The sequence below is a fragment of the Thunnus thynnus genome, chromosome 11 (assembly GCF_963924715.1).
Source record: "Thunnus thynnus chromosome 11, fThuThy2.1, whole genome shotgun sequence".
Lineage (NCBI taxonomy): Eukaryota > Metazoa > Chordata > Actinopteri > Scombriformes > Scombridae > Thunnus > Thunnus thynnus.
In genome coordinates, this window is record NC_089527.1 from 31,753,450 (window position 1) to 31,813,877 (window position 60,428).

The 60,428-nt window shown below is 40.6% G+C and overlaps 3 protein-coding genes across 3 annotated transcripts; 2 read left to right on the forward strand and 1 right to left on the reverse strand.

The window, feature by feature from the left end:
* Nucleotides 1-23,277: 23,277 nt before the first annotated feature.
* Nucleotides 23,278-33,388, forward strand: creb1b (cAMP responsive element binding protein 1b). The gene is made up of 8 exons (XM_067604473.1): nt 23,278-23,561; nt 26,034-26,146; nt 26,297-26,443; nt 26,550-26,650; nt 26,986-27,140; nt 27,638-27,823; nt 28,183-28,336; nt 28,709-33,388. Exons 2-8 carry the CDS (start codon nt 26,042-26,044, stop codon nt 28,851-28,853), a joined length of 993 nt encoding a protein of 330 aa, XP_067460574.1. The 5' UTR covers nt 23,278-23,561; nt 26,034-26,041; the 3' UTR covers nt 28,854-33,388.
* A 732-nt stretch (nt 33,389-34,120) lies between these two features.
* ccnyl1 (cyclin Y-like 1) lies at nt 34,121-46,954 on the forward strand. The gene is made up of 10 exons (XM_067604474.1): nt 34,121-35,143; nt 38,009-38,083; nt 38,583-38,626; nt 39,511-39,611; nt 40,015-40,050; nt 40,148-40,199; nt 41,155-41,274; nt 41,999-42,165; nt 44,491-44,653; nt 45,239-46,954. Exons 1-10 carry the CDS (start codon nt 34,981-34,983, stop codon nt 45,353-45,355), a joined length of 1,038 nt encoding a protein of 345 aa, XP_067460575.1. The 5' UTR covers nt 34,121-34,980; the 3' UTR covers nt 45,356-46,954.
* A 4,407-nt stretch (nt 46,955-51,361) lies between these two features.
* Nucleotides 51,362-56,257, reverse strand: fzd5 (frizzled class receptor 5). The gene has a single exon (XM_067604475.1). It carries the CDS (start codon nt 55,570-55,572, stop codon nt 53,821-53,823), a length of 1,752 nt encoding a protein of 583 aa, XP_067460576.1. The 5' UTR covers nt 55,573-56,257; the 3' UTR covers nt 51,362-53,820.
* Nucleotides 56,258-60,428: the final 4,171 nt, after the last annotated feature.

A 60,428-nucleotide genomic window follows, 5' to 3' on the forward strand; every position in this document is an offset into this window, starting at 1 on the left:
CGGGTCCCAGGGTCGAATGGAGGTGAGGCGAACTGAGTGGAGAGGTGAGGGGACAGGTGGCGCAACGCCACAGTTTCACCACAGCCACCAATGAATCATAGGTAATGAAAACTCCCATTATAGTATAAAATAAATTCAGAAGTCTGTGCCAGGAGGTGCACAACTGGAGAGACTGTGGATGCCGGTTAAGAGGAATTTGACAAGGTGGAAAGGTAAAGCGTATTTTACAGTTTTATTACCACTCATAAAATCATGTTAACGCCTCATTTAGCTGGGATTAATTAACCTCTTATTCTCTGCCAGACACATCGGTGACTTTATCTTCCATCCAAGTTTCCAAAGATAACAAATATATTAGGTTGAACTTTGGTGAAATGTGCAAAAAACTATGCACACGATGTTCTATAGTAAAACAAATAAAGTCTGTCCTTTGTTTATTCTAATGACAGCCTGGAGTATATTTAATACCTTTGCATAACATAAGAAGGCAGATCTATTTATACCACAACCCCTTGCTGAACCTTACTGCCATGTGACTTATAAGACTTTAGTGTGTAACATAAAGCTGTTGTGATTCTTGAAGCTCCATCGTGAGGAAACATGATATTCCTGCCAATTTGAAAGAAGGAGTGGTGGGCAGAAAACTGTGCACAGACGGTTTTACTGAGCGTGACACGATCCTCTGAAGGTCACCCATCCATGTAAATAATATGGCATCCATGAACACAAACACACACTCACAAACACACACAGTGCAGGGTAATAATACATACAGAGTATCAGATAAGAGCATGAATAAATCCATAAACATGCTGTGAAATATGAGATGAATATATGACCCAAGAGAGACAGTTCATGGTCATAAACACATATTGAAATTTGGATGACGTATACACACACACACACACACACACACGAGTGGGACGTAACAAAGCCTTACTGGTCAGCAGTGGTGGAAAGTTACTAAGTACATTTACTCAAGTACTATACTTAAGTACAATTTTGAGGTACTTGTACTTTACTTGAGTATTTCCATTTGATGCTACTTTATACTTCCACTCCACACTCTACATTGTGCTTTCCACTCCACTACATTTCAGAGGGAAATATTGTACTTTCTACTCCACTACATTTATTTGACATCTTTAATTACTTTTCAGTTGGAAGTAGCATTAGCTGCTAATGCTAGCGTGCTGAAGCTCCTTTCGGTAACTTTTCTGCACACGTCGCCTTCATAAGGCTGAGTATCCATATAGCATTTTTTCACCAGTGTCCTCAATTGTTCCCAATGAGGAGAGACTGTATACAGCCGCATGCAGCTGCCTAGAGAAAAAACACTGCACCCAGCGTCTTTTCTCAGACCTGTAGGGCCTCACCAGGCCAGACCACATGTTTCTCTCATTCTAGGGAACAAAGAGTCATCAAGAGACTCAATCTCCCATGATGCCTCAGTGGTTCGCCCCTAAGTGTGAGACTCTGGCCTTGGACCCAATGTCCAGCTAACAACTGGTCATTGTGACGTGTGGCCCATGACATCACTTTATCAATATAAGGGCTCATCACACATTTCCTCTTTCTCTCTGTGCTGCACTCCCACAAGGCTGACAAAGATACCCTTCTGATCAGACAAGAACAAAGGAACAAAGACACCACGTTTTTCTTATCCTGACCACTTGTTCATGATTAGTGTAAGATTAACTTACACTAACTAACATTACTAGCTTATAACCAGTTAACAACTTTAAGCCACGCAGCTTTTTTGAGAAGTAAGAGACAATCAAATCCCTTTTATCTCCCTGATCTGTGCTTCCTGCTCCACCGCTACACATAGGATCGGACAGAGATGTGATCCAGACCCAGCTAACTGGCCATGACAACAGGATCACACACTCTGCCGCACCACAGGGCCCGCTCAATGTAATCCAGTGGAAAAGACGGCCAAACACACATCTGATCATTTACTAAGACGATCATCAAGTAAGGCTGACTTCTGGGCCGACTTGGTTATAAGACTGTGTGTTATTTTGATGCTAAACGATGTTTGATGTTAGATGCTTATGTTTGATGCTACATGATATGCTTGAATGCAACATGCTTCTGCTGTGTTGTTAGATATTTTGTGAGAGCTCCGCTTGTTAAGCTGTGTTGTTTCAGTTGATATGACTCAGCTCTACTTTCGTGGTGGTTTCACCCAGTTAGACTTTGCATGACCCAGACTTTGCATGTTCTCTCTCTCTCTCTCTCTCTCTCTCTCTCTCTCTCTCTCTCTCTCTCCCTTACTAACATTCACACACACAGAGTGAGCACCCGCAGTTCCTACTCAACTCAGGCCAGTGTAGGTACCAGATTGGCTCGGCCTGCCAGATCCGCTCAGGGTTCTGTGTTTACAGATGACGTCCCACACAACAATTGGCTGTACATCGGAAAGTGTACGCATGTCATGACTACCATTTAAATGAGCAGAGTTTGATTGTGCGATTGTTTATGTAGAGGTCCACGACTAATAAAATGTAAAGCAAAACTTTACATGTCATTTTTTCATATCTGTTTATACAGACGACAAATTAAAGGAAAAAACAGCATAAAGTGTCTTAGTAAGGTGTTGGGCCATCATGTGGCATTGATTCTACAGTCTCTGGAACTCTTCTGGAGGGATGAACACCATTATTCCAAAAGATATTCCCTCATCTGGTGTTTTGATGGTGGTGGAGAGCACTGTCTAACACATCAGTCCAAAATCTCCCATAGGTGTTTAATTGGGTTGAGATCTGGTGACTGTGAAGGTCATAGCAGATGATTCACATCATTTTCATACTGATCAAACCATTCAGTGACCCCTCATGTCCTGTGAATTGGGGAATTCTGGAAGAGATCACTCCCATCAGGATAGAAATGTTTCATCATAGGATAAAGGTGATGACTCAGAACTACTTTGTATTGATTTGCAGTGACCCTTCCTTCTAATTCAGACTTATACTGGTTTTTCCTTTTATTTCTCACTCATTCATCTAGTCCTCAATTTCTCTATATATGTGTGCGTGTGTGTGTGTGTGTGTGTGTGTGTGTGTGTTTTGTGCATAAATGTCTTACTGCAGTGTGGGACTAATACTTACTAGAACAAATATCAATGCCAATATTTAGATCTAAAAACACATCTTTCTATAGATATAGATATTTTAAAAATACAATTCCAGATAAATATTTTTAATGTAGATTGTTAAAATGTTTAGTATATTTAATGTGGACAATGACCCATCTGTACACAAGATTTTTTGTTTTTTTAATTCTTTATTCAATTCTGTGCTGGGCATAAATGTACTGCTGCAGTCTGGGACATGGGCTGCTCCATTATTTATTAGGAAAAGTACAACAAATTCCATGTACAACCCACAAATGGAATTCAGTAAAGCAAAAATGCTGCAAAACTGTGACAAACCAGTAGTTTGCCCGGTCTTGACAGCGGAAACCTCAGTTGTGTCTCCAGCATTCAAATCTCCCACCAACTGTCTCCTAATACAGTATCCAGAATTAAGAGTCTCTCCTAGAATCCATGTATTCACCCCAAACCGTCATGGTATGGACCTGGCGGTTTGGTGCATGCAGTTTTACAAAGAGTACTCTACGACCCAAACAATTACTGTCAAAATAGTTCAATAATCCACTCACTCCAACACATCCAACAATAACTCTAGAGCATGAATCCCACCCGCAACATTTTGGCAGCACACCACTTAGCTGTAGCATGTATGCTAGAACCTGAAAAATGAATAAATTCTCCCCAGCAAGACAAGAGCTAACTCCACACAAACAAACACAACTCATGGCATTTTGTAAAGGACAATACTCGTCACTCATGTCAGGCAGCAGTGAGCACAGTGGTACTGACATTTCTTTCTGTATGATTTGGAATATGTAAATATAAGTCAAGGTTCTGCATTCAAACAAAAGTAAAGGTTAAGGTATCATCAGAAAAAAAAATATCAAAAATATCAAAAATAAAAGTTCTAAGAGGGGAGACTTCAATATTTTCAGCCTATACTTTCTGATAAAGTGAAGAAGGAAAAAAAATAAAGAAATGAGCAAAGAATGGCCAAAATAGGGAGAGGGAACAGAGAGAAAGATAAATTAAATATCTGAGTATCAGTTTGAGTTTTACACTGACACTGAGGACGTTTCTGAAAAGTAAATACATTTTTTTTTTGGCTCGAGGGTTCATTCTTGTCTTTGAAAACAGCAGTTTGACAAAACATTAACTCAAGGTCAACTTGTCCAAGATTTCGTTTAGAGCATTCAGCTGCATCTCAAGTGTGTTTAGTTGTCATGGAGATGGTTCAGTTATCATGTGAAGTAAGTATAGCACTGTGGCTATGTGAGACATGTGGTCATACAGGGAGGAGAGATTGCAAAAAATTTGTCTGGTCCTCTCTTTTTCAAAGGGCTATATGCGTGTAGTTGTGAGTCCTGGACAGACAGACAAGAACAGACATCTCTTACTCTCTCTTCCTCGCTGCCACCTCCTGCTAGTGTTAATAAGTGACACCTTACAGCTCTTCCTGACCACACACTTCTGGTCAGCCACAAAAACAACATTACTGAATAGACACTCTCCACTAACATATTCTGCAGTATGACGGATTAGTTGTAAAGAAACAGGCTCACATTTCTCACCAAGTGGTGAATTACATTTCTTGTGTGCTGTAATTGTGCCGTAAAACCAAAACAATGAGCTGAGAGAGACTAAAAAGCTCTGTAGAGCTGTAGAATTCTCTGTGGCATTGTCACTGTGAGTGACCCCTTTAACATTACACATGTGATTTATTGTTAGCATACAGTAGGATTAGTGGAGCTTTAATGTGTAAAAATCAGACAAATTCCCCTTTAGGTTTACTGGCAAGGGAGTATATTATATTAATGAGCGTCCTCATAAGTATAGAAGTACAAACCTGTGTGTTTAGGCTGTGAAAGGCATCCCAGCCGCCGTCCATGCTCCTCCTCTGGGGCCATGAATAATGCAGAACTCACATTTTCATACCACTTCCTCTTCCCTCCTTCCAACTCTCTTTCTCCTCCTTCTCCACCTCCTCCTCATCCTCCCCCTGTGCTGTAGTAAAAATAGAACCTCAGACTTGCAAGCTTTCGCTCTGGTGTTTACACCATCATGACCCTCCCCACCGCTCTCTCTCTCTCTCCTGACAGTAGGGTTATTACTCTCATTCATCTCAGCCTGTTCTCTCTGTCCTCCATGGGGGCCAGAGCACAGAAACAAGAGAAGACGGTGTCGGGCCAGACTGGGAGCAGAGAGGAGGTCCTCAGGTAGCATATAGATGCTTCATCTCCATATCTTTATGTGTCTCATAAAAATAGCCACTCGCCTCCTCTTGCCTCCCACTCCTCCTCAGCGTGCACTCTGTCTCTGCTCAGGGGAAACTAGGAGCTGCTCTGCCCAGACATTAAATGTAGAAACTAGATTGCACAGACAGAAAAATGAGATTCCTGCTCCATCTCTGAGGATGCAAAGCAGTAATAAAGTTCTTTGTCAGTGACTGCATACAGTCATCAGGGATGTAAGAGAGGGAAAACCAACAGAAAATCACTTTATCTAGGTTTTTATTCCGGAAAGTGAATGGGTCCACCTTTTTAGATCAGAAATATTCATCATATTTTAAAAGCTCATACTCAAATTTAGTGAAATCAAGTGATTTTCTTCTTAAGTCATTAACTTAAAATAAATGAAGAAGTATGTCAGTTTGAAGTTGAGAACTTATTATGTCTTATTTTGGGTGCTTGTATCTTATTTCCAGTTTTGTCCATTGTTTCCATTATGATTACATTTTTCTCTTTCATATAAGTATGAATAACCCGGGGGTCTAATCATATTTTTTGACCCCATGTTTCCAGATCTCAGAAGTAAACATAGTGAGTACATTTTTTTCCAGATTGACCACAATCCCTTTTGCAATTTTTAATCAAATTTATTTGTGTTACATTTTCTGGCTAGTTAAATTCCAAATGAAATTAAATAGCATTTTCTCTCTACAACAGCCTCCATATCTGCTCTGTGAATCCTGTGCTCTCCTTGAGAAAAAAATCAGAAACCAAAAGCAAACCCCTGACAGGGACATTTATATTTTAAAGTCTGTGTAAAGGAAAATCAGAGATTTCTTTTTAAACACATTATACATGGTAAAAAAATAATTGCTAAAAACATGTGAAAAGACTGTGAACTATGTAGTTCTGAATTGCGGAGTTAGAGCGTTAAACTGTTTTTCACCATTTCTGTGTTCAGGATTTTTTCAGGCATAGAGGGGTTACTAGCATATAGCTATTACTGGTGAATGGGGCCATTTTCAGTCAATGTTAGTACTCAAAGAATTATTTTGAACCCAGCTGAGGCATCTGTTGACAGGTGGAGCAGTCAGCAGCTTCAGCTTCAGCACCAGCTGTGCGGCTGGGAGGTCCCCAGCCAGAGGGAGAGCATTTGCCGGGCAGCACTTCACCAAAAAGTACGGCGTGAGAGGCTTTTGCTCCAAGGGTGACGGCCACAATGAAGCTGCTAAGGACTTTTCAGCAGAGAAGTGAATAACATTAAGTGCACCGAACTCCATTGAAAAAAACGACAATTTAACATAACAATAATTGGTGATGGATCGCTTGTTAACTAGTCATTTAAGTTACATTTTTACTGAAACAAGTCTACATTTACCTACAAAATAGGTGCTGAATTAAACAGCGGCTCCTAACTTTATTTTTAAAATATCATCCATGATGCTTGTCTTACACCTACAAACACGGCCTATTTTCAATTGTGTATTTTTATGAAGGAGTTTGGTATGAACATTGTTAACTCTGTTCAGAGGCTGTTCAGTTGGGTCGTGCTTTCAGTGCCTTTAGCGGACACGCCCCCAGTGTTTCAGAGCAGAGATTTTGAAACCTAATTTTATGTACTTTGATGTTTTTTTGGGGGGGGTGATTTTTTTTATCATTGAAATTTGACTGTGTGGTTAATTACACATTTTTATTATCGCTTTACACTTTGGTTTCATGATGTCGTCCCCTTGTTTTGCATTAATTCAATGAAGTACCGTTATGTTACCCATCTATGTAGATGGAGTCCTTATTTCAATGCAGCTTATTAAATCTTGAATAAAGTGATAACATGGTGTTCTATCACAGGCAGAGTAGACGGTCACACTGAGCCTGATTGCATCCTGCTACACAACACAAGAGCCACAGATTCTGAACAACAACCCACATTACCTTTCTGCTAAAGTCTCCTTCTTATCTAACTTAGAACGAGCACATGTCTTGTCCTGCAGCTTGTTGAACAAGCCACCACACTAATATTTACTGGGGAAATGTGCAGCACTAACGCAGGCTAAGTAGTTAATTAGCTGCTCAGCTGTAGCACATTAAACAGCATATAAACGTGCTTGCAAATGTCACTTCAGACCAGTTAGATGCTGGTTTGGTTGTTGCTCTTCAATACGACTTGTAGCTGCAGCAGTTTGTTTACTTGGTCTCTGTTCTGTATGGTATAACACCAGCAGCCTGCCAGTTAATGTCAATCAAAAAAGACATCCAAAGGCCCCCCCCACCCCCACCCCCTCCGCCAGATGAGACAAAAAGTGTTTCTGATATTTCTCCAATGACAGGCTACATTGAAAACCATGTTGACATTATTTTTGACAGCAAAAAGAGATGACTAAATGTGAATTCAGTTGGAGTTCAATACCTTTTCACAGCTGAATAATTTGAAGTGAGGAGCAATCTGGTCCTTCTATTACAATAAACATTTTTCATTTTAAACTTTGGAGAGATGAAAATTTCAGGCATATTAAAGTTTTTTATTTTATTATCATTTTGCTTTTACTTTAATAGCTGAGAGTAGAGACAGACTGTCCCAATAATGTGTATATTCATCTGAAAAATTGGAATTTCAATCAGTTGAGAACAGTTTTCATTCAAATATAAAATGTATATTATTTATTGTGTCTTTAATGCTTCATTCATTAACACATAAAACTCCTTCATGGATCATTTACTGCACATCTTTGGACTTATTTAACATTTGATATCATAAATAAGCTATTTAAACTATGAAAGGGTTATAACAGCTTCCACACAGCAGAGATCAGTCTAGTTTGTGAATACTCATATAAGGTTTTAAGTGAGACAAAGTGGAAATTATAAGATATGGATACACTCCATCGAGAAAGGTCTCTGCTGTCTTCTTTTCATGTCTCCTCCCTCACTCTTTTAAAGGTCACAGTGGGAACATGGAGAAGCTAGATGAAGCAGACATAATGAGTGTATTTGAATGTCCTCCTATGATCCATATTGAAGAGGTGTTGAAGCGAGGCTCCTGCCGCAGGATTCCCTTGACACAAACACGTCATAAAGCAGACTTGTGCCTGAGAAAGACAGAATGTCGAACTGTGACTTCAGGTATGTTGGCACAACTCTAGACGAGTGTGTTTGTGTGCTGTGCTGCAGACAGAGGAGCGTAAACTGTAAAACCTCTGACAGTCTGCCACTGTTTATACCCATAAATCAGTGCAGAAAAAGAAAAGAGGGAGAGGCATAGTAGACATGAAAGAGAGAGAGGGTGAAAATAAAGTAACAAATAGGGCCAGAGACCCAAATCTCTTTCAAGGTGACAATATTTTTGAAAAAGTGTAGGCTATGTCATACAAAATATGATAATAGATTGGTGTGACAGGTGTTGCTGAGTCACAGCTTTGTCACAGCTCATGAAGTGCTCAGCTCAGTTAGATGTGTAGATGATCTTTGATATCATTTCAAGGCTACTTTCTTGGCTTTTGTTCTGTCCCAGTTTTGTATCTGTCTGATGAATAAAGAGGACCCTCGAGCTCTTCGAGTTGCCCAATATTTTTGTCCAGTAGTCTCCATTTTAGCACAGTGACATGTAGGAACATGATGGACACAACACTACAAGGGCAAATTATGGGATGTGAATTTCGTCAGCTGTTCATGTCAGTGACTGTATGCACCTATAAGCAGGCAGTAGAGCTGTCATTTTTACAAAAACCCAGTTCAAAAGAATAAGAACTAGCATGTAATTCATTTGAATTAAGTTGTGTACAACATAGGCTGATCCTAAGTTACTGTCAGAGTTTGATCTGTTTTTGATTTGTTGTCATGGTAACATTGCTATAGGGCAGCAACAAAGCCTTTACTTTATTAATGATTTTTCCATCTATGGTGTTGAGCCCAAAATGCTGGTTTGGTGTCCTGCTATCCATTGAGCACAAGTTCAATTTTTCATCAATGAAGAGTACAATAGTCCTTTTCACTAATATGGCAATAGGGCATGCAACAGCTCAGAATGACAGTACCTTTTACAAATATCTCCCAATGGAGAACATGACATGGCCTGTTTGCCAAATCGTTACAGATTGATCATTACATTTTGGGTTTTTTTGGAACAATAGCTCGACAGAAAAAAGTGATAGCCTGGCCTTATGTGTACCACTGTTTTAGTATACATGCTACTTAGCTAGAGTAGTATGTAAAAAAAAAAAACTGGCTTTTCTGCTGTTTGTGTCTGTTTTGGAGTTGTTCGAGGGTCTAATGCCATGGATGTATGGATGTGGACATTCTCACAGACATGAGCTGATAATGAAAGTCCTCCAAATTGAATGACAAAATACATTGTTTGACACTCCAGAACAACACATAGGAGCGTTTACTAATCTGGCACCCCTGACAGGAGTAATTGGAATACAACCTAATGAATAATGTAAGTTCCCTTACACATCCTCACCTGACGTAGCGCTGGGCAGCAGTTGGGTTCGTGCTAAAACTTTCTGCATATTTGATTTTACTTTCTGGTGTGACGTACTAACGGGTTCCGCCTCAATGGCGCTCGCTCTTGAGCTGCAAATTTCAAAATTTAAAATAACTTAAAAAGACAGAGGAGATAGAAATTAGTAATTTTACAGCACAGGAGGGCCCACCATCACCTTAATCCACCCAAAAGCTGATTTTTCTCTGTTTTCCACAATACTAGCCCTTTAAAAAACAATGATGTTTTATGATGTGATAATGCTGTGGTTAAAGTCTGGTTAGGTTTAGGGAAAATTCAGGGTTTGAGTTACAATAATCACTTTGTTAAGGTTAGAGAAACACGTGGTGTGGGTTAAAGTTACTACTTCCTTAAAGTTAAGCAACCCTCGTCCTCATGGCTACAATAGTAACCACAATGATCACTTTGTTAAGGTTAGAGAAACACGTGGTGTGGGTTAAAGTTACTACTTCTTTAAAGTTAAGCAATCCTCGTCATCATGGCTACAATAATAACCACATGGTTAAGGTTAGGGGACTTTCGTAGTCATGGTTTTTAAAAAACTGTCCTGACCCTCTGTTGGAAATGTGACACTGGTACACTGTCAGGTCATAACATGGATGTATAGTATTAAGGAGAACTGGCATCCATTCATTCCTATGAAAATTGCTCAGTGCCACATGAAGCCAGAAAAAGTCTGCCATGTCTCTGCCACTCTTCCGCTGGCTTCCTCACGTTTCCGCATTTTTGGGCCCATAGAGCATGGCACCAGAGTACTTCTCCAGCACATCCAAGCCTAACTAACTTCCAGCTAACTTCTGGTTTACTTGAATGGGGATAATATAATTTCCTCATTCAGCTCTTTTAGACTCTCTAAATGTTGTTGGACCAAATGGATCACATTCTGTCAATGAAACACCGCTCCTTTTCAAATTATTGTGTATGAGGAAAATGCTTTTTGGGCCGGTGTGCATTGCTGGTGTGACAGAAATGTAATTACACCGTTATGTTAATTTGGCTTCACAGCCTCGGCACTGTTCCTAGGGACTTGGGTTATAACCACCATCTACCCCACCTCCTCCAAATGACGAAATTTGTCAGCTTATATAGACATCATCTCATTACAGTCTTGGAAAGTGAGAGGATGCCTGAGGAGTGGAGAAGAAGTGTACCGGTACCACTTTTCAAGAATAAGGATGATGTGCAGAGCTGAAATATCAACTCATGGTTTGGGTTACAATGAGCAACAGTATGGTTTCATGCCAGGAAAGAGCACTACAGATGCAATGTTTCCTTTGAGAATGTTGATGGAGAAGTATAGAGAAGGTCAGAGGGAGTTGCATTGTGTCTTTGTGGATCTAGAGAAAACATATGACAGGGTGCCGGGAGAGGGGGTGTGGTATTGTTGGGAGTGGCAGAGAGGAATAGACGGATGACAAATCAAAGGAAAAACCGGTAGAGGCATGAATGCTTGACCCCTACAGTGAGGGGATCTGGTGGCTCTGTTTTGCTGTGGGGGATGGCATGGTTTGGGTCCACTTCTCCCCTTTGAAGGAAGGGTCATTGGAAATCAATACAAAGTTGTTCTGGCTGATCATCTTTATTCTATGATGAAACATCTCTATCCTGGTGGTCTCTTCCAGGATGACAATGCCCCCACCCATAGGGTACGAGGGGTCACTGAATGGTTTGACGAGTATGAAAATGATGTGAATCATATGCTATGGCCTTCGCAGACACCAGATCTCAACCAAATTAAACACCTATGGGAGGTTTTGGACCAATGTTTTAGACAGCGCTCTCCACCATCATCAAAACATCAAATGAGGAAATATCTTTTGAAAGAATGGTGTTCATCCCTCCAGAAGAGTTCCAGAGACTTGTAAAATTAATACCAAGGTGCATTGAAGCTGTTCTGGCAGAACATGGTGGCCCAAAATCTTACTAAGAGACTTTATGTTGGTTTTTCCTTTAATTTGTCACCATCTATATGTAAGACTGCTGCAGAATATGTATGAGGGCAGTGTGACAGCAGTGAGGTGTGTGGTTGGAGTGACAGATGGGTTCAAGGTGGAGGTGGGTTTACATCAAGAATCAGCTCTGAGCACTTTCTTGTTTGCAATGGTGATGGACAGCTTGATGAAATCAGGCAGGAGTCTCCGTGGTCTATGATGTTCGCTGATGACATTGTGATCTCTACCGAGAGTAGGGAGCAGTTTGAAGAAAAGGAGATGTGGAGGTATGCACTAGAGAGAAGTCGAATGAAAGTCAATAGGAGCTAGATGGAATACATGTGCATGAATGGGAGGGAGGACAGCTGAATGGCGAGGATGCAAGGAGTAGAGGTGGCAAAGGTGGATGAGCTTAAATACTTGGGGTCAACTGCTCAAAGTAACAGGGAGTGCAAAAGAGAGGTGAAGAACAGAGAGTGCAAGCAGGGTGGAGTGTGTGGAGAAGAGTCTCAGGAGTGATCTGCAACAGAAGGGTACCAGCAAGCGTGAAAGCGAAGGTTTACAAGAGGGTAACATGACCCGCTATGTTGTATGGTTTGGAGGCAGTGGCACTGACGAAAAGACAGAATGCAGAACTGGAGGTTTCAGAGTTGAAGATGCTTAGATTTCCATTGGGAGTGATGAGGATGGACAGGATTAGGAATGAGTATATTAGAGGGACAGCTCAGGTAGGATGGCTTGGAGACAAAGCAAGAGAGGCAAGATTGAGATGGTTTGGACATGTGTGGAGGAGAGATGCTGGTTACATTGGGAGAAAGATGCTGAAGATGGAGCTGCCAGGCAAGAGGAAAAGAGGAAGGCCAAAGAGGAGGTTTATGGATATGGTGAGGTGAGACATGCAGGTGGTTGGCACGACAGAGGAAGATGTTAAGGACAGGGAGAGATGGAAATGGATGATCTATGCTCTGGTGACTCCTAACAGGAACAGCCAGAAGAAGAGGATATAGACATCATCTCCATGACATTACGCCACTGCTCCAGGTCATAATTACTACAGCCAGTAAATGGCATCTGTCTCTCAAACATAACTACGTGTTTTTTTGGGCATCTGACATTATGACTTATTGTGTAATTTTCCTTGGGGGGACAGTCTCATTTAAACAGATTTCACTTTCTGATCAATATCACTTTCCACAATGTTTTTTGTTTTATGAACACAATCTACTGTCTGGCAATTTCCTCTCATGCAGTTGCAGAATGTATGCACATGTCAGAGAATGGCTCTTTTTTAATTAACTTACTTGTTTAAACACTGTATGTTATACTATCAAGCTTTTACAATGTTGTTAGATAATACTGTATGACTGGATGGTCACTATCAAAACAGAATAAAAATTTGATCACGGAAGGAAAAAAAAACAGACAACATGATAGAAAGTGCTTATCAGTCGGCTTTTGTTCTTGGTCAAGCCCCTTGAAATGCAATACATGTCATCTGTAATGATTTTTAAGGTTTGCCAGTAACTGATTGTGACTGGTTCAATGGTTTCAATGTTGTTCCCCTTTTCTCTGTAAAAAAAAAAAAAATGCTACTCACATCCCTTTTGCTCTGAACCATGTTATTTTTGAGAGTAGATGAGAGTGCCAGAGTGGAAGAGATTCAAATAGGCCACTCAGGTGCACTTCAACCAGTGAATAAGAAACTGTGATGCAGCAAATACATTGTGGAGACTCCAAATCCATGGCTTTATTTGAAAGGGAAACAGAACAAAACCAAATCATGTGAAAGAAAACACACATTATAACAGACTGAAACATCCTGATACAAGTGTTATTGTGTTATACTCTCAACAACAAGTGTTGTTCAGAGTATCAAAGTGCTGTTTTCGGACCCTTTGTGAATATGAAGCATATCGCAGACAGACTGTCACAGCTTCTCTTTGACCGTTCCCCGTGGCAGGTTTTTTAAATTACCCCCTGGACATTCTGCCGTCTCCAAAGCTTTTCAAAGAGCTTTAAGTTTGGCATTTGATTCCCTGATCTCCTTTTCTTTAGACGTGTCTGTGTTTCTTTCTTTTTTTTCTCTCCTCTTTCATGCAGAGCACCTTGGCTGCTGAAAGAGAGTCCACAGTTATTCAATGTGAAGGGAGATGGCATGCTGGCAGAGGAGGAGGAGAGAACAGAGGAAGAGAGGAGAGGAAAAATAAGTGGAGGAGAAAGGAAAGGAGGAGAGGAGACAAGGGGACAATTATAAAAGAAACGAGATAGAAGGAAGGGAAGAGAGGAGAGAAGAGGAAAGAAGGTGGGGTGGTAAAAGAGGAGAGGAGAGGAGAAAGTGAGGGAGGAGAGGAAAGAAGGAGAAAAAAAAAGAATAGATGAGCACATGAAAGGAGAGGAAAGTATATAAAAGCAGGGGAGAAAAAAGAAATGGATAGAAGAAGAAAGAAGAAGAAGAGAGAGGACAGGAGGAGGATGAGAAGCCAGTCGTTCTTTACCCAGGGGGGAGGCACAGCGGGGGGCGAGGGGAGGAGGGGGGCTGTTCATCCCTCTCTCCTCCAACTGAGCCTCCTTCCTCAAGGTCAATCACACACACACTCAGGCAGGCAGGTTGGCAGACATGGTACACACCAACACACACACACACACACACACACACACACACACACACGCACACACACAGGCAGGCAGGTTGGCAGACATGGTACACACACACACACACACACACACACACACACACACACACACACACATTCAGTCGAGCTCAAGTAGAAAAGACGCCTTCTGCCTGCTTTTCTCTCTGATTCTCTGTACCAACCAGCCAAGTCTCAGTCAACCATCTGGAGATAGAAACACCATTCTTCCCACACACACACACACACACACACACACACACACGCACACACGCACATTGTGTATTTATGATAATAGACCAAATGCCTCTATTGATTCTTTCTCTTTCTGTGTCTGTGAGTGTGTCTGCATGTAGGATCAGTTTTATTTCTACATAGAGAACAATCTTCCCTCCCCCTCTAACATATTCCTCCTCTCCTATATTGGTCCAAATCTCACTATTTCTCCATTTTAGTGTGTAATATACGGTCTGTTATTGAGATCTAAAAGTCTTACCTTCATAGCCTTCCCTACTCTGCCCTTGTTTTGAAACAAACACCTAAAAAATACCCCAAATAAAATGCTTATACCTCCAGAACCACTCTAATTATACACACAAACAAGATCTTGCCAGAAAGGTAGCTTTCACAGTTTCTTGTGAAAGTGTCAAAAACACACCGAGTGTTATTGAAACTGAGCAGCAGGGGTCTGAATCTGGTGAAAATGGGGAAAAAAAAAACTTGCCTGCCTAAAATGCAGAACACAAACACAGAGGTACTATTGTTCATGAAAAATATAAAACTTGAACATGTTGTGAAATATTAGGTTTGCAGTAGAATACTCACCTGTTTGCCCTTGTGTTAGCTTCCTGCCTAGTTTTGAAAGCAATATTCAATTTTATATATTTGCAACTTTATAACAACAAGTATGGAGATGTTGAAGGACTGCACTCTGAATACTCAACAGTCACAACAATGTTAGACACTATTTCCTCATTCACACCTGTAACTAACATGATCTGAATCTGGATATCTTACTGAGATATGTGTAGCACACGTTGCATTGTTCTACATTTTTCTGCAGTCAATAGAGATTCAGTCGTAATTATTGTTGTGATTATTATTGTGTTGGTTGTAGTTGTCCTTGTGGTGACGACACATCTACTTGACCAATCATGATCAACGGCACTGCCAGCAAACCCCTGAAAGTACCTGGAACTTGTATTTACTATAGTCTTTTGAGCAGTGCTCAAATTAAGTTAAGTGTAGAACCCGAGACAATGGCTACTTCTTGTTACGTTCCTTCAGTAGAAAAGGGTTTTTAGAAAGTGCATCCAGAACAGTGTCAGTACTCTTTGTCATACAGTAGATTCACCAAATCTCCAGACCTACACTGGAGGGATGAACTGTTTCTCCAATCGTAGTGTTGATGATGTAGTGGATTACTGTCTAACATAGTTAGTCAGTTGGGTTGAGATGTGATGACTGTGAGGGCCACTGTATATTCACATTATTCTCACACTCGTCAAACCATTCAGTGAGCCCTTATGTAAGCATGTCTCATGTTTCTCCACTCATTTATTCTGTTTTTTCCATTAATTTGTCACCTGTTAGTATATTTTTATCTGTAACTTTCTTCAGCTTTCTATGACTGCAGTATTCCTACAGCTTACTGTGATTCAGAATTTTCAAATTATAATATAGCATTTATGCAGTGGCAGAAAAAACTGCTTCAGTTGTGTTTTATGTAATTAAGTGAATGTCGAATGGTTGATGACTATCCTGTAAAAACAGGAAACAAGCAAAAATCAGCATTGTTGAAACCTCTAATGGGACATAAAGAACAGCCCCTCCACCCCCCTGTAAAATATTCCTCCTCTCCTCTTCGGGTTAAAATTGTCTCTCCCCTCAACCCCCTGTCTCTCCTGGGTTTTTTTTTATATCTGGCTGCAAATTCATTGCTGTTCATTACCCAGGCAGGGTCAATTCCCCAAACAATGTGTTTGGTGTCACAATAAAAAGGGTGTTTTTTATGGCATGTAGCAGTAAAATGCTATTAAACAGATAAAACACCAGCAACGAGCATCAGGAGGATTATAAAAGGAATTGCCTTGATAAACTCCACATATCTGCGCGATGACACACTAGCAGCTCTCTTCTCTCTGTCGCTGGGGAGGGGGGGTGGGGGGGCAGACACTAAGGACCACATGGTCAGAGGCTTTACACAGCTCTACAGCGCCACTATGGGGGGAAGTTAAAGACAGGCTGCCTTTCTGTTCTGTGTCAAGCTCTGGGTCCATGAAAGAAATAGGAAAATATTATCAGATTATATGTGATGTTTTCCAGTCTGAGGCTTGAAAGGAGAAGCAGATGGACTTTAAAAAAAAAAAAAAAACGTTACTTCAGAGGGAAACATTTTGCATCTCAGTTGTAAAAGCTGCTACATTTTCAGGTCTTAATGAATTGATTTCTCAGTATCAGTGCAGGCTCTTTGTAGAAATCCTTTCATAATTAGCCAGTTGCTGCAGTTTTAGTTTGCGTTGCATTTTTTGGATTGCTGTTTCTTCTGTGTACATTATGGTAAATTGTCACATTTCAATGAGAGAGTTTCGTACTGTGGTCAGAAAGACCATTGGCTATTTTTGAACATATCTATCTACATGCACATTAGTATATATTTTTAAAATGTATTGATCTCATCATTAGTTTATAGTGCAATTTAAAGACCCCCCCCTTAAACTCATATTTTCAATGTGCACAGAGAACAGCTTTTCAGTGTAAAACTCTGCACGTACAACATTCTGCACGTGAAGCTCAAACATCCAACTGTAGGAACAGGAAGAAAAACATATTTCTGAGTGAAGTCTTCTTATCATTGCAGTTGAGCGATGGGGAGTATTGCACTAAGGTTTCAACCTTATCATTATCACAAAGCAAAAGACAAGCATCAGTGAGTTCATCCTAAAAAGATCTTCGAGGTCCCTATAAATGAGACACTTCAGCAGCTGCATCTTTGGGTTTAATGCTTACTATTTTTGTGTTTGTTATTGATGGTATGTATTTCAGTGCACAGAATATTCTGTACACCTGCAGATCTCATTAGTCATGTGTGCATTAAATTGGTGTTATACTGCCTCCTGGTGGTTACAGTGAGACTGATATCACATGTATTTGTCCAGAAAACAACTTAAACAAATGTATGTGTTCACAGACACTGTGGTGCACATGGACAGATGAATAGTGTTGAGTATAGTGATCTCCTTAAACCTCCATCTCTAGCTCTCAGAGTACAGGGCTGCTGTGTGTCCCCAGAGTTGAAAAAAGGTCAGCAGGCAGCAGAGCCTTTGCTTTTTATGGAATAATCTCCCTGCTGACATCAGACAATCTGACTCCATTGAATCATAATGAATTTATCAAGCTTTCATTTTAAAAACCTTGTCTGTCCTGCTGACCAGACTATCAATTATTGCAACTGTTATGACAACGATTGCATCTCTCTAACCTTCTGTTTGTTTGCTGTCCACAAGCACATGAGCAGCTGTGTGCCCCTCTCTCTCTCTTTTCTCCCTATTTTCTCCTTCTTGTCCTCTCTTTTATCTCAGGTGTCTGCTCACTGGACCATTGGCCGTCTGGGAGAGGGATCTCTCCTCTGTTGCTCCTAATGAGGTTTCTTCCATTTTTACCCTGTTAAAGGTTTTTTAGGGAGTTTGTCCTAATTCAAATCGAGGGTCTAAAGACAGAGGATGTTGTGTTGCTGTACAGATTGTAAAGCCCCCCTGAGGCAAATTCATGATTTGTGATATTGGGCTATACAGACAAAAACTTGATTTGACTTGACCAGAGCTGGTTAACGATCTCTCTCTGCATTTCCTGTTGGAAACTTCACTATATCTACCAAATAAAGACTCTTTATATATATATATATATATATATATATATATATATATATAATATATATATATATATATATATATATATATATATATATATATATATATTGAAATAACTCTATATTAGTGCATGAGCCAGATGGTGTCACGGTGGTGTAGCGGTTAGCACTGTCACCTCACACACAGTAAGATGGTCCTGGGTTCTAACCTGCTGGGCATGTACTACCCGTGTCTGCATAGGTTTCCTCCAGGTGTTCCAATTTCCTCTCACAGTTCAACCACATGACTAGATTCCCCATGCAAATAGGTGTGAATGAGTGTCTGGCAACCTGTCCGGGGTGTACTCCACCTCTCCCCCAACATGAGCCAGGATGTCTGCAGCCTCTAAACCATGAACATGAGCACGTAGAGCATTCCAATAAGAACTCTACACATTGAGAGTATCCCGCTGCAATCTCCCTGAATGATGGGCTGTGCTTCCTACTGAAATCAAAGCTTGTTCCTGTATGATTGAGCCTGTAAACTGTAAATCAAGAGAAGATTCTTCATTGAACACTCAAAGGGCATTCTACTTAAAATTCCTATTTCTAGTGTAGTAGCCGGTACACTGTATTCAGGGTCAGAACAAAATAAATAAATACATTTTAAGTAAAATTTTGTTCAAAATTTTACTTAAAAAGGTCAAAGTCAAGTATTATCAACAACATGTATATTTATATCTCTTCAAGGTGGAGATCACTTTAACTTTCTATTTACTGCAGGACTGTTTGATGTGACTCCCCTCACTGAGACCTGCTGATAGACGTAACAGCGGAGCAGAGGAGAGAGACTGAGATAACAACTATAACTGACCTGCTCGCTGGTATTTGACATGTTTTGTTTTTTTCTTCCCAAAAACAAATAATTTTAAAAATATTTTTATGAAGCAAATATTCGTAAAAAAATCCACTATTTGTGCTTTACCAAATAACGTATTTGTATTCGGGCAGACACCCCTAGCATACAGGTGCAAAAGAAATAGAAATATTTGAGTAAAGTACAAGTTACGCTTAATTAAGCATAACACTTGTGTAACTGTACTTAGCTACATTTGACCACTGATAAGGAAGCTGGTGATTGCCATGCAATCATTTACCTGGTTTTTCCTCAACTTCTCTGACATGAACTGATCACTGGAGCAGCCAGTGAGGAGTAACTACATTCATTTACTGAAGTGAGGTGAGATTTTCATTTCTACTCCACTACATTTGCAAATTAAAATTACAGATACAGAATATTTCAACTGATTCAATATGATGCATTATTATATAAACAGTGAAGCAGTGCCAGGTTGTTCAAATTATAATTAATCAATTAAAAAAATTATTAAAATTAACATTACATATCAATGCATCTGTAATAATAATAGTACAAGTAATAATTTAAAAAATAATATAATGAGTAAAACTATGAATGCAGTTCTTTGACTTGTAATGGAGTATTTCCATTTATATCTGAATATATTATATCTGATTTGAATACTTCCATCGCTGGGTCTCTTTCAGTCAATTGTGTCCTCATGCGACCAACCCAAGAACTTCTCTCAAAACACCTGGCAAGGCCAATGAGAGTGTCGCAGAGTGTCACTCTATTTGCACTTCACCTCACTCAACCTGACTATTGCAAGACCCTTGCTAGTGATTTAATTGTCTAACTGGAGGTGAGCTTGCTGCCTACCCAGAGCATTGCTATCAAGATTTGTCCCTGTGCTGTGCTTGTTTAGCTTGGCAACTAGCCGAGCAGTCTTCCACCTCTCCGGGGAATAGTGAGAGAGATGAATGGGCCAGGGCCACTGTTTTGTTAACCCTGTTAAAGGGAAGGCATTTCCAAAACAACATCTTGCTCATTGGGTTGCATCCTTACACCTTTTAGGGAGCACGGACGCCCAGTGAGATGCAGGCGCACTCCACAAGGGGCATGGCTGTGTCTTGGGTGCTTTTTAAAGGTGTTTGAGGGGAAGACATCTGTTCTGCTGCAAGCTGGGCTTCTCCACATACATTCATGAAGTTTTATTGCCTAGATGTGACATCCCAAGATGTCACTCAGCCTATGCTCTCAGAGGGAAGGTGATGTGAGTAGCATCGCTATATAGTGAGATGCTATGATTAGAATTTTAAATCTTCAGTCCACTCACATCACAAAACATATATTCTCACTTACACTTTTTGGTATCCATGCAGATAGTTTATGTTGTATGTGCAGAGGCTTCGATATCTGCCTTGGTCACCACTATGTCCCAGCTGTCCAAATGTGACAGCTCCAGTGTCTCTCCCTTTGGTCCTGTGGTGTGTGTTTGTGTGTTCCAGGTCCTTGGATGGGTGGAGCTGAGGTGCCATTGAGTACTAACTGGAAACACCTGGCCAGTGTCCCAGAACTTACTTAAGCCTGCCTGTCCTAATTCCAGCTCTTTGATCTCTTCCCCATTTAACCAACCTTTTTGGTTTTGTTTTACACATGCACCTCAAATTAGACAACGCATTCATATCTTTGATATCTGCCTCAGTCACCACTATGTTCCAGCTGTCCAAAGCACGAAATGGAAAGAAAATCCATAATTAATAATGTCCACTTTGGTCCCAAAAAACTGTACGGCACTGCGCCAAACACGCAACCATATTCCACAGTGAGTCAGCCTGTGAACAACTGAGCAGTGCAACATCTTAAGGTGAAGTCAGTGCTTCTCTGAATAAAAATGACCTCAAACCAAGTCAGAGACTAGAACTCCTGTATGACAAACTAGATTTAATAATCAGATCATGTTCATTTGCCAAAACATTAAATTCCTTGCTACCACAGAGGTGGAGCGTTAATCCCTTCTTTTTTTCAAGTTAACTTTAATTCATCACATGAAATTGCCTGTACAGTTTACACAGTCACAATCTTATCAAAGAGTTGCAGGCACGCTGTTACAATGTTTAACAAACCATTTCATGTTGCAATCAGTTTTCCATGTGGGCACCCACCCACCACCCTCCCATGCCACCCTGTGAATACCTCTTGCTACCCCATGTAAACTACTCTAGATCTGCTACAGGCATAGACTGTAAAAAATATGGACGTAGTCACCGTGACGTCACTAATTGGTTTATGAAGTGCTGTTTTAAAGCCTCGAGTGTAGCGATTTGACCATCGCAATCTTGGATTTCGCCGTCACCATGTTTGATTTTTGGAGCCAGAAGTGACCATATTTGGACGAGAGGGTGGAGCTGACCACAGTGCTAGCTGCTAGCTCTGTTGTCATGGTGCATTTACAATCTATGGTTAACAGTGATCATGCTAATGCTAATGCTAATTTTCGCTAGCGAAAAACAGGCCTAAAACCATTAAAACAAAATGTGCTCACTGGTAAAACTGATCATCCAACTCATTGATTGGTCTTTTATTAAAACCAAACACTGAACAAGACTTTTTTTAGGCGATCACAATGTGACAATTAACTTGAAATGAAATAGCAGCTACTCCTATACGCAATGGTTATGTTACGTCAGCAACGTTGTTGCCGTGGTAGTGACTTGTCAATCACAACGTAGCCGCGCCCTAAAGCATACGCTGCTTTATCATCTATTTTATTCTAAATGGGGCCATAATTTACTAAATGAACATCATGCTGTATTGAAGAAGACTTGAAACCAGCGATTGAGATCATAAACTCATTAGGAAGCAGTTTACAAGAGAGAAGTAGGGTCATTTTCTAATAGACTTCCATACAATCAGACATGTTTTTGCAGCCAGTGGAGTCGCCCCCTGCTGGCCATTAAATAGAATGCCGGTTTTTGGCACTTCCACATTGGCTTCATTTTTCAGCCCCGGAGGTTGCAGCTTGGCTACAGGCCTCCTAACCTTGCAAGGCAGCTGGATTCACGAGATCACAAGATCACACAAGAATCCATCTCGTCAGGCTTCAAGTTATGCGCTTGTGTCAGAACCACTGGTGGTTCCAATCAGCGCCCTATGGGGATTCTCATGTGATCTCGCAAATCCAGCTGCCTCGCAAGGTAAGACGACGATGGTTATAGACAGATGGTTCATCCAATCACCTGCCAGGTTTTTTGTTGTTTTTTTCGAAAATGCCTGACCTTTTCCAAACAGTTGCCAAAGACGACTTCTCAGATGGTTCTGGCATGTCAGGTTACTGGCCTCCATACAGTGGAGATAAAATTGATTCTGTTTGCTCTGCTGAAGAAAAAAACACAGACCTTGCAGACTGCAAATTGTTAAAGATCCCTGCCAGACATCTCTTATGATGTATATAAAATGCTCTGCTTTGAATAATAATTAGTCTAATATGTTTTTTTCCACAAAAGTCCAGTTACCTCATTAAAATCCATAAAATGGTATCTTCTTCTCCCTCATTATAATTCCAGAATCTCTGAATATGTGTATATATAATAATAATAATAATGTTCATGTCAAAAGTTGAGCTGCTGGCCAAAAGATGCCTGCTACTTCAATGAAAAGTCCATTCTCAGTGTATGTGCACTGGATGTTTTAAGTTTCCACATCACACTCGATAAAGCTGAATACTAGACCACAATTGATGACTAGTTGTGATGTCCCAGTATCATGCTCAAAGGTACATGCCTTAAACTCTTTTTGGTGAGGTAACAAATTTTGGGTGAGCACAGAGAAACTTTCCCCCTTTAGCAGAAAACAAACTGCACAGACATGATTCTGCACAGTGAAGCTCACACATCCAACTGAAGGAACAAGAAGAAAAATATATTTTTGAGTGGAGGGGGACTTTAAAGACTTTTCTGTTTCTTCAGTTGACAGTTCCAATCAGACCTCAATATACCTCCATTGTATTGGAGAGGCTTAAATGTGGATATTTCCCAATATGGGAGACTCAAACCAAAACTAAGCTATCTGCATAACCAGATTTTACTGAGGAGAAGAGATTTTTTATTTCTGGTTTAGGTGAACCTCTTTAAACATCTTTAAAGACCATCGAACAGATTATTGCTATTCATGTCACAAAAACCACTGATAAACTGTTTATTGTACAATTTTGTCATTTTGCCAAACGCTTCACAAGGCAGGATGGTGTCGTTCCGATCCGCTTCTCATCGGTATTTTCCGCCCTTCTCCGTTGGTACTTCGATCATTTCCGCCCACTGTCGCCATCTGCTTTCTCGTCCTTCTCCAATCTCCGTGTTGTTGTTCCCGGTGACGCGGCGGAGGTGTAGCCTGACGCGGGCTCTTACGTGTCGGCCAGAATAAAAGTGGAGCTCCGGAGGCCCGGGAGTGACGAAGGGAGTCTGTATCGGTAAGGACGGAGCAGTGTCCGGTGCTCAGAGAGACAGGACGCGGCCGTAGAAAGTGTCGGTCTGGTCGGGTTCGGCCCGAAGGAAACAAAGAGATCATGGCGCCGCGGTGTGTTTGTAGCAGGATGGAGGGAGGGGAGGCTGCGGCTGTTTGGGACAAACGGAGCAAGTGTGTGGCTCTGTTAGTGAGCTAGGAGAGACTGAGTGTGTTCAAACACAGCTGAAACTGTGACAGGACTGTAGTGGTGTTAATGTGCTCACCTGTCATATGATGCTATAACTGACGGAGCTTTATGCGCAGGTTTGCGCTGTTTTTTCCTTAACGGCGCAATGAATACATTAACCGCGCGATATTCTCGTGTTTTTCTGGAACTTTCACCTCGTTATTAGATGTTTTCGATCTCGCACATTATTTTTTACTCCACACATACTCATATCACCACTGAATACTCAATATATATCTTTTTCCTATTTTCCCTTCAGTTGGTCTTGACAGAAATCGGCCATTGCAGGCCGCCGCGTTTGGTTGCTCGTTGAAAACATGAACTCAGGCCTGTAAATGTAACACACACACACACACATTGTTTCTGCTGTCAGATCAGGCTTTTTGTTTCTTCTCTCCTGGGATGTGACCGGTGTGCGTTGAGGGGGCGTTGCCCGGCCATGTGGCTCTGCTGTCACACACGGAGCATCCAAGTGATTTTTGAAAAGCAGAGGGAGAAATGTGTAAAGCCAATCATACAGCGGAGAGAAGCTACGCACAGTGTGAGATCACTGAACAACACTCACTGTGCCGCCGGAAGTCAGGCAGGGATCACATCTCTGCAGGGAAAACTGCTCCTTTATTAGAATAGTAATAATAATGATATATGCAGGTATATTGGTTCAGAGCAGGAGTATCATGTGCTACCATAGAGTTTGCTCTGTCTTTCAGATAGTTAATTAGTTTCTTCTTTCTGGTGTTTGGTTAGTGTTGAATCCAAGAGGTGACAAATGTGTAAGTTGGCAAAATAAAAAATACTGTATCATTATTACAGTTAAAATATTTTCATTAAACAGAAAAAATATATTATTATTTTTATTTCCTTTCCATTAAATAGTCAGTTAAATTAATTCAAATCAATTTATTTTACTTAAACTTTTTGTTGCCTCCTTGTAATACTCAATTTATGCAGAACATTTTAATGGGTCTCTTTATAATGATATAAAATGCATAACAGTTTGTAGAACTCATTTGCTAACATATGTTATTATCACTGTGGGAATAACTGTTGCTCATTCAGAAGAAATCCAAACACTGATGAGGGATTATTAGTATGAGTAAGCATACTTTATATAGATGATGTCATTAAAAGAGTTTTATTTTTGCAATGTTTTTGTTAAAAGAAGACTGTGGCAGTATGAGAAATATAATAATATGCTGTCAGATTCTCTCTGTCTCTGATTGATGGGCTGAAATCTGTTTTGGGGTTTTTTTTATTAAAACTTTTAGTACTAATATGTTTTTTCAGTTTTCAGATTGAGAGAAATATTAAGACACAGATTGAATGTTAAAAATATCCACACAGGGGATTCAGCACAACGCCATGGTTCAAAAAGAATGACAAGTCAAAGTCTTCAGTCTCTTCAAATGTTCTGTATAAACAATACATCAAGTCATCGTGTGACAACTTTATCACTCGCACAATAAATGTGATTCGTTGAAAAAGAACAGCACAGACAGCGGGGGGGGGGGGGGTCTTTTTTTTCTTTCTCCTATCTCATCAAAATTGTTCTGCTCTCTCAAAATTGTCTCCCTGGAGCAGTTTGTTCCACCGTATAATTAATCAAGAACAGATGCAGATGTTATTACCGAGGGCACCCATTTGATTTCCCAGACATTTATTTTCAAGTTCAGCACCCATAACGTCATATCAGATTTTATGACTATGCTGCTGGGATGAACAACTTTCACATGAACTTTTCTTTTACCGCAGACCAGAACTTTGGAAAACAGATAAAGATTTTATCTTTTATTGTAAGAAACTTTTTAGATTGATTAGATTTTAGATTGCAGGAACATTCTGGGAACATTTTTTAAGAGAACATTCCCATATCATTATTATTATTATCATTAGTGTTACCCTGCTGTTCCCTAGGAACGTTAAGATAACCTCTGCTTCATTTTTCCAAATAAAAAATCTTAGTCACACATAGATTCACTGACCAAACCCCCACTGTGTTACAACAAGACCCTACCCAAACCCGATTAGACTGAATATAACCCCCCTGAACAGTAATAACATTCATGGCACTCACATTAACAAGAAGTCAAAATATGTGTTGATCTTCCAGGAATGTTTATGCAACTAATTAAGCAAATTTGGGTCTCCAAGGTGCTTTTTTTTTACCCTGAAATGCTAGTTAGTTGGTTAATATTTTTGTTATTGAGGACTCCTTGGTGACCTTCCCTTCTCCTTCCTCCTCCTCTTCAGCTCAGCCAATGAAGATGGAGTCAGCAGCAGAGGCTCAGCAGGGGGCGGAGACTGCTGTGACTGAGACCGACAACCAGCAGATCACCCCGGCACAGATCGCCACCTTGGCACAGGTAACGGATGATGTGGACACCATAAACACTGCTGATAACACAGCTGTGTTCCAGTTTTTTAAATCTGGTAGAGAAATGTGTTTATGCTCAGCAAAGTGATGCTTACAATACAATTTAGTATAGAAACGTCACATTACCTCTGAATTTCAGGTAACCATGACAACAGGTCATGCTTCAGCAACAGGTCCCACGGTAACACTGGTACAGCTTCCCAATGGACAGACGGTTCAGGTCCATGGTGTCATCCAGGCTGCACAGCCATCTGTCATCCAGTCCCCACAGGTCCAGGCTGTACAGGTGAAACACACACACACACACACACACACACACACACAATCACAACCACAACATAAAATACATGAAGCTAAATGGTTCATTTTGATCTGTTTGTCTGTTATTCCAGATCTCCACCATAGCAGAGAGTGAGGATTCACAGGAGTCAGTAGACAGTGTGACTGACTCTCAGAAACGCAGGGAGATTCTGTCACGACGCCCCTCATACAGGTAATCACACCTGTATCAACACATACATGATGCGTGTGACAATCACAGTTATGACATCCCATAACTATATAAAAACTTTCTATTATAAAACTTATCATCTCAAGAGAAGTTGAGAGGAGAGAAAGAAGTTCAAACCCTGCTTACTTCTTCACCTCTGCATTAAGTTGGTATCAATGTCAGATTGTTGGTTTCAAAAAGTTACAGAAATTGTTGCACACACCTTCCTACACTCAGGTGTGTGGGGTCAGGGGATTCCAAGGTTGTTGGACTATATGACAAGCAGTTGTGATGAAATATACTGGCACCTGAACTCCCACCGTTGTTTGTCTCAACAGGAAAATCCTCAACGACCTTTCATCCGACGCACCAGCCGTCCCTCGTATCGAGGAGGAAAAGGCTGAGGAGGATTCATCCGCTGCCGCCGCCACGCCCTCCATCACCACTGTTACTGTCCCCACACCCATTTACCAGACCAGCAGCGGCCAATACAGTAGGTGACGGTTTGCCACAAGCTAAATGTGAAGTCACAGATGATGACTAAAATCACAGCTCATGAAATTCAGTGCTGTTATTTTATGTGACACCTTAAAAAGGCTGCTAATTCACCAAAAAAGTGTTGGTTTCACCAGAAGTTTAGAAAAACAAAAGAAACATTACAACTGTGTCTGTTAAAGGACATTTAAAAGCAATTTGAAATGTCTCGCTGGTGAATATAATGGAACATGTAGCAGTGATGTCTGAACAGGATGTAAGGCCTGAGAGCAGAAAGACAAACATAATGTCTTAATGAACGACTGATGAGCAGAGCTGGAGAACAGATCACTTTTTGGCTGCTCTGTCCTGCTATGGCTTCCTACCCAAAGTGCATAATTAAATATAACTGTACCAAAAGACATTTCTAGTGGTGTTTCTTGTCTTTTTTTCCTTTCCTCTCATTTGTTCCTGTTTTTCCTTCTTATCATCTGTCCCCTCTCACCGAACACACAGTTGCAATCACACAGGGCGGAGCCATCCAGCTGGCTAACAACGGTACAGACGGAGTCCAGGGCCTCCAGACTCTGACCATGACCAATGCGGCAGCAGCTGCTCAGCCCGGAGCCACCATCCTCCAGTACGCACAGACCAGTGATGGACAGCAGATACTGGTTCCCAGTAACCAGGTGGTAGTTCAAGGTGAGAGAGCATGCACACAGATAGCAGAGCTGTTTTTATATTGCCTGCATCAAGACTGTGGAGCAGGGCTTGTCTGGCACTGTGGATCCCCCACCAGATGAAACTGAGCCAGCTGTGCTCATCTTTCTCGCTCCACGCCATCCCGGGGATGCAAGCGTCACTGTGTGTAAACCTCTGCTGTGGAGTGTAATAAGGATGAAGCTAGGGCATCCTTGCAGAAATTATTGAAATTTTCTTCTTTTTCCCTAAAAGACAAAAACATTTCATCCGTCTCAGCCAGTGAACAAGCTAATAAAACTCTGGTTTTGTCAAGAAGTAAGAATTAAATCTCTTTTTTTTTTCCCAACCACACTGCCCAGCTGCCTCAGGTGACGTCCAGGCCTATCAGATCCGAGCAGCCCCCACCAGCACCATCGCCCCTGGGGTGGTCATGGCCTCATCCCCCGCCCTCCCCACCCAGGGCGCCACTGAGGAAGTGACTCGCAAAAGGGAGGTCCGCCTCATGAAGAACAGGTAAGAACAGAGGAGGAACCACAGCAGGTGCCACCATGAAGATCCCACCTAAACTTTTATGTGGAAAAACACACCAGCAGGCAAGACAAAGATCAGACAGCGTCATTCTAATCAAAACCAATCTCCACATTTCCACTCATGCAAGATTCTTTTAAACCACATTTTATGGATTACTAAAATTGAATCCCAGCTCAGCATTAGCTTTGCTGGATGCTTTCCAGTGATGAACGTCTTGGTAAATTAATTTAAAACAAATGAAATCAAATGATTCTTGCTAATTTGATTACTACACCCAACAGCATGCACATCCACATCCCACTAAAACCTAAAAAGCAAAGCAAAAAGACAAATTGTCTCTTATCGTTCCTACAGAGAGGCAGCCCGTGAATGTCGCAGGAAGAAGAAGGAGTATGTTAAGTGTCTGGAGAACCGAGTGGCCGTCCTGGAGAACCAAAACAAGACTCTAATTGAAGAACTCAAAGCCCTTAAAGACCTTTACTGCCATAAATCTGAGTAATTCCTGTCCTGAACACCAAGCCGGGCCAAGTAGCATTTCAGTCCCTTCAAACACTTTGACTGTTTGACTCTGCCTGCCTGGCCTTCCAGTTTGCACACAGCTGGCTCTTTTTGATGAAGTCGCCCTGATCCAGTTCTGTTTATACTACCTTCTCTCCAATAGACTGTCAGTATGAATTTGAAATGCACAGTTCTTCATTATCAGTACACTACAAACACTAGTGTGTACTGTCTTCCAGGTCTGATGACAGACATTGGCTAAGTGCTAACTGAAACGTTGTAGTCTAAAAACACTAGCTACAGTCCTGTGCAACATCATTCAGATGGTAAAATCAGCTGCATGTTTGACAACAACAGTTAACATGTGGCTTCACCTACATCTTCCTGTGGGTCAGTAATTTATAATCCAGTAATTGAGAGTCTGCATCTTATTGCCATAGTTTTGGCTACTTCACACATAAGTTAGCATAACATTGCACTCATCACCATTATTGTAGAGATTGTGGACAGAAGTGCTTCACTGAAAACCGTGTGACAACAGAGTCTAATGAGACAGAGGAAATATTAGCCTTAAACCTTCTTTCAACAACAAAACCTTTTGTCTTCATGGCCTTGTTCAGTTGGACGTTTCAGTTTTACTTAATTTTTGCAACAAATTAACAAACTTCCATAATGGTTTTATTGGGATTCTACAGTAACTTTTAATGCTACCTCTGTTTAGACCTCCAAATAAGTGTCTTTATAGTTGCTGTCTGAGGCTCATATTTCATTAGTCTCCTTGGATTCCAATGGTGCATTCATGTTCACTATGCAAGCGACAAGTTGTCCTTGAGGCATCGCCGTTGTTGCTATGGTTACCTTCAGTTTAATCTACCTTGTGCAATGATTTAGAATGATTAAAGGTGTCATGATACATGATTGTACGGACAGCCAACCAGACATTCATATTTTTCGTTGTCATGGTATAACTTTGCATTCAACGGTGGTGAGTTCAGTGTTACACAGCACACAGCCACAACTATGACAGCAAGACTCAGCTTTGCTTTTAATACGACTGAAATTGAATACATTGAAACGGCAGCAACTGTATTTGATATTTTTGCCTGCTTTATGCTACATTTTACAGTATGTTCTGTCTATACTTTATCCTAAATCAAGTCGTACAACAGTTGAGACTCAGATATTACTGTATCAGGCAAGCTCAGTCAGTTGCAGTTAAAGACTTTGAATCACTACTTGATCCATATCCTGATGTAAACCAACTTTTCACAAATATGGCCACTTGCATAGTGGACTCTTCAACCAACTGGGCACAAAAAAATTTTTTCTAAATGTTTTTAAAGATGCTACCAACTGCCTACGGAGGGACTGTGTACAGTATGTCAGCAGACAGTGGACCAACACAGTCCAATCTGTTAAAAAATGGATGAATTGTACACGGTTTTCAATTCACTCATTTAGTTTTTCTGCTTCTACTCTACACATGGTTGTCAGATCTGCTATAAAAATAAGATTATTAGCAGGCTGAGGCACAAATCTCAAAAAACATTGTTGGTTTTATAACCTGGGCTCTCATTTTTTATAGTTTTTTCCTATTGATTATGGTAACATTTTATTCACTAACTTAACTACTGAGGTCTGTGGATGTAAAAAAAAAAAAAAGAAAATCCAGGAGGGCAGCAACACAAGCAGCCATATTATCTAAATTAAATTATTTGTGCATTATATATTACACAACCTGTATGTTGTGGGGGAGGGGGGGGGCACTTTGCAGAACTCCATCCAGGTTTAACTTGCTGCAGATATGCACACAAGTAGTTTTTTAAAGCGAAGCACAATTTTAACAGACATCCAGATGTTTTCACTTTCATGGTTTAGATAATTTGGTGAAACTGGTGGTTTGTATAAAACTAATTGCTGGTGTTGCTGGTTGTGTCCACAGATATCAGCAGTTCACCGAGTGATTAAAATGTTGTCTGTGTGATGCCTAAAAGGGTCATTGGATCTGGGTTGTACAGAAAAAATTGTTGAGTAATTCTAACACTAAAGACCGAGATGTTCTTCAAACCCAACTACAGTTAAATTTGAGGTCAAACATCATCTCATGTTGCCACAGTAAAAAAAAAAAAGACAGTATGTTGTCAAAGAAATAACCACCATGATCAAAGTTGTCATTTTTCCATGAAATTTCATTTATCAGTGTTTTACAATATTGCAGTCTGTCTTAACATTGTGGACGTGTGGTAACTGGTGGTAGAATATGGAGTGGAAAAATGTGAGCTAGCGTGAGTTTAACACTAATAATCCATGTTCTTTTGAAAAGACGTGACTCTGTGGGACTGTGCTTGGTTTTGGAGAAGATACAGTACATGTATGTATTAGTCTGTTTATTTTTTATATTACTGTACATAGACTCTACAGCATGTGTAGACATCATGTATTTCTTGTTTATTTGATATGAAAAAAAATGTTCTTATGGCTTGTATGAAACCAGGTCTGCATATTTGTAACATACATCAATGTATAATAGAAGACAATGTATGTGTGTATTCATGTGATCCAGCAGGCCTACCACAATCATGGCAGCTAAGTGTACGACAAGAGGCCTTTGTTGGAGATGTAATACTTTGGAGTGCTGTACTCTGTTTAGAATGGAAAGTGTTTGTTTGTGGAGAAGAGTGAGTCTGTTTGAGAGCAGCTGGGGTCCACAGCATCTATCAGTTATTATTATTGAACTATTTAGTTTATTCCAAAACGGCTGAAAAATAGATTGTGCCACCGATGCAGCCAACCATCGGTGGTTTCAGAGTCAGCTACAGATGTTTTTCAGTTTTTTATCTTGTAGACCTGAGCATCAAATGAAAGCACAATATAACTTTCAACTGGAGCCCTTTTTATGTTTGTTTTATTGTATTTTAACTGTTTACGGTACTTTTTTTTTATTGGTTCCATGAGTAAGATACATGTCAGTGAATCCTCAACTCAATTATCTGTTCATTTCAACTGGAAAATCTAACCTGAATCCTCCCTAAACAAATTTTTTTTTGATATTTTTGTTGTAAAAGATACACTGTGATTTTGTCATGGTAACTCCAAATCCCTAAGCTTTCCTCCAGCTCAACCTGAGATATATCCAGGTTACTTCATTCTTGATGTTAGAAATAGTACTTATAGCAAAACACTCTTTACTCAAGGTCCACTTACTAGCTTTTTACAGATCTTTCAACCGTCATCACCTGACCAAAGTATGGAACTTAAGTTACGTGATAACAGTTGTTTGTTTGTAACGTTGTCCAAAGATGGTCTTTGGTTTGTTTGGCTGAAAGCTCTGGAAGCTAGTAAATGGACCTTGAGTTATGATTATATTGTCTGAAATTCAATTTCTGTGGTTGACAAATACATTTGAGTGGCTGAGTCAAGAGCTGAGAGGAAATGTGAGGGGTTTGGAGACACTAATGGTGGTGCTAACAATCAGAGTGGGTTTCTTAAAATGACTGTTCATTCTAGATGTGATTTTTAGCCCTGTAAACATCTTTCCAGAAACAACTGAGATTGTTTAAAGATGTGTTCTGTTTCTTTCTTATTACTTTTAGAAGACATCAGTACATGGTAGCTCTGTTGGTTTTATGTTTTGTTTACAGATGTTTGATATTGTACAGTATACATACTGTATGTATTTGTAAAGTGTGCAGGACTAAACGGTTGATATGGTTGAACAGGCTTAAGAAATTGCACCTCATACGTTAGACAGCTTTGAATTAATGGTCTCATATTGACCCACAACACATTAACATGTACTGTACATGTCATCCCTGATTTGCTGTCCTCTTACTGTGTGCTTCAGAGACATCTGTAGAAAGGTAACAGAGGAGAGGAAACAGTAAATCTGACAGAATCACTACTTGGGAATAACTGAGTAATCAGGGGTTGAAGAATGTTTGTAGGGCTGAGTAGCACTCAAAACTTTTACATACCGGTGCCATTATGATACCCAAGTTATCAAAATGAAAACTATTTAGTATTTTTTTTTGGGGGGGGGGATTCCACCTCTTGTAACTTACACATACTGTACTGGTGCTGAAAAAAGTAATTTATGTTGATTTGATATAGTGAGCTCAACTATGTGATGTGATTACACAATATCTTACCAACAATACCAACAGTGTTTTCATCTCTGTGCCAGAATAGTTTATACCCACAGGCCTCATTCGTGCATGAACCAGATTGATATTCATGTGTGTAAAAAAATACATATAGAATTTCTAGGACAATAATAACCTTTTTCTAACTTTTCATGTGATGAGTTTCTATATTGCCACTTTTACAAGTTATCAATTTAAGATGCCATGTATTGTATCTTGTATCTAGTATCTTGTAGAGACAAGGTCACCATATGATGCGTTATATACTGTTTGTTTCAACTTTGTCATCATATAAAACAAAACCAGCTCATTAATTGGAAGTGCTGTAACTCTGACATTACATCACTCTTTTGTAAACACTTGCTATGTCAAAATAAACTGCTCTTGAAGATTTTTTATGTGGTTTTATTGTTAATTACTCATCATACATAACGATTCCCCTCATGTCAGACATTGACAGAGCATGAAAGTATAAGATTGGCCTTTAGAAGGCAGGTACAGTAAAGAAAGTGCTGAAGAAACGTGATCGAGGAAGTGAGTGTGACAAGTACCAAAAAGTTGTACTTGAGTAGAGTACATGAATTTGTGTATTTAGCTGTTGGTTTTTTGTTTTGTTTTGTTTTGGGTTTTTTTTTTTTACCACTTCCCATTGGTTACAGTAACATAGTCACATTATACCCAAAATGTTCTGACAACTATCCCAGCATGAACTTTTACCTATAGACACCATTTCTACTTCTAGATTTGACTTTTTTTTTCAGAAAACCTGGACACAAATATATAAAATGTTATCAGCATAGTTTTTTGAAACAATTCAATTCAGAGATGAAAACGTGAAGTATTGTCATCCTTCCATTATCCGTGTTGCTTGAATGAGGTGGGATACGTTGATTGACAGGCAGGGGAGCGGGATTCAGTTTTCACTGTCAAAAAAGGGTGTGGATCGGTGACGATACGAAAATAGCAGCGTTGTAAATACATTTCATCGGTTTAAATCTTCTTCTACAGACGGCTCCTTAAACCAATGAGCGACTGAAAAAAGTCCCTGTTTTGATTTCTCCGCCAATGGAAGTGAATGGAATTCCCAAGTGGGCGGGGCTATCACATCTCTGTGCCAACTGGTGTTGAGTGTGAGCTCCGGTAACAGATGGCGGTTGTGGGGAACAGCACCTACAGTACAAGTCTGACGGGGTGGAGACACTAATGGGGGAGAGCGGACAGGCTATCAGAGTTGTTTGCCTGATGAGAAACCAGGAGAAGGCCTCGCCTATCTAACCTCATTAAGACTTTTTTTGCACACAGTGTTGGATTTCTCTCTCTCTCTTTTTTTTTTAACCGTGGTTGTCTACTGAAGGCCGCAGAAGCCTCGGGCTAGATTTGGCGAAACATTGAGCCGAGTGCAAAGGACATCTGTGGGATTGTTTAGAAAGTCTCATAAAATGTATTCGCTAGAATTTGGCGGTTTGAAGTCGTAACATATTTATTTTTGTAGCCTCGGTGGTATTAAAATAACAGCAAAAGGTGGAAATGAATGTGTAACTTACTAGAAAAAAGTTAAGGAGACAGGCTAACTAGTTAGCTAGCTTGCTAAAATGCTAGTTAGCTACCTAGCAGTGAAACTCTAGCATAATGAATGAATGAACGAATTGACGACCACCTGCATTTTAACCAACAACTGCTTGTTGTTGTTGTTGCAAGGACACGTCGAATACTAAACAAGACAACGCCGTTTTTATATAACATAGTAAGCCTTTGGGGCGAACTCATGTGTGACTGTTGATATCTGCAGACCCACAAATGGACAGGAATGCGTTTCCTTGGAGTTGGTGGACAGCGGCGATCTAGCACGCAAAGATAGTGTTGTGCTAACAGTGACTATAGCCTGGTAATGTTTAAGAGGCTGGGTGCAGCTAACTTCAGCTAGCTACAAATATTTGCACTACTTGGACTTAACTGCAATAGCGTTAAGCATACACCCGGTTTGGGATGGGCAACACGGTGTCATGCTGCGTCTCTCCCGAGTCGAGCCCCAAACTACCTTCGAGACAACCGGCAGAGCGGCTGGAGGAGCTCCAGACCAGCACTGAAGTGAGCGACGATAACACCGCGCCCTACCTGCAACATATAAGCGACAGAGAAGTCCCTGACGGTACGTGTCTACTTGATACCTGGCACATCTATGATTATCTGCCTCTGTGGCAGTTATTGTAATTTCATTATCCTGTCCTGTATTTGAGCCCATCATGTGGCACACCCATTTTGTTTGTTTATAGGGAGGATCATCTTAATCAAGTCACTGCCAGCTAATTTGAACACACACAGTCACTATTGCCTGTATAAGGGACCCTCCGCTAATATGGATAAATTAAACACACACAGGGTCAACCTTTAGTGTAATACACACTTTGCACAACTTTATGATATATCCTCTTTCAGAATTGCAGGAAAGATTCAGGCGTACACAGATGCCCTCTTTAAGTATTGCCAAGTTGCCAGGTTGTGTACTGCCAGCAGTGCACCCATGATGAGGACACTCTTGACAGTCTTTGATTGGGCACTGCATCATATTGATCACACTGGCGTCACATTTCCAAGTCGGAAATTAACAATGAAAACAAGATCTTTATCATCATTGTCATTTCCTTTCCCTTTCCCCATGGCCTATTAGTGAGTGAAACGGACGAGAAGTTAAGTAGAAATAGTGAGATCATGCCTAACCCAAAACAGACATGATTTTTGAACAAGCCTGTGTATCTGCAAACAAACTACATCTTGTAATGTGTTATTCAGTCACATTAACTTAGCATTACTTTGCCCGCTGTTATGGAGTTGATTGATGGAATTGTAAATTAAAATATAGGATTGTAATTTTTCCAAGTCTGGCGTAAACAATATTCAGATGCCTGTTTGAACAGTGAAAAAGGTTTTGCTTGCTGTAATCATTAGTCATGTTTATAATGGCCATTAACAGATCCCTTTCTTCTAAATCCAATCGAAGAGAAGTGGGACAAAATCCACAGTCCTTGTGCTGTGCAAAAAATGTATTCCAAAGCTTAACTGAAGCTAACAGGAGCCCTCAGCAACCCGAGTTTATCAAACAAAGTGGGAATCTTCTAAAGTTACCGTTTGGAATGAAATTCTCTGTTTGTTTGGCTGACAGTGTTTCCTTGCTGAGCTGCAGCGAAGGGAAAGTAACACAAAGAGGGAATTTAATACAAAATAATTGACCTTTAGAAGATGTCCACTTAATTTGGCTAACTCAGACTGCTGAAGACTCATATTAACCTCAGATAAACTTTCAAATGCATTTTTTGCGCAAAGCTGTCGCTCAAAGGTGGACTGTGGATTTTTTGCCCAAACACTATGATTGGAAATGGATTAGGTAGGAATCATGTAATGATCCGTATGAACAGGAGGAATGATTTCAGCAAGCAAAACCTTGAAGGTTAGCAAAGAGTTTATTTGCTCACACTGTGATGCAGACCCCTGATCGTGAAAGCATCTCAGATATTTCTCTGTGATGCAGGCTCAAGCTCAGTGTTGTACTATCAGTCCTTGTGTCGCCACTCCTCAGACTCTCAGACGTGCACAGTGTTCATTCCACTCATGTTGTGGTGGGCAGTAGTGTGTGTGAGTGCAGTTTGGTGAGGCCAGCTGTTGGCAGGGTGAGGGTCAGAGTCAGTCCAACAGTCCTTCCTGCATTCCTCATGTCTCTTCTTGCTGTCCTCACTTCACACATGCTGCCATCGCCTAATCCCCTGTCTTTTATATAATGTGCTGTCTGCACAGATTTGTATAAAGGACACAATTCTAAGTCACACTTGTATATAAACAAGTACTGGCTTCATTTTTGCATTCCTTGAATGTACAGTTCTGTCTGTAAGTATCTTAATGTCCACATGTAGTTTGCCTACTAGCAACCTATAAGTCTACAATGTAAACTCATCATGCAGAACACTGTCTTCTGTGTCCATAAATAAAACCCTGCCAAATGATTTCAGTATAAAACGTGGACTGATTAAATGTAACCTTTTTCCAGCCAAAATAAGTTAAGTTTTATCCAAATTAGTTGTTCATTTTTCATAATAAAAACCTGTAATTCAAAGAACTCCGCCGATTTTACACAGTGAAGTGTGTTTACAGGTAACATTGTATAAAGCCTTTTGTGTCTCCAGAGGGAGCTGTGTGTGAAATCTGATAAATTGCCTCAAGTGATGTCACTTGAGTCAGCGTGGGTTGGGGATGTGGGGGTGCAGAGTTAGAAAGAAGTGAGGTTAGCAGACCTCTTTAGCCTGCTCCTCATCTCTGCTGGAGGCTAGCAGCTCCAGCTACATCAGCTGCTACTAGCATAGCACACAAATCATGTGAATCAAGTCAAGTTGCATTATAGGTAATGTAATTAAAAATAGTGTAAAGGTAATGTATCTCTGGTTGTATTGATTTTGATCTTTTTTTTTAATTTTAACTGTCTATCATGAGTCCAATAATGTTACAGGAGAGCAATGCTTAATCGCGAACTGGCTATTTGTGAAACAATCCAGTTGTAGACGTCATCTCTCAACCCCAATTCCATTCATGTGTCTCAAGTTGCTAATTGGACTGTAAATAGTGACTGGCGCACAGAAGAGGAAGTCTTGGCCCAGACATCCGCTGACTACACCGGAAGCCCCCATTGGCTGTTGCCCCCGGAAGCTAAATCATCATCAGACGATAGCTGATGGGCCATCTTTATTGCCAGCTTGTTGCACAGATTTTTTTGTCATACCGCACTGCACTGTTTCCTCATGTTGGATAATGATGATTTTCAGAAGTACAGTACTGTATATACTGCTCTACTCTTATCACCGTGTTTGATTGATGTGTCAGCTAATGGCTTCCTGTTTTCTCCTTTGGCTTTTTCATTCAATAGCCAGGAGTAAGAGCTGAAGTGGCTCACTTCCAATTCTTACATAAAAGCGCCACTGTTGGCCGCTGGTCATTATAACATGCTTACATGTACGTTTTGCTTTCTTAGAGCTGGCCTTGGAGTCGAACCCGTCGGACCACGCCCGAGCAAGTACCATCTTCCTCAGCAAGTCCCAGACAGACGGTGAGCAATCCTAACACGATGCATCCGCTGCACTGAATCAGTCATATTAACTGTCCTCACTAAGATCCTGTGGTCGGCAAACACACATCTGACGCACATGATTTGCAGTTGTAATAAGGAATGTTGTGATAAATACATTGTTAATGTTTGAGATGGAAATATACACTTGACTATATGATTGGAGACTAATTTGAATACTTTTCCATGTTTTTGTAGTTGCAATCCTTGCAGTGGTGGTTAAAATATCATTACTTACTGTAATGTAGAGCTTTATTAAGTTTGCTGTGCTGTGAGTGCATCACACACCCACTGGAGCCACAGGCACCTCTAACGGTCAAGTGATTAAAACAGACCCTTTCAAGACTCACACTGCTGTAAATGTCTGTAGAGGCTGCAAGTAAACAATCAAAACATTTCAGCTCTAAAACCATGTACATTTTATAGTTATTGAAAGCATGTTTCTACCACGGCTTTGTTGAACTTTTTGCTTCCTTTACAGTACGAGACAAGAGGAAAAGTAACCACATAAACCATATCAGTCATGTAAGTGTCAGAATCTACATGTTGATTTCATATCTGATAAATTACTTTATGTACTAAACTATTTGTCTGTCCTGACCTGGTGGTGAGTTTAGAATCAAACTTTATATTGTGATATTTATATATATATGTTGTTATATAGCAGATTGAAGTTTCCTTAGAGTGTGTAGAAAATCCTTAGAGACACTTTATGGATAAAAATGTTTTCTAAACAGTTAAATTAAACACCTAACAAATTAAGTTACTTCATTACATTGATCCAAAAAAGTCCTATAGTATTTCCACAGATCAGTGATTTGCAACATTGCCCACAATAACCTCATAGAGCCAGAGATATCAAAGAGATACCTACACCTGTATAAACAGTAACAGCAAAGTTAGCGGACAAATTGATGTAGCTTCTCAGTGTCTATCCTCATATTGTCCAACCCTAGTTGAACTTGACTCTTCTGATAGTTAATGTTTTGTTTTCCAAATTTTCTCGCCAGATAATCCAGAATGTCCCAACTAAGTGTTTACTCCAGAATTCTGTTACTGTGGTGTGAAAAGCCTTTAGAGCAACATTAGAACACTAAAGCTCTGTACTAAAACTGTGTGGGAGATGATACCAACAATAATCACATGATGCCGGTCTGTCCTCATATTTGACAAGAGGCTGTTTATGGCAACCAGGATTTGAGAAGAAGTTAAAGCAGAATTGAAATTGGACACAAGAAAATCTAAATAGGGCTCAACCGTACAGGATCATAGGATCCTACAGCTCTTGTCTCCACCCTCCTCTGCTGTTGGATCAACTCATTTCTGACCCTTCACAGCTCCCATCAAGACTAAATTCCAGTCAGTTGGTCAGTGCAGGTTATTAACTGTGCGTTTTTCCATGTTTCAAGGTATCCCCTGGTCCACTGTCAAAGAAATACAGCTCCTGTTCCACCATCTTCATAGACGACAGCACCGTCAGCCAGCCCAACCTCAAAAGCACAATTAAATGGTGAGAGAGTTTCATAGTAAACACACCAGTGGCTGTTTTTTAAAACTAATTTGAGATTAGGAATACATGACTGTTGCATCGTTATGTGGTAATCCTGAAGTAATTAGTGGATGCGTGACTGAAACAGATAATCCAGTGCCTAATGTAGGACAGTCTGCTGTAATATTTTAGTAAATGTGGATAATCAGATTTCATCTGGATTATCTCGCTGCAAATCTGCAAATATTTTGTGACACCATAGGCTCAGACACACACACACACACACACACACACACACACACACACACACACACACACACACACAGGATGCTATTCTCCCACTGAGGTAGTTTTAATAACTATGATATAAAGAAACTAGTGCACTTCTTTGTTTCTTTCCTTATTTTTTTCTCTCTTTCTCCAGTGTCACTTTAGCAATATACTACCACATCAAAAACAGGTAGGTGTACATCTTTGATTTGCTCTTCATCATGCATCATCAGGCACATCGTGTTGTTTAAACCTGTATGTTGACAAATGCATAATATGTTCTTCAGGGACTCGGACAGGTCATTGGACATCTTTGATGAGAAGTTGCACCCCTTATCAGTGAGTATGTTGATTAGATTTCCAGAAAGTTATTGATAATGTCTGGAAGTCTCATTACCTGGCACCCATCAACAAGACAAATGGACAAAAAGTCCTTTCTCCAAACCAACAGTTATTTATGATTACGTCCATCCATCCTACTGAGCAGTCACTTTGAGCAACCTTGAGTTGTACCTCGGGATGGATTTATTATGGCAACATCATAACAGCTCAAGGAAAAAATCTGAAGAGCAGTGGTCAGCATGAATGATTTACCAGTGTAAAAAAATCATCCTCTCTGACAGTTTGTTATAAACGGGTTTTCATTCTGTTGTAGACTTCTAATAAGGACACATCAGTGTTGGTCTCCTCTTCCTCAATGAAGTTGTTTTACTGCTGACTCTCAAAGCTCAGTTTGGACGGTCGCTCCAATCTGAAGACAACAATATGGGTTAAGAGTGAAATATGGGATGAAACTGATATCCATATTGACAAGCTGTCAAGAAAATTCCCTTTTTTATAAGTAGCACACAGATAAAACAAAGATTGCTACTTGGAACTAATGTGTTTATGGTGTTGTGAATGAACATTGCAATGTTTGGTCATTTGTTTCTTCCATCTAAAGATTTGTTCTCTATAAGCTTGAAGCTATAGTGGTGGAGAATGTTTAAGATTATTCATTATCAGTGGATTTTAACAGGATAATCAAACTGCCTCTTATTCATGTACCTGTTCATAAACTTAAAGATGAAGTCATGGCATCAGACTCCCTTTGAACAACTGCATCCAGTTGATTTGTGCTGCGTTTCCTCCAAAGTTTTGAATGGTTCAATACTCAAGAAGCAGATGAGTTCAGATGAATCTCCAAAACCACTCCACAGACGGAGCACACGGCAGCATAAAGGTGATCAGACCGACCTACATCTTACTTGCTTCCCTCAGACGTATGTGTGTGTTGTCTGTTCATCCTCTGCAGAGAGAGCCAGTGCCAGATGACTACTCCCGCGTAGACCCAGAACACAAACTGATCTACCGCTTCGTCAGAACACTCTTCAGTGCTGCACAGCTCACTGCAGAATGTGCCATTGTCACTCTTGTAAGTTTCTTTTTTTTTAATAATGCACACATGTCATTTTGGCCCTGCTGAGAATGAGGTCAACATTTGATAACACCAGGTATTAGTTCAAAATAGATCATTTTTAGCAAGTCAGGAACCTGGTCACCAGAGGGCAGTAAAACCATGCAAACTGATCCCAAATCACACTAATGACACTGGACAGGTGAGCGTGTCCATGACGATCAGCACACAGGCTCTACATCACATATAATTAAAAGTGTTTGAGGCCAATAGCAGATGAATATTTCAATACTTTATGTTTGCAATACCAAAAGCTTACAGGTGTCATATGATGGAATATGTCTCAAGCTGCTCTGTTTTGAAAATGTGGCGATGAGTAATGTAGAGTAAAAATGATAAAAGAAAGTAATAACTACACCATCACCCTGAAACGACATGTTCTGTATAACAGGAATGGAAACATGTTTTTTCTAGATCCAGTATTAAAAGTAGTGGATGTAATACAGTAGCAGTAGCAAACGTGCTCCCCCTAAACGCAGATATAGATGGTAAATCATTTTTCATATTCACACACTCATATATGAATGAAAAGCTATGTAGGCTGTTGTATGAGAGCAGCACTGCTACACAAGCAAGCTGAGGTGAACAAAACACATCTCTAGCATTTAATAAGGATTCAACTTCTAAAATCTCAGAAGTTCAGAACTACAACTTCCAACTTTTGAATCACTCCTCCATCAAGGTGTACTTGGAGCGCCTGCTGACCTACGCTGAGCTGGATATCTGCCCCGCCAACTGGAAGCGCATCGTCCTGGGAGCCATCCTGCTGGCCTCCAAAGTCTGGGACGACCAGGCCGTCTGGAATGTCGACTACTGCCAGATCCTAAAAGACATCACTGTGGAGGACATGTGAGTTACATGCAGACGCGGCAGACACAGTGTATAAAAACTAGACTTTAGATGTCCTAAAAATGGCTGTAGACTGTTTTGACAGTTGGTGGAGATTTCGTGCAGGTTGAAATCTCTGGTTTTGATCAGGTCGGCCTGCAGTCTGCTGCTCTGTCAGATAGTGCTGGCCTTGCTGAACCCACCACGGGTTATGAAAATGTAGACTGATACCTCTCTGGAAGGGATGGAGCAGAGGTCAGTGAAGTAGTCAAAAAGTCTGGCAGCGACGAGGTGACGAGTGGATGAAATTCACCCTGACACACTCAAGACACCTTACATGCAGCGTGAGTGCCGGGGCTGTGTCTATGGACTTGGCTGACCGGCTGGCCTTTCAGTTTCTAAGAAGATCTTTAGAGCACCACAGCTCTGACATTAAAACAAGCTGATCGAGGTGGTGCGGGCGTCTGATCAGGATACCTCCTGGACGCCTCCGTGTGGAGATATTATAGACACCAGGCCAGACCTAAAACATCCTGGAGAGGTTACATGTCCTGGAAAGACCTTGTGTGTGTGTGGTAGGCTCATTTAGCTAGTGAGAGAAAAGAAAAATGGAACTTCACTTGTGTTAAATTTCTAAATTGGGAATGTGGGTCTCTGAGCTCCAGATGCTTGAAGCAAAGAAAAAGGACAAACAAACAAATGCAACATGGATCCAGTCCAGCACTATATGCTCCCCCCTAATAAAAAAACAAACAAACATATATATATATATATATTTAATATAAACAACAAAGATGCACTTAAAGCAGACAGAGGAGGAGAGGTGCCCAGATAGATAGAAGCTGTAGCATCTCTGCTGTCACTCCGTCTATAAGCCAGTGAAGAAGCAAAGGGCTGCACTTAGAGCACCCAGGCTTTATTTCTAACAATTGCTTTGTGTGTGTGTGTGTGTGTGTGTGTGTGTGTGTGTGTGTGCCTGTCAGTCATAGGCTACTTTCAGGGACAAATTTCAGACTAAAGACCAGTTTATTGGGGACAACTTGTCCAACTGGGGACAAAAGCTGTGTCCCCAATTGTCAGGGACTGCCCTAATCCTAATATGGTTAGGGTTAGGGTTGGGGTGAGTCTCCGGGAAATTAATGCAAGTCTATGTAATGTCCCCAAAAGTGAGCTAAGCAAGTGTGTGTGTGTGTGTGTGTGTTTGTTTGTGTGTGTACAAAAGAGGTTGAAAGTGCCTCCTTGTTTTTTGTGATTTGGAAAGGTACGTGCTCTGCCTGCATGTGTGTCCTCTCTCTTTCCTCTCATATGTCTGACCTACTCTCTCTCTGCTCTGTTTTCATTGCCGTCATTGAAGTGTCTTTGTGAGCCTGGTCGGGTCTAGATGGAGGGAGGGAGGGAGGGAGGGAGGGATGGGAAGAAGGGTAGAGAGAAACAGAGAGAAATGGAGGGGAGGGTCTCAAGTGCTCTCACTGCTTCTACATAATGGCCCTGGCTCTCGCCCACTCCATTAGTTGCCCTGGGAGACCAGATATCACACACACACACACACACACTCACGCTCACTCACATCACCTTTGCTGACCAACAAAGCATCCCGGATGCGGTCTCCTTGACAACCGCCTCCCTTAGTTTTTCCTCATGGCTGTGATGATGAGGAAGGATGATGGAGGTTGTAGTCAAGAGAAGATGAGCTGTGACACTCCAAGCGGGTGCTCATAGATACATGTCTGACTGCCTGCAGGGTGTGTGAGAGAGAGAGAGAGAGGTATGGCTCTAGATGTGCTTTCTATTTTGAATCTGAAGTCAGCACACTAACAAGTAATATACCAGTTTGCACATCACCTGTTTTGCTCAGATCAACAATTAGGAAAGCCAGTAAACAGACAAGGAGAAATGTTTTCTTCTTTGAAGCCATGTCAACATTTTGTCCTGAGTATCAGCAGGTCTTCATTTTCTTTGTAAGAGACACAAACAGGTTGAGGCAGTTTGGTCGGTTAGAAATGTTTTCCTGAGATTTGCGTTGGTGGAGTTCATTGGGGAAATGCACAAACAGCTGCTTGAGGGTTTTTCAAGATGAAGGATTTAAATTTATTTTGGCAGAAATATTGCAGTGTCAAAATTAGATTGCAATCTCATGCAAATAATATAGATGCTGGTTGAATTTGCATCAGTTCTTGTGATTGCAAGATGACAAACGCATTGGGGGACTTTGACTTTGATGCTCTGTTGCATTCATTGTCATTCATTTAGAAAAGCAGCATCAGCTATAGTTCTCCAGCAGAGTCAAGACTCCGTCAGGAAGTTTTGCTGTGTGGAATAACCCTCAGGTGTCTTTCCAACCTCCAGGAATGAGATGGAGCGCCACTTCCTGGAGCTTCTCCAGTTCAATATCAACGTGCCAGCCAGTGTGTATGCCAAGTACTACTTTGATCTGCGGCAGCTGGCTGATGACAACAACCTCAGCTTTCCTCTGGAGCCTCTCAACAACCAGCGTGCCCAGAAACTAGAGGTGAGCCACCTTCAGGGTTCTGGTCTTGCAGTTTGTCTTGTCATGATGCAGTTATTTACGTCTGAGCTCTGCAGCGAGCCCTCTGCATAATGTTCTACTGCCTCTGACCTCTGATGAGAAGCTGTCTTGGTAAAGATGGTGGCTGCTTCACATCAGGGCTGCAACTGACCATTATTTTCATTAATGATTCATCTGTTGATTAGTTGTTTGGTCCATAAAATGTTAGAAATTTTTTCCCAAAGCCCAAGATGCCGTCCTCAAATGTCTTTTATGGGGGTTTTTTTTGGTCCTGTCCAACAGTCCACATCTCAAAGATATTCAGTTTACAATCAAGGACTAAAGAAACCAGAAAATATTCACATTTGAGAAGCTGGAACTTGAGAATTTGGATCTTTTCTCTTAATGATTAATCGATTATCAAAATAGTGATTAATTTAGTACTCGGCAGCTAATCAATTAATCAACTAATTGTTGCAACTCTACTTCACATTCAAAAGAACACGTGTTTATTTTAGCAACCGTTTCTATGGACTGAATATTTATTAGTGGGTTTGTGCTGTTTTGTTGGTTTGTTTGTTTGTCCAGGCCATTTCAAGACTATGTGAAGACAAGTACAAAGACCTGAGTCGAGCAGCAATGAGACGATCCCTCAGCGCAGACAACCTGATAGGTATACGACACTCCAACGCTGTGCTCTCATAGGCCAGACTGCTGCCATCTGCCCTCTGACTTCCAAAGCCCAGCTAATCCACAGCCAGCCCCAGACAAGACACGACCACCACAGAGGGTCAGCACAGCCACATCAGGCAGGTTTTAGGCTTGAAATGCTACTGTATGACCGGCCCCCAAACGGTAAAATTGTATTACAGCTGTTACAGCTGCAGGATTTGTCAAATGAAACTTGAAATTGAGATGTAAACTTTCAAATGTGACCATACAACTATTGTTTTTACAAAATGCCCTATTTATACCTAACCTGTCCCTTATCTCCAAGAGAAAGTGTCAAATAGGAACGGTTCTGATGTATTTGATCTTTGAAGAGGGAGTTTGGATTGTTAAAAAAAAATTTTTAGAAGAAAAAAAAAAAGAATTACTACATTCAGCATGAAAGGATAAGGCTGATGTTTTTCTAGCTTTTCTCATTGACAACAAACCCCATGGAAAGACCAAAACCAACATCCAACATCCAACACTGTCAGTCTGCCTCTCAGTATTTTCTGACTTCCTCAAGTTGTTAAAGTTCCTACTGAAGACTTGAATCTTCAGGTCACACATGTCAAATTAAAATGTCATAAAACAGATGCTCACTGTAGCAAACATAACCCAGACTGGAGAATATGGTTGCATTTGTTAAAGACATTTTCAGTGGCAGATTAATCCATATTTGGTGCTCTAATGAGTGTTTCTGGCAGCAGGGCGGTGTGCATGTGGGATTGATTTTAAAAAACACTAATGTGTCCATATCCATGACAACGAAAGAAGATATCAACAAGTAGCTAATACAATATATGAGTAAATCAGGTTGGATACACAGACAATACTTGTTAGTAGGATCAATTATTGTTGGAAGTCAGTCTTTTCATTGGATTTGTTGACAATAACAGAGATATAGAATATTACCAGACTTACCATTTCAATAGACAACATCACACCAAATGCAAAAACTGGTCCTTGTAAATTAGAGTTAATACCAAACGTTACTTTTGAGAGTGTAAATCAGACTTGTTTACTGTTAATATCTGTGGTGTTGGATTCTGTTTGAGTAAAATATCTTGATGTTTGGAATTTGGATGGAATATACAGCATGTCTCAGATGATAAGGTATTAAAACTTTGAATATTCAACAGAAGTCGGCTGAAGAGTTGCAGAATGCCAGTCAGCTGTTGTCTGTTGCAGTTTGTCAGGGAATCAGGAGTGCCAATCTCAGATCAGTTTCACTTTTCAGATACTCTTTAGGTGGTCGCAGGAGGCTGAAATAACAAGATTGTGGATCAGTATTGATATTAGAGTGAGGTGAAGATAATGTAGGTTCACATGGTTCAGCCTCAGTATTGCCCCACAAATCCTCCTGACCCCACCTAGAAGAGCCTGTGAACAGATCACTAAATCCATGCTGGTCCCAGGCCCCTGACCAGAGCTTTTGAACAAACTACATAGATATTGAGGGGGAAAAAGAGACTGATGGATACTCCTCTCCTTTTTGCTTACTATGTAGGCTACTAGCTGTGAAATTTATCTTGTTTTTAATTGAAAACCATTTGCAGATGGAGTATTTTAAATAAACACTAATCATGTAACAGAGTTTTGTCGTGGTCATTGTGTGGTATGCTGATGTGCAACTTCAAACAAAAACCGTCTTTGCTAACATCATAAATAGTGAAAACACTTTTATTTAATATAACATTCACCTTCAGATAAAAAGAACAGAAGCTGTATTTCCTCACTAAAATGCTTTATATGAAGAGTGTCGATTGTCACCCACTAAATAAACACGAGTCAGGATTTGGGCGTCTCACCAGCTTGACTAAACTATTTCCTGCCGGATACCCTGAGTTGTAAGTATTAACCCTTTAAGCTATCATTATGCTGTATGTATGCTGCTGTATTTATTCATTTGACATGGTACTTCTTTGTGTTACTCTGCTCTGAAGCTTGTGAAGCTTCTATCAGTGGTAACTCTGCTGTAGTTGAGCTTTTACAAGCTACAGTTACATTAATGATTAAAAGCAGTATGATTTGCAGAGATAGTCTATGTAACTATACTATAAATACAGCTAGTTTATGAGTCAGAACAGTTTTGACATAAATCCCAAACTACTTTGAAGTGTGTGAACAGACTGGCAGAGGATGATTGTGATTGGGTATCTCAGATTGTATTAGATTACTGTTGGCAATGTTGCAGATTTTTTTTTTAGTTTTACCATCAATATGAAGCACTTTGACTTGTTGAGTATATCATTTTCTGAATTGGCAACAGTATATTTATAATATTGATGTATAAACTGTTCTTCAGTGGATTCACCTGAAAATGGACCGTATCATATTTATATGGCTATCACAATATTGAAGAACCTATCTTGTGATGGAGGATTTTATCCACATTGCCCACTCCTAGTCTGAATTTTAGAAAATATCAGAGCCAATCTGTACATCATGACACTGTCTGAAATCACTCCCTGCACCTCTAGTTTACATTGTACAATTTCATTTGAGTGTTAAATTCTCAAACAGTGTCCTCTCATATTTCCCCTGTAGAGTGATTTCAGTCTTGACAAAAGAGGATCCCTCACTCTGCTCTTCCTCAGCATCACAATTTATTGATCATGCTAATGTTTCCTTCCCTCTGGACCTGTCTCAATGAATGAAAGTGACGTGTACAATCTGTCTCATTATAGTCCACACAAGAAAAAGAAAAGAAAAACAGGATCAAGTGAGACACCACAACATATTTATGTCTGTTTAGAAGAATATTTACAGAAATTGCATATCTAATGAATGAAAACATCGGCCTTGCAGCTTTCATAAGTCATTCAAAATTGTGCAATCATATAAAACAACTTGTGTCTTGAGTGCACCATGAATACCGGTAGGTCTATTTGAGCCCAAAGCTGCCATGAAATCTGTTAAAATGTTTCCACCTCTCTCTGGCAGAGTCACCTTTTCAAAGCCCTGGAACCTGAATGATGAGATGTCATGTTGAAAGTCATGGAAATGTACAGTTATTGGATAATCTCTATTATTTGAGCTCTTGTGTTCACTCATTCTCTGTTATAATGAACATGATGTTTTACCAACATAGAATAACCCACAAGGACATTCTCCCAGTATGAGGATGAGTAAAGTAGTTACATGTGACCATATTATTACATTGAGCACATCCTCTGCATTAGTAGCGTGTGTTTGGAAGGAGTTTTAACAAGGCCTGTGTGCTCTAACTGATTTTACATTAGCATGTACAGGGCTATCTCTGAGATTACATCCTCTTCAATAGACTATTAATGGTGGTTCTTTCAAATCCATGGATACTGCTGGATCTGATGATAATATGAGCCAATGTTTTTTTTAATAATGGAGCCCAGTCTATGGCAGGTGGGAGTAAAGGTTGTACTAAATAAGATGTAGAATTTGTTTTTCTGTGGGGGATTTGTTTGTAACAATTAATGTCTTGGTTTCTGCGAGCCCTATGATGGGCTTCCTACACGATCACATGGATAACCCCGTTCTAAAAACCTTTGTTTCATATCTACAGATTTGTCAATGAAATCCTCTGTGATATGACAAATTCATCTGAGTCTGAAAACTGACTTCTTGGTAGATGTCATTTTAGGGGTGTGGGGTGATAGCTGTTGGTAAGCAGTAAGGTGTTTCATTCTGTATCTTTTCTGCATAGAGTAGTGCATAGTGTAGCAGACTTCTTCTCAAACCACATGTCCAGGAAATAAACACTATCCAAAGCATACTCTATAGTCAACTCTAAATTGGCATCTTTTTCATTGAGAAGTCTTGTAAAACAGACAAATGATGTCATCAATGTATCAATATCATTTAAATATTTCATCAACATATGGATTCTCTGGTGGATTATGAAGTTTTCTTCAAACACATACATATAGATTGGCAGCTACGGTGCTGCCTATTGAACAACCATTCATCTGAAGACAAAAGTCCCCCTCAAATTTGAACGAGTTATATCTTAATACAAATTCTGCCAAGTTTAGAATAAATTCATTTGATAGACCGTGATTAGCTTGACAGTTTTTTCCCCAAGCAGTGTACTAATGATGATACCTTCCTGGTGGGGAATATTTGTGTAAAGACTCTACATTAAGATTTACCAAAACACAGTTTTCACTCACCTTCTTTATCTCTGAGATCTTCTTAACGGAATCTATAGAATCTCTAATGTAGGATGGTAGTGATTGCAAATATGGCCTGACAAAACAATCTACAAAGGTTGAGAGTGGTTCTAGTAGTGAACCAATCCCAGCCACCACTGGTCCACCTGGATAGTTATTCTGATGAGTTTACGTAGGATTTCTACATTTCAGCTACTCAAATTCTTTCTTAGAAATTATGTTATTCTGATGAACATTCTCAAGATACACAAAAATGTCCTCCTGAAAGCTTGGTGTAGGGTCTCCACTGAGTTTTCTGTAGAATGTCTCATTGCCAATTTGTCTCAAAATACATTTCAATGACTTAAAACATGACATCTCATCATTCAGGTTCCAGGGCCTTGAAAAGATGACTGCCAGAGAGAGGTGAAAATCCTCAATAGATGAGAAGTATACTGGATATTTAATTTGCAAACTTTATCCCCCAAAAGATTGAATGATGAGATTTCATGGTATGTTCTGCTCTAAGGAGTTTTGGGATCAAATAGATCTATTCATGATGCACTCCAGACACAAGTTGTTTCACATGATTGCACAACCTTGAATGACTTATAAAAGCTGCAAGGCCGATGTTTTCATTCATTAGATATGCAATTTCTCTAAATATTCAATATTAAATATAAGATCATTGTAAGAATTGTTCAAATACTCTTGATGAAGGTCCAGAGGGACTGAATTATTAGTATAATCAATAAATTGTGATGCTGAGCTATAGCAGAGTGCATGTGTGAATATCTCTGATAGAATGATAAATGTAGTGTCTATAACATGTACAGTGCGTTTTTGTAAAAAAAAAAAAATACCCCAGAGTAATGCTTTGCCTTTTAGATAGATGATGTGTAAATTAGTCATGTGACCCCTCTGTCAATGGTGGCACAGAATCATAATTCAGAAGTGTAATCTCACTTTACTGCTAACTGTAAAGTAAACAGGGACTCTGTCATGTTGTTGTACTGTATTCTGGAGTATTGTGGTGTATGAGGCTGTTGTCTTCATAGAGAATCCTGGCAGGCAGCTGCAGCTTCAAGATGGAGAACGGTGTTAGAGTCAATCAACCACTGTGACATCACACAGCCAGAAAGTGGCAACACTCGGAGAAAACAGGAGCCTGCATGAAGTGAGTGAGACTGTTGATTTTAAGAACAAAGGTTTCTGGGTTCCTCCGAATTCTATGATGTGAAATATCACAGCATGAGGAGAGTTTTCCTGAGGAGGAGACTGTAACTCAATTTTATACACTTTGATTATTTGATGCATTTTGATAATTGATCCACTGAACAGTTAAACCTTCACCACGTGGAGATTTTAACTAAAGTTCTTACATTCAGTTTGTAGCTCCACAAATACAACTTTTAAATCAAGTTATTTAAAAAAAACTACAAATTCTGTAGTTCAAATATATACAACTTAAAACAACAGTCAGGTGCACGTATAGCAGCTGCCTCCTGTTAATACTGACCATTAAGAAATTCCATTGTAATGTGATTCCAGTGTAAGTGATGGGGAACAAAATCAACAGTCCTCATTCTGTGTAACAATATATTCACAAGTTTGTATGAAGCTTCAGCTGTCTGAGTTGGTGAAATCAAGGTTAAAGTACAGAATTCCCTCTTTGTGTTTCCAGAGTGCTCCCATGCTGCTTTTGAGGGAATTTCATACTCAGTAGTCTAACTTTGGAAGATACCCACTGGATTTGTCCAAGACAGACTTTTGTGAAACTTTACTCTTCAGTTTAGAAACCTCAGTAAAATCCAAGCAACATAAACCATACAGACACACACAGACGTACATGAGACGTGAACCAAAGTTGAGATCAATTTTGAAGTTTTAATTCCACAATATGAATCAAAATCTACAACATCTTCTGTATCCTTTGAGGAAATCTATCAGTATGTATGCAGATTTACACTTTAAAGGATAAACCTAAAACATCACTTGTTCCCCAACACTTCATTGACATCCATCACCAGCCGTACAGTCACATTCACTCACACAAATCAGGCTAATAAATTAGAGGTATCATCTAGTATGTGGACACAGTAGTCTAAACAACACAATTGGCCAACATTGAATGAAAATATCACACAACATCACAGCAGGGCAGAGAAAGCAGAAAACAAATATTAAATGTGCTTCATTTTCACCATATCAGCTGTCATTCTGTCTTGTAATGTTGTGACTGAACCTAACTGAAAGAAATCATTATTTTCAGATTGCAGTTAAGGCAGTTAATTGATGCACTCCCAGCAGAAAAACAAAATGATGGCCTCTGTAAGAAGACAAGAAGTTGATGATGTCAAGGCCCCTAAAAACAGACGCTCCACATCAGACCACAGATCCCAGTTTGTAAGATTTTTTTTGTGTACGCAAAAATGTGAACATGGTGAAGCCTGTGATGAAAAGCATCACATATCACACAATCACATAGTATTTAGTTCCTACTTTAGTCTATAAAATATCAAAAAATGTCCACAAATTCCCAACTGGTGTTTTCAAAGTGCTCATTTCGTCCAACCAACACTCCAAACCCCCTAAATGTTCATTTTCCAATAATATAAAAAAGAGAAAAGCAGCAAATCCTCACATTTCTGAAGCTGGAACCAGCAAATATTTGGTGTTTTACTTGAATATGTTTAAAATGATAAGAATTATTTTCTTTTTTAAACACTAGACTAAATATTTCAGTGCTGTTTTCAGTGAAGGGAAACAATAAATCAGGCTTTAAGTCACTAAAATGAGAATGTATAAAAAAGACATAATAGGTCAAAAATAATACATTTGATGCAGTCCTAAATGTCTTTATCACACAAGACATCTAGGACTGTCTGTACCGTTGTGCCACAACCCAAAGAGGCGTTCTCAGATAGCTTGTACTCAACAGTCCAAACCTCAAAGTGATTCAACCGACTGATGAAAAACTGAGAAAAGCAGCAAATCATCACATGTGAGAAGCTGGAACCAGTCAACTATTGATTCAAATCACTGAAATTCTAAGTTTGATCGTCAAAATTGTTGCCGGTTCATTTCAGTCTGTGACCTGCCACATGTCTGTTAGAGTTCATGGTAAGAAATCATTGCAGAAACGGAGCAATGATTCTCAAAAATGAGGTCCAGGGACCTCCAGAAGACCTTCACTTGGTGTCAGAATCCACAGCAGAATTCTCAAAATGTAGAAATCTTTAAAAAAAAAAAAAAAAAAACCTCAAGAATATCTAATCTACTACTATCCTGTCATTCACAACTTCTACACATTTAACCATGATGTGGTGCAAAATCTTACTAAATTGCGGGTCTGCGGTCTTCTGCAGATCTGTTGTCGTTTGAGAAACCCTGATGTGGACATAAAGTGAGCAGCTCCGCTGTCAACCAGCAGATGGGGGTAAAGGCCAACGTCAGTCTCATCCTGCAGCTTTAACCTGATCGCTGTGTGTTCGATTCACACACACAACATGAACAAAATTGACAGAAACGAAACACCGTGCCGCTCACTTTACACAAAGAGACATGTAGTGACTTCAGGTGTGACATCACAGCAGAGCTCAGAGGTCACTGAGGTGTGTAAAGACTGAAGGTGTTTTTGTTGGATTACCGTATGACTTCCTAGTCTCAGATAACCTAAACAATAATCCCACACACACACACACACACACCACTCACACATTCACATCAAACAGCACATTTATGTACAAGTTTATACACTGGCGTCTCTGGCGTCTTACACTTAGCTTGTGGCAGTGGCATTGGTTGGTTACAAACTAAACATATCACACTATACACCTAATTTTCTTCTTCTTTTTTTTTTTTTTTTTTTTACAGTAAATGTATACAATATATACATAAATAAATATGTTTTTTCTCTCTCAGTGCTCAGGATAATCAGATAGGAAGAAGTATTTGGGATTCCATTATGGATCCGTGTAACTCTGTGGAGGTCAACTGTTTCAGTTGTACCGCTTAGAAAAGCAGAATCAATTGTTGCAGTCAGTTATCACAAAGGTCAGACTCTCTTATCTTCTTATTATCCAGCCTGTTTGTTTCATTTTCCCTTTTCACACTCAAAATCTTTTGGTCCATTGTGTCTCATATGGTTACTATTGTCTTATGAGAGCTGACATTCAGAGGAGGATGATACACGATCACACAGTCCTGCAGGTGTTCACCTTCGACTCACACTCACATTCTGGGTGTTTGGATGCTTGGATTCATTTTAGAACATCCAGAGAGCTGACTACACTCTGAATGAGCATCACTTCTTTAATCTGTCCACTTCATTCATATATGAGACGGAGCAGCTTTGTGGTAGATCCCTGGCGTCAGTCCACTTCCAGTATGTCCAGTTAGAGCAGTACTGGCCTCGCTGTACATGGAGGGTGGAGCAGTGGCTTTCTGTGGCCAGCAGGGGCAGCAGCGAGCCACAAACCTCCTCCAGGATTCCAGGGTTTTTCCTGACCAGATCCAGACTCCTGAGGTGATGCCCACCACCAAGTACATGAAGTACTTGAGCATGAAGACGGCGTAATCTGGACCCAGTCCTGAGCGCTGGCGATCAGACAGGCAGGAGCAGGCCAAGGCTCGCTCCCAGCCGGGCCGGTAGTGCTGCTCATACACCAGGCAGGCCACCACGATGGTGGCGGGCACGGTGTACAGCACCGTAAAGAGTCCAATGCGAATCATCAGTCGCTCCAGTTTGTCCGTCTTGGTGCCACCTTGCTTGATGATGCTTCTGATGCGGAAGAGCGAAACGAAGCCGGCGAGTAAGAAAAGTGTGCCGGTGAAGAGGTAAACCACAAGAGGAGCGAGTACGAATCCCCTCAGATTCTCCAGGCTCTGGTTCCCCACGTAGCAGATTCCAGCTACAGGGTCCCCGTCCACAGCGCTGAGAGCCAGAACCACAATGGACTTGATGCTGGGGATGAGCCAGGCAGCAAAGTGGAAATACTGGGAATATCCTGCGATGGCCTCGCTGCCCCACTTCATCCCTGCAGCCAGGAACCAGGTGAAGGACAGCACCACCCACCAGATGGAGCTGGCCATGCCAAAGAAATACACCAACAAGAAGACGAGGGTGCAGAGAGCGGGGCCAGTGGTGTCGTAAAGGATGTGCAGCTGGTCACCACCAACACTGCTGCTGCTGGCGCCACACGCTACCCGCTCATGACCTGCCACCAACCGGATGATGTAACCCAAAGAGACGAAGAGGTAGCAGGCAGCCAAGAAGATGATGGGCCTTTCTGGGTACTTGAAGCGCTCCATGTCAATAAGGAAAGTGGCGACAGTGGTCAGGGTGGAGATGAAGCACAACACTGACCAAAGCCCCACCCAGAAGCTGGTGAAGGCGCGCTCGTCGGCTGAGAAGTAGGGCTGGTGGCAGGGCTGGGCACAGTTGAGCAGAGGGCCGGTGTGGACCCGGCCGTACAGAGAGTGGGACTCCCTCTTGATGGGGACCAGGGGGTCTCGACAGCGACACTCCCTGTCACATTGAGGGGCGCTGGGGGGTCTGGTCCGGCCTTTAGGGGTGGGCTTGGGGAACGGAGGAGCCAGGGTAGTGGTCTCGCTGCTGTTCTGGTCCATGCACAGGGCCTCGTCGCCCAGCTTGGGCAGCTGCTCGCAGTTCATCCTCTCTGGCCACTCGAAGCCGTACTGGCTCATCAGAGGGGAGCAGCCGCGTTTGGCCCTCTCACACACTGAGCGGCAGGGAGGCAGAGGCTTGCGGTAATCAGGCAGGCAGATTGGGGTGTACATGCTGCACAGGAAGAAGAGCAGGTCTGGAGAGCAGCGGATCCGGACCAGGGGCCAGAACTGGTGGACCTCCAGCCCCACCTCCTCCTGGGTGTCGTGGTTGAACTGGTTGGGCATGTAGGTCAGGTTGTAGCCGATGCCTCTGCACATGGGCACAGTGATTGGCTCACAGACCAGATCCTTGGAGGCTCCTAACGTGAGACCAGGACACCAGAACAGCAGCAGCAGCAGCAGCACGAGGGGCCGCGGGAGCGCGTGCCTCACCATAGATGCCATATAGATCATTAGTATTAGAGTAGTTATAGAATTATTAACTTAGAGTCATTAAAACAGGACAAATAAAGTGTAAATGAGTTTCTTTCAATTCATGAGTTCATCTCTCAAACCTGCTTGAAAACTTTCTTCTTCTGCTAGTTAAATCCAGTTTGTCTGCTCTACCTTTAGCTGCACTCCAGACGATAAATCCAGTCTTCCCAGTAAAGTCCGCAGAGCAGCGGGCGAGTCTCTGCTGTCAATCATTCACCAGCTCTCCTTCAATCATTGTGGAGAAAGTTCATCTCCGGCAGTCAACGTCCAATAAATTTAATGACCCTGTAACATTTTTACTAGCTGTGTTTGCTCCTGACGGGTCACAACCGACATCATCAGACTCAGCCGGTGAAAAAGGGTAGAAGAAGTCCTGGAAAATGTATGAAAGCAAAAATCACAATTCAACAGTTCAAATGTTTCTCTCTGCGCGCAGAGCCCGATACATAAAATCCACTTGACGTTTCTTCTCAGTTCGGTTTATTCCTTCACTAACATGAAAACAAAGTTTCACAAGTATCCCGTCCTCTGCCGCTGAGAGGAAACAAAGTGAAACACGGCAATAATCCGGAGCATCCTTCAGGGTTAAAACTCGTGTCGTGTTTTCAGGTGCGGCTGCAGCCTTCACGGAGCCCCGGGACCGAGTGAAGTCCGTCTGAAGCTGCAGCACCTCCTCATCTACACAGGGCTGCTGCGTTCATGGGCTGTCGGACATGTCAGGACTCGATCAATATACACAGCCAACAGCAAGCGACCTACACCCAAGTGCTGTGGATGAAATGTATGGAAAATGTAACAAACAATAAGACATTTATTTGTCTGACATATTTAGTTCTAAATTTAATTCTAAATTATTCATTATTAGACATCGGCATATTTATTTGCAATGCACCTTTCAAACATGAAGAAAATCAAATCAGTTGAAGTAGAATAAAATAGATTAACAAAGTGAAAAGGAAACAAAAAATAAAGCAGGTAGAAAATAATAGTCATAGAACACAGTTTCAGTCCAGTTACACTGTAACATCAGACAACACTGCTCCCACCTGAATGAATACATTACTGATTCATTTCAAATATTCTGCTTATTATTGAAAGTAATGCAGTACTGTGTAAAAAACTGCTTTTAGGTACTTTAATTTATTTGAGTATTTAAATTTTTTTGCTACTTTATACTTCTACCTCATTACATTTCACAATCTTATAAAATAAGATCTGCACCTCAGCTAGCTGCAATATGAAAACACAGCTTGCACAGTAACACATCTGTATTAGTAATCCAGTAATCTAATCTATGACTCTGAAGGAGATCATTCTATGTAATGAGTAGTTTAGTTTTTGATACTTTTTGAATGCAAGGCTTGTACTTTTATGCTGTAGTATGAAGTTAAGACTATTAGTAGTAATAATAGCCAAATACTATTCCCAACACTGTAATTCAGTTCAGTTTTTGTACTTCAGCATTATGCTAAAAACTCCCAGCTCTAATCTGGTTTTGCCATTTAAACACACACTTAATGTTGAATACACAGATTGGATTAAATAAAAACGTGAACTCCGATTTTTTCCAGAGGAATTATGTTATCCTTGCTTTCCACTAACAGCACGTGAACGCATCAGCGAGTTGTATTTATGACTTCCTGCATTAAAAGCCAGGAGTTTAGCAGGAGGGCTTGAAGGTATTAGATGATGGATAAGGTGTCCCCGCCCACTGACTTCCCGACCACACACACACACACACAAAGCACAAAATGATTGAAAAATAGTTTTAATCTGTGTCATTTGACTCACAACATCATTAATATCAATTTCTATAGTAATCTAGTTTGCTGCATTCTCCAATATTTCTTATTTATACATTCTACTTAACCTGTTGTTGTCACTTTAACTTGCTGTGGATTAGTTTAATATCTTCTGTAATGTGAAGCCTTCTGACTGAACTCAGACCAGTTTTTAAAGAACAGAGTGTGTCATTAAAAGTAGATGATGCATCTGTAACACATGCAAGCTTCTGTTGAAGGCCGAGTGGCAGATACAGAGGATCTTGGCCTACAAATAATTCTTCTTCTCCTTCTTGGCTCATCGCTGCCATGTCTTACCAGGTGAAAGCCAGGAAGAGCTCATCCAAAGACCAGTTAGTAAAGTTTTGCCACGGCGAGACCACACAAAAGACAACAGAGTTATTAAACAGAAAAGATCATTAAAAACAGAAGCAGAACCCTGTAATTTCCTGTTTGAAACCTTTTATGTTAAATAGATTTGTGAATTCAGCATTTTCTTTTAAAACTGTGCAGTTAAATTTTTGTACTGGTGTTGCATAACAATCTATTTTCAACATATTTATTTATTGATAGTTTTAATTCCAAATCTGTTTCTGATTACCCAATCATATCCACAATGTGTGTGACTGTGAGGAGACACTGGAGAGTGAAAATACTGACATCAATATATAACTAAATCTTAAAAACATCAGAGGTGCACAATAAGTGATCTTATGACTTCTCTCTGTCTGTCTGTCTCTCTCTGTCTCTAACACACACCCATATCCTACATCGGACAAAGGTCATGACACTCTGGGGGACAAAGGTCTTAAAGGGTGTGTTTTTGTGTGTGTGTGTGTGTGTGTGTGTGTGTGTGTGTGTGTGTGTGTGTGTGTTCAACATATCTGCTGTGACGAGTCTCTCTCTCTGTCCTCATTTACCTTCACTCTGGTTGCTTTGATAAGTGGAAGCAAACAGTGAGGAATTCATGTGTGGAGCCTGAGCGGCATCAATCTCTCATGTGTATGCACACGCACACACACACACATACATATGTGATTACTTGTGGTGATTTTCCCAGGTGCCAGGACTGTTTGAATAAGACTTAAGCGAGAACACAAGGAGACGTGACCTGCATCTCTGGCTGATCAGGTAACCATGGGCTACACACACACATACACACGTACTTCTATACCTGCGAGGACCCTTGTTTACATGAGTTACCTAGTCCACTACCTGAACCTACTTACTCTAACTTAAAACCTGAAAACAAGTCTTAACCTTTAATCAGTCCTTCAAAGATGTAGAGGCTGCAAAAAAGTGCTGTCTTTAAAAAAAAATTCCTCATAATCAAGCTCTAAAACTTAAATTACTCACAAGCAGTAAAAGTACAAGAGTTCACACACACATGATGGTACTGCCACATTCACTTTATTATTTTACTAAACATCAACCTATTTTGTTAATTTAGATAAATTGAGCCAGCCAGCTGTGGAACAGGCTGCAATGTAATCCTTTGGGGAAATAGCGCCCCGTCAACAACTCATGAGACTTCAACATGAGATTTCTCATTGAGCAAGACTTGGTTAGACACAATAATAAACAGACCGGATCAAGTGAAAGGTAAAGAAAAACATTTGGGGAAATGGGAAAAATACTGAAGTTTTCCCTTTAAATTTTCATCTGCAATATTCTGTAGTGGTCCAAGTAATATTTGATGTTTAAGTGTAGTGAATTAGCATCACATGACATGGTTAAGCTATGTTTGAGTCAACAGAGAGGTATAAATGCAGTTGCAAGAACAATACTTTCCACTCATATCTTGAGATGTTTGATTTGAAAGTCTGTTTCTATCTTCGGATGTCTGTGAATATATGGTCTCATCCATATGTTTACATAGGATTAGCATGCTAGGCTAACAGTCACCTGTCCAGCACTGTGATGTTAAACAGGAATCACCGCCGTTACATCTTATTTTTATACAGTCTATGGGCTACACCCAGCATGGCACAGCTATGCTAACAATGCTAGCCATGCTAACAAGCTGTTAGCCGCTGCGCAGGCTGGTAAAATGGATCCATTGCATCTTTTTATCCGCAGGTTGGTGTTTCTGTCAGTGGCGGAGCCTCTGTGTGAGAAGCTTCAGTTGGTAAATGTGTGTTTTGAAAACTTATTTCAAGACTGCGCTGTGCTCAGGGCTCCTCTGTTAATGCCCCCCGAGGATGTAGTAAAAACCATTTGCATCAATTCATTTTGAAAGAGCAACAACCAATGGAGAAACTCCAACACTGGGCCGGCTGACCAATGGTGAAACTTACCATGACGGACAGACATTGGGGGATATAGGGCTGGTTCATGGCCAGTTCAGCCAAAAAGGAGCCATAAAAAGTTGAGAAGTTCAGTTAATTGCATTCAGATTGAACTAAATTATCTCCGTTTATCACCTGAATCTGAGCATTGGAGTTGTTTTATAGGCCAGAAACAACTAACAACTGTAAAAATGTTAGCTGTAGCTGTTAGCAGTGTTTCTTTATTGTCGCTTTTTGTATGTTCATGAAGTAGAGTCTAGCTGTTATGGAATAAACACATATATTTGTTATTTTTGAAGCATTTCCAACACTCCACTGCCCTGAACATGTTTAGAATTTATTCATGTGCCTTTATTTGATAGTTGACAGTGGAGACAGGTCTGTTTGTGTGCACACATGTTTTCTATGGACTTTCCATGCAGTTGCTCTGCCTTTAAAATGAGCTGTTTGTTCAGTCTGAACACCTTTAGGCTGTTAACTCATAAATAATGTAAATTTAGAATTACTACCGAACATTTTTCCAAAGTTTACTGTTGCATTTCATGACACTTTGATGTCAGCACTGCATGAAAATCAACATGCAGAGACCTGAAACCTGCTTCAGTGAGGTGATCCGTCAAAGTGAACAAACACCACGTCTGCTTTTGTTGTCAAAGGTACGTTGCTGTTGTGCAGTGACCCACTGTAGACCTCAGTCTTCATCTAGTACACATACATTCAGTTGCAACACAGAAAAATTGAAGTTTGTTTGATTTTGTGCTCCATT

What these genes read in the sequence shown, in the direction of transcription:
- fzd5 (XM_067604475.1), bottom strand. Translation starts at nt 55,572, where the DNA reads ATGATCTATATGGCATCTATGGTGAGGCACGCGCTCCCGCGGCCCCTC.
- creb1b (XM_067604473.1), top strand. Translation starts at nt 26,042, where the DNA reads ATGAAGATGGAGTCAGCAGCAGAGGCTCAGCAGGGGGCGGAGACTGCT. An exon ending in TCACGACGCCCCTCATACAG is followed by an intron (nt 26,651 to 26,985) that starts GTAATCACACCT and finishes TTGTCTCAACAG; the next exon opens with GAAAATCCTCAACGACCTTT. An exon ending in GTCCGCCTCATGAAGAACAG is followed by an intron (nt 28,337 to 28,708) that starts GTAAGAACAGAG and finishes TCGTTCCTACAG; the next exon opens with AGAGGCAGCCCGTGAATGTC.
- ccnyl1 (XM_067604474.1), top strand. Translation starts at nt 34,981, where the DNA reads ATGGGCAACACGGTGTCATGCTGCGTCTCTCCCGAGTCGAGCCCCAAA. An exon ending in CGACAGAGAAGTCCCTGACG is followed by an intron (nt 35,144 to 38,008) that starts GTACGTGTCTAC and finishes TTGCTTTCTTAG; the next exon opens with AGCTGGCCTTGGAGTCGAAC. An exon ending in AGAAGTTGCACCCCTTATCA is followed by an intron (nt 40,200 to 41,154) that starts GTGAGTATGTTG and finishes CATCCTCTGCAG; the next exon opens with AGAGAGCCAGTGCCAGATGA.